This window comes from Cetorhinus maximus, unplaced genomic scaffold (assembly GCF_964194155.1).
Source record: "Cetorhinus maximus unplaced genomic scaffold, sCetMax3.hap1.1 HAP1_SCAFFOLD_964, whole genome shotgun sequence".
Lineage (NCBI taxonomy): Eukaryota > Metazoa > Chordata > Chondrichthyes > Lamniformes > Cetorhinidae > Cetorhinus > Cetorhinus maximus.
Window position 1 is genome coordinate 56703 of NW_027596906.1, and position 72089 is coordinate 128791.

Sequence of the window (72089 nt, forward strand, 5' to 3'; positions counted from 1 at the left end):
CTCACTGGGATCTCTCACTCTCTCTCTTTCTCACTGGGATCTCTCTCTCTCTCTCACTGGGATCTCTCTCTCTCTCTCTCACTGGGATCTCTCTCTCTCACTGGGATCTCTCTCTCTCTCTCTCACTGGGATCTCTCTCTCTCACTGAGATCTCTCTCTCTCACTGGGATCTCTCTCTCTCTCACTGGGATCTCTCTCTCTATCACTGGGATCTCTCACTCTCTCTCTCTCTCACTGGGTCTCTCTCTCTCTCTCTCTCACTGGCACCTCTCCCTCTCAATGGGATTGTGTCTCTCTCCCTCTCCCACTGGGGTCTCTCTCTCTTTCATTGGGATCTCCCTCTCTCACTTGGACCCCTGTCTCTCCCTCACTGGGATCTCTCTCTCTCACTGGGATCTCTCTCTCTCTCTCACTGGGATCTCTCTCTCTCACTGGGATCTCTCACTCTCTCTCTCTCTCTCACTGGGATCTCTCTCTCTCTCTCACTGGGATCTCTCTCTCTCTCTCTCTCACTGGGATCTCTCTCTCTCACTGGGATCTCTCACTCTCTCTCTCTCACTGGGATCTCTCTCTCTCACTGGGATCTCTCACTCTCTCTCTCTCTCTCACTGGGATCTCTCTCTCTCACTGGGATCTCTCTCACTCTCTCTCTCACTGGGATCTCTCTCTCTCTCTCTCACTGGGATCTCTCTCTCTCACTGGGATCTCTCTCTCTCTCTCTCACTGGGATCTCTCTCTCTCTCTCTCACTGGGATCTCTCTCTCTCACTGGGATCTCTCTCTCTCTCACTGGGATCTCTCACTCTCTCTCTTTCTCACTGGGATCTCTCTCTCTCTCTCTCACTGGGATCTCTCTCTCTCTCTCTCACTGGGATCTCTCTCTCTCACTGGGATCTCTCTCTCTCTCTCACTGGGATCTCTCACTCTCTCTCTTTCTCACTGGGATCTCTCTCTCTCTCTCACTGGGATCTCTCTCTCTCTCTCTCTCACTGGGATCTCTCTCTCTCACTGGGATCTCTCTCTCTCTCTCTCACTGGGATCTCTCTCTCTCTCTCACTGGGATCTCTCTCTCTCTCTCTCACTGGGATCTCTCTCTCTCACTGGGATCTCTCACTCTCTCTCTCTCACTGGGATCTCTCTCACTCTCTCTCTCACTGGGATCTCTCTCTCTCTCTCTCACTGGGATCTCTCTCTCTCACTGGGATCTCTCTCTCTCTCTCTCACTGGGATCTCTCTCTCTCTCACTGGGATCTCTCTCTCTCACTGGGATCTCTCTCTCTCACTGGGATCTCTCACTCTCTCTCTTTCTCACTGGGATCTCTCTCTCTCTCTCACTGGGATCTCTCTCTCTCTCTCTCACTGGGATCTCTCTCTCTCACTGGGATCTCTCTCTCTCTCTCTCACTGGGATCTCTCTCTCTCACTGAGATCTCTCTCTCTCTCACTGGGATCTCTCTCTCTCTCACTGGGATCTCTCTCTCTATCACTGGGATCTCTCACTCTCTCTCTCTCACTGGGTCTCTCTCTCTCTCTCTCTCACTGGCACCTCTCCCTCTCAATGGGATTGTGTCTCTCTCCCTCTCCCACTGGGATCTCTCTCTCTTTCATTGGATCTCCCTCTCTCACTTGGACCCCTGTCTCTCCCTCACTGGGATCTCTCTCTCTCACTGGGATCTCTCTCTCTCTCTCACTGGGATCTCTCTCTCTCACTGGGATCTCTCACTCTCTCTCTCTCCACTGGGATCTCTCTCTCTCTCTCACTGGGATCTCTCTCTCTCTCTCTCACTGGGATCTCTCTCTCTCACTGGGATCTCTCACTCTCTCTCTCTCACTGGGATCTCTCTCTCTCACTGGATCTCTCACTCTCTCTCTCTCTCTCACTGGGATCTCTCTCTCTCACTGGGATCTCTCTCACTCTCTCTCTCACTGGGATCTCTCTCTCTCTCTCTCACTGGGATCTCTCTCTCTCACTGGGATCTCTCTCTCTCTCTCTCACTGGGATCTCTCTCTCTCTCACTCACTGGGATCTCTCTCTCTCACTGGGATCTCTCTCTCTCTCTCACTGGGATCTCTCACTCTCTCTCTTTCTCACTGGGATCTCTCTCTCTCTCTCTCACTGGGATCTCTCTCTCTCTCTCTCACTGGGATCTCTCTCTCTCACTGGGATCTCTCTCTCTCTCTCACTGGGATCTCTCACTCTCTCTCTTTCTCACTGGGATCTCTCTCTCTCTCTCACTGGGATCTCTCTCTCTCTCTCTCTCACTGGGATCTCTCTCTCTCTCTCTCTCACTGGGATCTCTCTCTCTCACTGGGATCTCTCTCTCTCTCCCGCGATCTCCCCGGGCAGGATCTCAGTATCAGAAGTGACGTTTGGGAGGCGGAGCGAGGAGGTGACACGTAAAAAGGAGAAACTTTAAACTCAGAGACAGAGAGAGAGACAGAGAGAGAGAGATAGAGAGAGGGAGAGAGGGAGCGGGGGATCCAGATAGACAATCAATGTGATAGAGAGAAGGAGAGAGAGAGAGAGAGAGAGTGATAGTGATAGTGAGAGGGAGAGAAACCCCCTCCTTTCCGGCCGGTTACTTTGTAACAAAGAAACTAGCGGCTGATCAAAGGGATCTGGGGATCGGGGGATTCCCGTCCCAGCCCCGATCGCTGATTCCCAATTCTTCCCAGTGATCCTCAATTATTCCCGGTGATTCCCGATAATCCCCGGTGATCCTGGATTATTCCCGTCTATACTCGGTGATTCCCGGTGTTCCCCTGTTATTCCCGGTAATTCCCGGTGTTTCCCAGTGATTCCAGTGATTCCCGGTGCTCCCCTGTTATTCCCGGTGTTTCCCAGTGATTCCGGTGATTCCCAGTGCTCCCCTGTTATTCCCGGTGTTTCCCAGTGATTCCGGTGATTCCCAGTGCTCCCCTGTTATTCCCGGTGTTTTCCAGTGGTTCCGGTGATTCCCAGTGTTTCCCAGTGGTTCCGGTGATTCCCAGTGTTTCCCTGCTATTCCTGGTTATTCCCAGTGATTCCGGGTCGGGATGAGACTCTCCATGCTCCTGGCTCTGGTCCGGCCGGTGGGGCCAGTGGTGATTGGGGTGTCTCTGGGATTCACCCTGAGTTTATTGAGCAGTGGGTGGGGCGAGGAACCATGTTCCCAACCCCGGGAAGGTGCAGGGATCCGGGGAAGGAAACCCAGCTCCGTGGCTGCTGCTCCCGGAGGAGAGAGTGAATCCAAGTGGCAGGAATTCGAACCCAGGATTGTCCCGTATAAAGCGGCAAGTGTGAAAAACCCAGGCAAGAAAACTGTCAGGTAAGGGAATGGGATCGGGAATGAGATTGGGAAGGGGTTTGGGGAAGAAGTTGGGGGACTAGGATCAGGGAATGGGATCTTGGTCGGGAAATGGGATTAGTGAATAGGTTCAGGAGTGGAGAATGGGGAGAGGAGGGTGCAAATGAGGCACAAAGGTAAGGGGGTGGAGGGGTTACAGGGGCAGAGTGTAGGATTGGGATCAGGATCTGGGAATGAGGGAGCAGAGGATTGAGAGTTAGATGGACAGGAATGTGATTGGGATTGTGAAAGGGATCAGGAGCTAAGGTTGTAGAGATAAGCCAGGGAACTACAGACCAGTGAGTCTCACGTCAGTGTTAGGGAAACTATTGGAGAAAATTCTGAAGGAGAGAATCTATCTCCACTTGGAGAGGCAAGGTTTGATCAGGGATAGTCAGCATGGCTTTGTCAGAGGGAGGTCATGCCTGACAAATTTCATTGAACTTTTTGAGGAGGTGACCAGGTGTGTAGATGAGGGTAGTGCAGTTGATGTAGTTTATATGGATTTCAGCAAAGCCTTTGACAAGGTTCCACATGGGAGACTTATAAAGAAGGCAAATGCACATGGGATACAGGGTAATATGATAAGGTGGATTCAAAATTGGCTTAATTGTAGGAGGCAGAGGGTGATGACAGAAGGCTGCTTTAGTGACTGGAAGCCAGTGTCCAGTGGCGTACCACAGGGATCTGTGCTCGGTCCCCTATTAGATGACTATGTGAGGGGTAGGATTAGTAAGCTTGCGGATGACACAAAGATTGGCCGGGTGGTTAACAGTGAGGTTGAGTGTCTTGGGCTACAGGAAGATATAGACGGGATGGTCAAATGGGCAGATAAGTGGCAGATGGAATTTAACCCTGAAAAGTGTGAGGTGATGCACTTTGGAAGGAGTAATTTGACAAGGAAGTATTCAATGAACGGCATGACACTAGGAAGTTCTGAGGAACAAAGGGACCTTGGTGTGTATGTCCATAGATCTCTGAAGGCAGAGGGGCATGTTAGTGGGGTGGTGAAAAAGGCATATGGGACACTTGCCTCTAACAATCGAGGCATAGATTACAAAAGTAGGGAGGTCATGTTGGAGTTGTATAGAACCTTGGTGAGGCCACAGCTGGAGTACTGTGTGCAGTTCTGGTCGCCACATTATAGGAAGGATGTGATTGCACTGGAGGGGGTGCAGAGGAGATTCACCAGGATGTTGCCTGGGATGAAACATTTAAGTTATGAAGAGGTTGGATAGACTTGGGTTGTTTTCGTTGGAGCAGAGAAGACTGAGGGGCGACCTGATCGAGGTGTACAAGATTATGAGGGGCATGGACAGGGTGGATAAGGAGCAGCTGTTCCCCTTAGTTGAAGGGTCAGTCACAATGGTACACAAGTTCAAGGTGAGGGGCAGGAGGTTTAGGGGAGATGTGGGGAAAAACCTTTTTACCCAGAGGGTGGTGACGGTCTGGAATGCACTGCCTGGGAGGGTGGTGGAGGCGGGTTGCCTCACATCTTTTAAAAAGTACCTGGATGAGCACTTGGCACATCATAACATTCAAGGCTATGGGCCAAGTGCTGGTAAATGGTATTAGGTAGGTAGGTCAGGTATTTGTGCAGACTCGATGGGCCGAAGGGCCTCTTCTGCACTGTGATTCTGTGATTCTGATTCTGTGATGTGAATGGGTTCAGGGATTGATGAATGGGGACTGGGACTCAAGTCGGTGAATGGGAATAAGGACTCCTTTGGGGGAATGGATTAGGAATTAGACCGGGGTAGGAATCAGGAATCAGTTGATGGAATTTAGATCTGGAATGAGATAGGGACAAGGACATGAATTCGGAATGGGTTGGGAGAAAAGAATAGGATACAAATCTAGATTGGGATAGAGGTGTGAATGGACTGCAGTTTCTAGGTTTGTGTTAGCAGGTGTTTGTTAACCAGAGCTCACACTCCTCTCCCCTCCTATCCCATAATATCTACACTGCACCTGACAACATGATCTCTCACACACACATCATCCCCAAGACAACTGGAGTCTCCAGGAACTAATCCACTTCTCCAGTGTTCATCTTCAATTGTATATGTGGGTCTTCATCAGCAGGGCCAGCCCTCGCCTGAACTGGCACTGGACAGTGATCAGGAGCAGGAACCCTGGCTGATTCCCCCTCTCTCTCTAACCCAGGGATCACTGGACAGTGATCAGGAGCAGGAACCCTGGCTGATTCCCCCTCTCTCTCTAACCCAAGGGTCACTGGACAGTGATCAGGAGCAGGAACCCTGGCTGATTCCTCCTCTCTCTCTAACCCAGGGGTCACTGGACAGTGATCAGGAGCAGGAACCCTGGCTGATTCCCCCTCTCTCTGTAACTCAGGGGTCACTGGACAGTGATCAGGAGCAGGAACCCTGGCTGATTCCCCCTCTCTCTCTAACTCAGGGGTCACTGGACAGTGATCAGGAGCAGGAACCCTGGCTGATTCCCCCTCTCTCTCTAACCCAGGGGTCACTGGACAGTGATCAGGAGCAGGAACCCTGGCTGATTCCCCCTCTCTCTGTAACTCAGGGGTCACTGGACAGTGATCAGGAGCAGGAACCCTGGCTGATTCCCCCTCTCTCTGTAACTCAGGGGTCACTGGACAGTGATCAGCAGCAGGAACTGTGCTAATTTTTCTCTTGTTAAATTAGGAAGCTAACATAAAAGGGAGTTCCAAAGTCTTCTCTAGGTATATAAATAGTCAAAGGCAGTAAAATGAGGAGTGGGGCTGATTAGGGACCAAAAAGAGGATTTACATGTGGTCTCTCGGTCTTTACCAAGGAATAAGATATTCCCCAGCCCACGGTAAAAGAGGAGGAAATTCAGATCTAGAAGGGTTTAAAATTGCTGTGGAGGAGATATTGGGTAGAAGTTGATAAGGCACCAGGACTGGCTGAGATGTATCCAATGATAATGAGGGAAGTGAGAGTGGAATTGGGGAAGGCACTGGCCAGAAATTTTCATCCTTCCCTAGACTCAGCCGATGGTGCCAAAGGACTGGAGAAATGTAAATGTTACATCCTTGTTCAAAAAAGGACATAAAGATAAGCTTAACAATCACACTTTAACCTCGGTGAGGGGAAAACTTCTAGAAACAGTAATTTGGGACAAAATGAATAGTCACTTGGACAAAGGTAGGTTAAATACAGAAAGCCAGCTCAGATTTCTTAAGGGAAAATCATGGTTAACTAACTTATTGGAGTTTTTTGAACAGGCAACAGAGATGGTTGATGAGGGTAATGCTGTTGATGTGCCATACATTGGCTTCCAAAAGGCGTTTGATACAGTGCCACACAACAGGCTTGGGAGCACAGTTGTAGCTCATGGAATAAAAGGGGCAGTAGCAACGTGGGTATGGAATGAGCAAGGTGACAGGAAACTGAGAGTTGTGGTTGATGGGTGTTTCTTGTGCATTTTTAAAATTCATTCACGGGATGTTGGCTTCGCTGGCTGGTCCAGCATTTATTGTCCATCCCTAGTTGCCCTTGAGAAGGTGGTGGTGAGCTGCCTTCTTGAACCACTGCAGTCCATGTGGTGTAGGTACACCCACAGTGCTGTTAGGGAGGGAGTTCCAGGATTTTGACCCAGCGACAGTGAAGGAACGGCCGATATATTTCCAAGTCAGGATGGTGAGTGACTTGGAGGGGAACTTCCAGGTGGTGGTGTTCCCATCTACCTGCTGCCCTTGTCCTTCTAGATGGTAGTGGTTGTGGGTTTGGAAGGTGCTGTTGAAGGAGCCTTGATGAGTCCCTGCAGTGCATCTTGTAGATGGTACACACACTGCTGCTACTGTGCGTCGGTGATGGAGGGAGTGAATGTTTGTGGATGTGGTGCTAATCAAGTGGGCTGCTTTGTCCTGGATAGAGTCAAGCTTCTTGAGTGCTGTGGGAGCTACATTCGTCCAGGCAAGTGGGGAGTATCCCATCACGCTCCTGACCTGTTCCTTGTAGATGGTGGACAGGCTTTGGGGAGCCAGGAGGTGAGTTACTCGCTGCAGGATTCCCAGCCTCTGACCAATGGATTTTGCATTGAGACATTGCTGGGAGACCAGTACCCCTGTGGGTGTGCAGAAGCGGCGTAGGTGGGGAGCGACAGGAAACATAGAGGTTAATGGATGATATTCAGGCTGGGGGAAGGTTTGTAGTGGAGTTCCCCCAGGGGTCTGTGCTGGGACCCTTGCTTTTCCTGATGTATATTAATGACCTTGACCTTGGTGAACAGGGCACAATTTAAAAATTTGTGGATGATACAAAACTTGGTAGCAGTGTGAACTGTGAGGAGGACAGTGTAGAACTTCAAAAGGACACAGACAGGTTGGTGAAATGGGCAGACAGGTGACAGATGAAGTTCAATGTGGAGAAATGTGAAGTGATTCATTTTGGTAGGAAGAACATGGAGAGACAATATAAGATAAAGGGGGTGCAGGAGCAGAGGGGCCTGGGTGTATTTGTGCATACGTTGTTGAAGGTTGCGGGAGAGGTGGAGAGAGCGGTAAATAAAGAATACAGTATCCTGGGCTTTATTAATATGGCATAGAGTATAAGAGCAACGAGGTTATGTTGAACTTGTAGAAGTCACTAGTTTGGCCTCAGCTGGACACTGGACTTTAGGAAGGATGTGAAGGCATTGGAGAGAATGCAGAAAAGATTCACAGAGGGAATGGTTGAGAGCAACATTGATCGCGGTATTAAAAATTATCAATGGTCCAGAAAGAGTACTGCTGCGAACAGGTACATCACTGTATAACACTGGGATATAATAGTGCTGGGGATGGGTCTGTCACTGTATAAGACTGGGATATAATACTGCTGGGGATGGCTCTGTCACTGTATAACACTGGGGTACAGTACTGGTGGGGACAGGTCTGTCACTGTATAACACTGGGGTACAGCACTGGTGGGGACAGGTCTGTCACTGTATAACACTGGGGTACAGTACTGGTGGGGACAGGTCTGTCACTGTATAACACTGGGGTACAGTACTGGTGGGGACAGGTCTGTCACTGTATAACACTGGGGTACAGTACTGGTGGGGACGGGTCTGACACTGTATAACACTGGGGTACAGTACTGGTGGGGACAGGTCTGTCACTGTATAACACTGGGGTACAGTACTGGTGGGGACAGGTCTGTCACTGTATAACACTGGGGCACAGTACTGGTGGGGACGGGGGTCTGTCACTGTATAACACTGGGGCACAGTACTGGTGGGGACGGGTCTGTCACTGTATAACACTGGGGTACAGTACTGGTGAGGACGGGTCTGTCACTGTATAAAACTGGGGTACAGTACTGGTGGGGAGAGGTCTGTCACTATATCACACTTGGGTACAGTACTGGTGGGGACAGGTCTGTTACTGTATAACACTGGGGTACAGTACTGGTGGGGACGGATCTGTCAATGTACATCAATGGGGGTCAGCACTGGTGGGGACGGATCTGTCACTGTATAACACTGGGGAACAGTACTGGTGGGGACAGGTCTGTCACTATATAACACTGGGGTACATTACTGGTGGGGAAAGTGTCTGTCACTGTATAACACTGGGGTACAGTACTGGTGGGGGCAGGTCTGTCACTGTATAACACAGGGGTACAGTGCTGGTGGGGACAGGTCTGTCACTGTATAACACTGGGGTACAGTACTGGTGGGGACAGGTCTGACACTGTATAACACTGGGGTACAGTACTGGTGGGGACAGGTCTGTTACTGTATAACACTGGGGTACAGTACTGGTGGGGACGGGTCTGTCACTGTACATCAAAGGGGTTTAGTACTGGTGGGGACGGGTCTGTCAATGTACATCAATCGGGTTCAGTACTGGTGGGGATGGGTCTGTCACTGTATAACACTGGGATACAGTACTGGTGGAGACGGGTCTGTCACTGTATAACACTGGGGTACAGGTCTGTCACTGTATAACACTGGGGTACAGTACTGTTGGGACAGGTCTGTCACTGTATAACACTGGGGTACAGTACTGGTGGGGATGGGTCTGTCACTGTATCGCACTGGGGTACAGTACTGGTGGGGACAGGTCTGTCACTGTATCACACTGGGGTACAGTGCTGGTGGGGACGGATCTGTCACTGTATCACACTGGGGTACAGTACTGGGGGGGAGAGGTCTGTTACTGTATAACACTGGGTTACAATACCAGTAGGGACAGGTCAGTCACTTTAACACTTGGGTACAGCACTGTTGACGACGGGTCTGTCACTGTAAAACACTGGGGTACAGTATTGGTGGGGACGGGTCTGTCACTATATAACACTGGGGTACAGTACTGGTGGGGACAGGTCTGTCACTGTATAACACTGGGGTACAGTACTGGTGGGGACAGGTCAGTTACTGTATAACACTGGGGTACAGTACTGGTGGGGACAGGTCTGTCACTGTATATCATTGGGGTACAGTACTGGAGTGGATGGGTCTGTCACTGTATAATACTGGGGTACAGTACTGGTGGGGACAGGTCTTTCACTGTATAACACTGGGGTACAGTACTGGTGGGGACAGGTCTTTCACTGTATAACACTGGGGTACAGTACTGGTGGGGACGGGTCTATCACTGTATAACACTGGGCTACAGTACTTGTGCGGATGGGTCGGTCACTGTAAATCATTGGGGTACAGTCCTGGTGTGATCGGGTCTGTCACTGTATAACACTGGGGTACAGTACTGGTGGGGACAGGTCTGTCACTGTATAACACTGGGGTACAGTACTGGTGGGGACAGGTCTGTCACTGTATAACACTGGGGTACAGTACTGGCGGGTACAGGTCGGTCACTGTATAACACTGGGGTACAGTACTGGTGGGGACGGGTCTGTCAGTGTATAACACTGGGGTACAGTACTGGTGGGGACGGGTCTGTCAGTGTATAACACTGGGGTACAGTACTGGTGGGGACGGGTCTGTCACTGTATAACGCTGGGGTACAGTGCTGGTGGGGACGGGTCTGTAAATGTATAACACTGTGGTACAGTATTGTTGGGGACAGGTCTGTCACTGTATAACACTGGGGTACAGTAATGGTGGATGCGGGTCTGTCAATGTACAACACTGGGGTACAGTACTGTTGGGGTCAGGTCTGTTACTGTATAACACTGGGGTACAGTACTGGTGGACGCGGGACTGTCACTGCATAACAATGGGGTACAGTACTGGTGGGGACGTGTTTGTCAATGTATAACACTGGGGTACAGTACTGATGAGGACGGGTCTGTCACTGTATAAAACTGGGGTACAGTAATGGTGGGGACAGGTCTGTCACTGTATAACACTGGGGTACAGTACTGGTGGGGACAGGTCTCTCACTGTATAACACTGGGGTACAGTACTGGTGGGGACGGGTCTGTCACTGTATAACACTGGGGTACAGTACTGGTGGGGACAGGTCTGTCACTGTATAACACTGGGGTACAGTACTGGTAGGACAGGTCTGTTCCTGTAAAACACTGGGGGACAGTACTGGTGGGGACGGGTCTGTCAGTGTTTAACACTGGGGTACAGTACTGGTGGGGACAGGTCTGTCACTGTATAACACTGGGGTACAGTACTGGTAGGACAGGTCTGTTCCTGTAAAACACTGGGGGACAGTACTGGTGGGGACAGGTCTGTCACTGTATAACACTGGGGTACAGTACTGGTAGGGACTGGTCTGTCCCTGTAAAACACTGGGCGACAGTACTGTTGGGGAAGGTTCTGTTACTGTATAACACTGGGGTACAGTACTGGTGGGGACAGGTCTGTCACTGTATAACACTGGGGTACAGTACTGGTGGGGACAGGTCAGTTACTGTATAACACTGGGGTACAGTACTGGTGGGGACAGGTCTGTCACTGTATATCATTGGGGTACAGTACTGGAGTGGATGGGTCTGTCACTGTATAATACTGGGGTACAGTACTGGTGGGGACAGGTCTTTCACTGTATAACACTGGGGTACAGTACTGGTGGGGACGGGTCTATCACTGTATAACACTGGGCTACAGTACTTGTGCGGATGGGTCGGTCACTGTAAATCATTGGGGTACAGTCCTGGTGTGATCGGGTCTGTCACTGTATAACACTGGGGTACAGTACTGGTGGGGACAGGTCTGTCACTGTATAACACTGGGGTACAGTACTGGTGGGGACGGGACTGTCACTCTATAACACAGGGGTACAGTACTGGCGGGTACAGGTCGCTCACTGTATAACACTAGGGTACAGTACTGGTGGGGACGGGTCTGTCAGTGTATAACACTGGGGTACAGTACTGGTGGGGACGGGTCTGTCACTGTATAACGTTGGGGTACAGTGCTGGTGGGGACAGGTCTGTAAATGTATAACACTGTGGTACAGTATTGTTGGGGACAGGTCTGTCACTGTATAACACTGGGGTACAGTAATGGTGGACGCGGGTCTGTCAATGTACAACACTGGGGTACAGTACTGTTGGGGTCAGGTCTGTTACTGTATAACACTGGGGTACAGTACTGGTGGACGGGGGACTGTCACTGCATAACAATGGGGTACAGTACTGGTGGGGACGTGTTTGTCAATGTATAACACTGGGGTACAGTACTGATGAGGACGGGTCTGTCACTGTATAAAACTGGGGTACAGTAATGGTGGGGACAGGTCTCTCACTGTATAACACTGGGGTACAGTACTGGTGGGGACAGGTCTCTCACTGTATAACACTGGGGTACAGTACTGGTGGGGACGGGTCTGTCACTGTATAACACTGGGGTACAGTACTGGTGGGGACAGGTCTGTCACTGTATAACACTGGGGTACAGTACTGGTCGGGACGGGTCTGTCACTCTATAACACTGGGGTACAGTACTGGTGGGGACAGGTCTGTCACTGTATAACACTGGGGTACAGTACTGGTGGGGACAGGTCTGTCACTGTATAACACTGGGGTACAGTACTGGTGGGGACGGGTCTGTTCCTGTAAAACACTGGGGGACAGTACTGGTGGGGACAGGTCTGTCACTGTATAACACTGGGGTACAGTGCTGGTGGGGCCGGGTCTGTAAATGTATAACACTGTGGTACAGTATTGTTGGGGACAGGTCTGTCACTGTATAACACTGGGGTACAGTAATGGTGGATGCTGGTCTGTCACTGTATAACACTGGGGTACAGTACTGGTGGGGACAGGTCTGTCAATGTACAACACTGGGGTACAGTACTGTTGGGGTCAGGTCTGTTACTGTATAACACTGGGGTACAGTACTGGTGGACGCGGGACTGTCACTGCATAACAATGGGGTACAGTACTGGTGGGGACGTGTTTGTCAATGTATAACACTGGGGTACAGTACTGATGAGGACGGGTCTGTCACTGTATAAAACTGGGGTACAGTAATGGTGGGGACAGGTCTCTCACTGTATAACACTGGGGTACAGTACTGGTGGGGACGGGTCTGTCACTGTATAACACTGGGGTACAGTACTGGTGGGGACAGGTCTGTCACTGTATAACACTGGGGTACAGTACTGGTGGGGACAGGTCTGTCACTGTATAACACTGGGGTACAGTACTGGTAGGGACAGGTCTGTTCCTGTAAAACACTGGGGGACAGTACTGGTGGGGACAGGTCTGTCACTGTATAACACTGGGGTACAGTGCTGGTGGGGCCGGGTCTGTCACTGTGTAACACTGGGGTACAGTATTGTTGGGGACAGGTCTGTCACTGTATAACACTGGGGTACAGTAATGGTGGGGACAGGTCTGTCAATGTACAACACTGGGGTACAGTACTGTTGGGGTCAGGTCTGTTACTGTATAACACTGGGGTACAGTACTGGTGGACGCGGGACTGTCACTGCATAACAATGGGGTACAGTACTGGTGGGGACGTGTTTGTCAATGTATAACACTGGGGTACAGTACTGATGAGGACGGGTCTGTCACTGTATAAAACTGGGGTACAGTAATGGTGGGGACAGGTCTCTCACTGTATAACACTGGGGTACAGTACTGGTGGGGACGGGTCTGTCACTGTATAACACTGGGGTACAGTACTGGTGGGGACAGGTCTGTCACTGTATAACACTGGGGTACAGTACTGGTAGGGACAGGTCTGTTCCTGTAAAACACTGGGGGACAGTACTGGTGGGGACAGGTCTGTCACTGTATAACACTGGGGTACAGTACTGGTAGGGACAGGACTGTCCCTGTATAACACTGGGCGACAGTACTGTTGGGGAAGGTTCTGTTACTGTATAACACTGGGGTACAGTACTGGTGGGGACAGGTCTGTCACTGTATAACACTGGGGTACTTTACTGGTGGGGACAACTTTGTCACTGTATAACTCTGGGGTACAGTACTGGTGGGGACTGGTCTGTCACTGTATAACACTGAGGTACAGGACTGCTGGGGACAGGTCTGTCACTGTATAACACTGGGGCACAGTACTGGTGTGTACACGTCTATCACGGTATATAAATGGGGTACAGTACTGGTGGGGATTGGTCTGTCACTGTATAACACTGGGGTATAGTACTGGTGGGGACAGGCCTGTCACTGTATAACACTGGGGTACAGTGCTGGTGGAGACAGGTCTGTCTCTGTATAACACTGGGGTACAGTAGTCTCTCACTGTATAACACTGGGGTAGAGTACTGGTGGAGACGGGTCTGTCATTGTATAGCACTGGGTACAGTGCTCGTGGGGACGAGTCGGTCACTTTATAACAGTGGGTACAGTCCTGGTGGGGACAGGTCAGTCACTTTAACACTTGGGTACAGCACTGTTGACGACGGGTCTGTCACTGTAAAACACTGGGGTACAGTATTGGTGGGGACGGGTCTGTCACTATATAACACTGGGGTACAGTACTGGTGGGGACAGGTCTGTCACTGTATAACACTGGGGTACAGTACTGGTGGGGACAGGTCAGTTACTGTATAACACTGGGGTACAGTACTGGTGGGGACAGGTCTGTCACTGTATATCATTGGGGTACAGTACTGGAGTGGATGGGTCTGTCACTGTATAATACTGGGGTACAGTACTGGTGGGGACAGGTCTTTCACTGTATAACACTGGGGTACAGTACTGGTGGGGACGGGTCTATCACTGTATAACACTGGGCTACAGTACTTGTGCGGATGGGTCGGTCACTGTAAATCATTGGGGTACAGTCCTGGTGTGATCGGGTCTGTCACTGTATAACACTGGGGTACAGTACTGGTGGGGACAGGTCTGTCACTGTATAACACTGGGGTACAGTACTGGTGGGGACGGGTCTGTCACTGTATAACACTGGGGTACAGTGCTGGTGGGGACGAGTCTGTCACTGTATAACACTGGGGTACAGTACTGCTGGGGACGGGTCTGTCACTGTATAACACTGGGGTACAGTGCTGGTGGGGACGAGTCTGTCACTGTATCACACTGGGGTACAGTACTGGTGGGGACAGGTCTGTCACTGTATCACACTGGGGTACAGTACTCGTGGGAAGAGGTCTGTCACTGTATCACACTGGGGTGCAGTACCGTTGGGGACAGGTCTGTTACTATATAACACTGGGGTACAGTACTGTTGGGGACGGGTCTCTCACTGTATAACACTGGTGGCCTGTACTGGTGGGGACGGGTCTGTCACAGTATAACACTGGGGTACGGTACTGGTGGGGAAAGGTCTGTCACTGTATAACACTAGGATAGAGTACTGTTGGGGGCAGGTCTGTTACTGTATAACACTGGGGTACTGTATTGGTTGGGACAGGTCAGTCACTGTAACACTTTGGTACAGCACTGGTAGGGACGGGTCTGTCAATGTACATCAATGGGGTTCAGTGCTGTTGGGGACAGGTCTGTCACTGTATAACACTGGGGTACAGTACTGGTGGGGACATGTCTCTCACTGCGTAACACTGGGCTACAGTACTGGTGGGAAGGGGTCTGTCACTGTATAACACTGTTGGACAGTACTGGTGGGGACGGGTCTCTCACTTTATAACATTGGGGTACAGTACTGGTGGGGACAGGTCTGTCACTGCATAACACTGGGGTACAGTACTGGTGGGGACGGGTCTGTCACTGTATAACACAGGGGTACAGTACTGGTGGGGAATGGTCTGTCACTGTATAACACTGGTGGCCGGTACTGGTGGGGACGGGTCTGTCACAGTATAACACTGGGGTACGGTACTGGTGGGGACTGGTCTGTCACTGTACAACACTAGGATAGAGTACTGGTGGGGGCAGATCTGTCACTGTATAACACGGGTACAGTACTGGTGGAGACGGGTCTGTCACTGTATAACACTGGGGTACAGTACTACTGGAGACGGGTCTGTCACTGTATAACACTGGGGTACAGTACTGGTGGGGCGGGGTCTATCACTGTATAACACTGGGGTACACTACTGGTGGGGTCGGGTCTGTCAGTGTATAACACTGGGGTACAGTACTGGTGGGGACGGGTCTGTCACTGTATAACACTGGGGTACTGAACTGGTGGGGACAGGTCTGTCACTGTATAACACTGGGGGACAGTACGGGTGGAGACGAGTCTGTCACTGTATAACACTGGGGTACAGTACTTGTGGGGACAGGTCTGTCACTGTATAACACTGGGGGACAGTACTGGTGGAGACGAGTCTGTCACTGTATAACACTGGGGTACAGTACTGGTGGGGACAGGTCTGTCACTGTATAACACTGGGATACAGTACTGGTGGGGAAGGTCTGTCACTGTACAACACTGGGATACAGTACTGGTGGGGACAGGCCTGTCACTGTATAACACTGGGATACAGTACTGGTGGGGACAGGTCTGACACTGTAAACACTGGAGTACAGTACTGGTGGGGACGGGTCTGTCACTGTATAACACTGGGGTGCAGTACTGGTGGGGACCGGCTTGACACTGTAAAACACTGGATTGTAGTACTGGTGGGGACAGGTCTGTCACTTTATAACTTTGGGTAAAGTACTGGTGGGGACGGGTCTGCCACTGTATAAAACTGGGGTACAGTAGTGGTGGGGAAAGGCCTGTCACTGTATAACACTGGGGTACAGTAATGATGGGGACAGGTCTGTCACTGTATAACACTGGGGTAAAGTACTGGTGGGGACTGGTCTGTCCCTGTATAACACTGGGGTACAGTACTGGTGGGGACAGGTCTGTTACTGTATAACATGGGTACAGTACTGGTGGGGACAGGCCTGTCACTGTATAACACTGGGGAACAGTACTGGTGGGGAAGGGTCTGTTACTGTATAACAATGGGGTACAGTACTGGTGGGGATGGCCTGTCACTGTATAACAATGGGGTACTGTACTGGTGGGGACAACTTTGTCACTGTATAACTCTGGGGTACAGTACTGGTGGGGACTGGTCCGTCACTGTATAACAGTGGGGTACAGGACTAGTGGGGACAGGTCTGTCACTGTATAACACTGGGGTACAGTATTGGTGGGGACGACTTTGTCACAATATAACATTGGGGTACAGTACTGTTGAGGACAGGTCTGTCACTGTATAACACTGGGGTACAGGACTGGTGGGGACAGGTCTGTCACTGTATAACACTGGGGTACAGCACTGGTGGGTACATGTCTGTCACTGTATAACACTGCGGTACAGCACTGGTGGGTACATGTCTGGCACTGTATAACACTGGGGTACAGTACTGCTGGGGACAGGTCTGTCACTGTATAACACAGGGATACATTCCTGGTAGGGACAGGTCTGTCCCTGTATAACACTGGGGGACAGTACTGGTGAGGACAGGTCTGTCACTGTATATCACTGGGGTACAGTACTGGTAGGGACAGGTCTGTCCCTGTATAACACTGGGCGACAGTACTGTTGGGGAAGGGTCTGTTACTGTATAACACGGGTATAGTACTGGTGGGGACAGGTCTGTCACTGTATAACACTGGGGTACAGTACTACTGGAGACGGGTCTGTCACTGTATAACACTGGGGTACAGTACTGGTGGGGAGGGGTCTATCACTGTATAACACTGGGGTACACTACTGGTGGGGTCGGGTCTGTCAGTGTATAACACTGGGCTACAGTACTGGTGGGGACAGGTCTGTCACAGTATAACACTGGGGGACAGTACTGGTGGAGACGAGTCTGTCACTGTGTAACACTGGGGTACAGTACTTGTGGGGACAGGTCTGTCACTGTATAACACTGGGGGACAGTACTGGTGGAGACGAGTCTGTCACTGTATAACACTGGGGTACAGTACTGGTGGGGACAGGTCTGTCACTGTATAACACTGGGATACAGTACTGGTGGGGAAGGTCTGTCACTGTACAACACTGGGATACAGTACTGGTGGGGACAGGCCTGTCACTGTATAACACTGGGATACAGTACTGGTGGGGACAGGTCTGACACTGTAAAACACTGGGGTACAGTACTGGTGGGGACGGGTCTGTCACTGTATAACGCTGGGGTGCAGTACTGGTGGGGACCGGCTTGACACTGTAAAACACTGGATTGTAGTACTGGTGGGGACAGGTCTGTTACTGTATAACACTGGGGTACAGTACTGGTGGAGATAAGTCTGTCACTTTATAACTTTGGGTAAAGTACTGGTGGGGACGGGTCTGTCACTGTATAACACTGGGGTACAGTAGTGGTGGGGAAAGGCCAGTCACTGTATAACACTGGGGTACAGTACTGATGGGGACAGGTCTGTCACTGTATAACACTGGGGTACAGTACTGGTGGGGACAGGTCTGTTACTGTATAACACGGGTACAGTACTGGTGGGGACAGGTCTGTCACTGTATAACACTGGGGAACAGGACTGGTGGGGAAGGGTCTGTTACTGTATAACACTGGGGTACTGAACTGATGGGGACAACTTTGTCACTGTATAACACTGGGGTACAGTACTGGTGGGGACAGGTCTGTCACTGTATAACACTGGGGTACAGTACTACTGGAGACAGGTCTGTCACTGTATAACACTGGGGTACAGTACTACTGGAGGCGGGTCTGTCACTGTATAACACTGTGGTACAGTACTGGTGGGGATGGGTCTATCACTGTATAACACTGGGGTACACTACTGGTGGGGTCGGGTCTGTCAGTGTATAACACTGGGCTACAGTACTGGTGGGGACAGGTCTGTCACTGTATAACACTGGGGGACAGTACTGGTGGAGACGAGTCTGTCGCTGTATAACACTGGGGTACAGTACTGGTGGGGACGGGTCTGTCACTGTATAACACTGGGGTACAGTACTTGTGGGGACAGGTCTGTCACTGTATAACACTGGGGGACAGTACTGTTGGGGAAGGGTCTGTTACTGTATAACACGGGTACAGTACTGGTGGGGACAGGTCTGTCACTGTATAACACTGGGGTACAGTACTACTGGAGACGGGTCTGTCACTGTATAACACTGGGGTACAGTACTGGTGGGGAGGGGTCTATCACTGTATAACACTGGGGTACACTACTGGTGGGGTCGGGTCTGTCAGTGTATAACACTGGGCTACAGTACTGGTGGGGACAGGTCTGTCACAGTATAACACTGGGGGACAGTACTGGTGGAGACGAGTCTGTCACTGTGTAACACTGGGGTACAGTACTTGTGGGGACAGGTCTGTCACTGTATAACACTGGGGGACAGTACTGGTGGAGACGAGTCTGTCACTGTATAACACTGGGGTACAGTATTGGTGGGGACAGGTCTGTCACTGTATAACACTGGGATACAGTACTGGTGGGGAAGGTCTGTCACTGTACAACACTGGGATACAGTACTGGTGGGGACAGGCCTGTCACTGTATAACACTGGGATACAGTACTGGTGGGGACAGGTCTGACACTGTAAAACACTGGGGTACAGTACTGGTGGGGACGGATCTGTCACTGTATAACGCTGGGGTGCAGTACTGGTGGGGACCGGCTTGACACTGTAAAACACTGGATTGTAGTACTGGTGGGGACAGGTCTGTTACTGTATAACACTGGGGTACAGTACTGGTGGAGATAAGTCTGTCACTTTATAACTTTGGGTAAAGTACTGGTGGGGACGGGTGTGTCACTGTATAACACTGGGGTACAGTAGTGGTGGGGAAAGGCCTGTCACTGTATAACACTGGGGTACAGTACTGATGGGGACAGGTCTGTCACTGTATAACACTGGGGTACATTACTGGTGGGGACTGGTCTGTCCCTGTATAACACTGGGGTACAGTACTGGTGGGGACAGGTCTGTTACTGTATAACACGGGTACAGTACTGGTGGGGACAGGTCTGTCACTGTATAACACTGGGGAACAGGACTGGTGGGGAAGGGTCTGTCACTGTATAACACTGGGGTACAGTACTGGTGGGGACAGGTCTGTCACTGTATAACACTGGGGTACAGTACTGGTGGGGACAGGTCTGTCACTGTATAACACTGCGGTACAGTACTGGTGGGGACGGGTCTGTTACTTTTTAACACTGGAGTACAGTACTGGTGTAGACGGGTCTGTCACTGTATAACACTGGGGTACAGTACTGATGGGGACAGGTCTGTCACTGTATAACACTGGGGTACATTACTGGTGGGGACTGGTCTGTCCCTGTATAACACTGGGGTACAGTACTGGTGGGGACAGGTCTGTTACTGTATAACACGGGTACAGTACTGGTGGGGACAGGTCTGTCGCTGTATAACACTGGGGAACAGGACTGGTGGGGAAGGGTCTGTCACTGTATAACACTGGGGTACAGTACTGGTGGGGACAGGTCTGTCACTGTATAACACTGGGGTACAGTACTGGTGGGGACAGGTCTGTCACTGTATAACACTGCGGTACAGTACTGGTGGGGACGGGTCTGTTACTTTTTAACACTGGAGTACAGTACTGGTGTAGACGGGTCTGTCACTGTATAACACTGGGGTACAGTACTGGTGGGGACTGGTCTGTCACTGTATAACACTGGGGTACTTTACTGGTGGGGACAACTTTGTCACCGTATAACTCTGGGGTACAGTACTGGTGGGGACTGGTCTGTCACTGTATAACACTGGGTTACAGTACTGGTGGGGACAGGTCTGTCACTGTATAACACTGGGGTACAGGACTGTTGGGGACAGGTCTGTCACTGTATAACACTGGGGTACAGTACTGGTGGGGACGACTTTGTCACTGTATAACATTGCGGTACAGTACTGGTGGGGACACGTCTGTCACTGTATAACACTGGGGTACAGGACTGGTGGGGACGGGTCTGTCACTCTATAACACTGGGCTACAGTACTGGTGGGGATGGGTCTGTCACTGTATAACACTGGGGTACAGTACTGGTGGACGCGGGTCTGTCACTGTATAATACTTGAGTACAGTACTGGTGGGGATGGGTCTGTCACTGTATAACATTGGTATACAGTACTGGTGGGGATGGGTCTGTCACTGTATAACAATGGGGTACAGTACTGGTGGGGGCAGGTTTGTCACTGTATAACACTGGGCGACAGTACTCGTTGGGACGGGTCTGTTAATGTATAACACTGGGGTACAGTATTGGTGGGGAGAGGTCTGTCACTGTATAACACTGGGGTACAGTACCAGTGAGGACAGGTCTGTCACTGTATAACACTGGGGTACAGTACTGGTGGAGACTGGTCTGTCACTGTTTAACACTGGGATTCAGTACTGGTGGGGTTGGGTCTATCACTGTATAACACTGGGGTACAGTACTAGTGGACGCGGGTCTGTCACTGTATAACACTGGGGTAGAGTACTGGTGGCAATCGGTCAGTCACTGTATAACACTGGTGTGCTGTACTGGTGGGGACAGGTCTGTCACTGTATAACACTGGGCGACAGTACTCGTGGGGACGGGTCTATCACTGTATAACACTGGGATACAGTACTGGTGGGGATGGTTCTGTCACTGTATAACACTGGGGTACAGTACTGGTGGGGACTGGTCAGTCACTGTATAACACTGGGGTACAGTACTGGTGGGGACTGGTCAGTCACTGTATAACACTGGGGTACAGTACAGCTGGCGGCAGGTCTGTCACTGTATAACACTGAGGTACAGTACTGGTGGGGACAGGTCTGTCACTGTATAACACTGGGGTACAGTACTGGTGGGGACGGGTCTGTCACTGTATAACACTGGGGTACAGTACTGGTGTAGACGGGTCTGTCACTGTATAACACTGGGGTACAGTACTGGTGGGGACAGGTCTGTCACTGTATAACACTGGTGTACAGTGCTGGTGGGGACAGGTCTCTCACTGTATAACACTGGGGTACAGTACTGGTGGGGACGGGTCTGTCACTGTATAACCCTGGGGCACAGTACTGGTGGGGACAGGTTTCTCACTGTATAACACTGGGTTACAGTACTGGTGGACGCGGGTCTGTCACTGTATAGCACTGGTGTACAGTACTGTTGGGGACAGGTCTGTCACTGTGTAACTCTGGCGTACATTACTGGTGCGGACGGGTCTGTCACTGTATAACACTGGGGTACAGTACTGGTGGGGACGGGTCTGCCACTGTATAACACTGGGGTACAGTACTGGTGGGGACGGGTCTGTCACTGCAAAACCCTGGGGTACAGGACTGGTGGGGACAGGTCTATCACTGTATAACACTGGGGTACAGTACTGGTGGGGACTGGTCTGTCACTGTATAACACTGGGGTACAGTACTGGTTGGTTCGGGTCTGTCACTGTATAACACTGGGGTACAGTACTGGTGGGGACGGGTCTTTCACTGTATAACACTGGGGTACAGTACTGGTTGGGACAGGTCTGTCACTGTATAACACTGGGGTACAGTACTGGTGGGGACGGGTCTGTCGCTGTATAACACTGGCGTACAGTACTGGTGTGGACAGGTCTGTCACTGTATAACACTGTGGTACAGTGCTGGTGGGGACTGGTCTCTCACTGTATAACACTGCGGTACAGTACTGGTGGGGACGGGTCTGTCACTGTATAACACTGGGGCACTGTACTGGTGGGGACAGGTCTCTCACTGTATAACACTGGGGTACAGTACTGGTGGACGCGGGTCTGTCACTGTATAACGCTGGGGTACAGTACTTGTGGACGCGGGTCTGTCACTGTATAACACTGGGCTACATTACTGGTGGGGACGGGTCTGTTAATGTATAACACCTGGGTACAGTACTGGTGGGGACTGGTCTGTCACTGCAAAACACTGGGGTACAGGATTGGTGGGGACAGGTCTGTCACTGTATAACACTGGGATACAGTACTGGTGGGGACGGGTCTGTCAGTGTATAACACTGGGGTACAGTACTGGTGGGGCTAGATCTGTTACTGTATAACACTGGGGCACAGTACTGGTGGGGACGGGTCTGTCACTGTATAACACTGGGGTACAGTACTGGTGGGGACAGGTCTGTTACTGTATAACACTGGGGTACAGTACTGGTGGGGACAGGTCTGTTACTGTATAACACTGGGGTACAGTACTGGTGGGGACAGGTCTGTTACTGTATAACACTGGGGTACAGTACTGGTGGGGATGGGTCTGTTGATGTTATTTCCTGGCACCTTTGGTTTCGTTTCCATTTGTCGTGATCTTCCTCTCTGATGTCTCACGGTATTTATTTTGCCTATGAAAATTTGAACGGACATTGAGAAACGTGGATGTGATTAGTTTATTCCTGTTAATTTGTTATCAGCCTCCTGCTATTATTGACATCAGAGGCTGCAGTAAATTTGAGTGAGGTAGCAAATCTCTATTCTACCTGCTGCTGCATTGCTAATTGTTACGTGTTGTTTATGAGCCAAATTCCGGTCTGCCTGTCCCTGACAGAATCCCGGCATCACAGAACTGTTCCGGTCTCGAAGGAGGCCATTCAGCCCATCCTGTCTGCACCAGCTCTCTGAGCATTTTAACTTACTTCCATTCTCTTGCCCTTTCCCCAGAACCCTGTACATTGTTCCTATTTAAATAATCATCCAATACCCTCTTGAATGCCTTATTCAAGTCTGTGCTGCTTTACCCCATCTTCTCTGGGCAGTAGCCTTATGTTCCTGTGCTAAGCCAGTGAATAATTTACTGTAGATCGCTACAGCCTGTCACTCATGAGTCACTGTTGGTGCAGAATGTGCAGGTGTTCATACTGTCACTGAGGGTGTCATCTGATTCCCAGTCATACGACCTGTTGTAATACCCCTTTAAGCAGCACGGCATCACTAGATGGGAAGTGTGTCATGTGGTCCTGTCTCAGTTTCACCTTAGCCTGTGATCAGAGCACACATCCCTGATGCTGATGTCTTCATGTTCTCATGTGCCTAGTCTAAATGAATGAACCCACAATGTGTTCACACGTTCCTTAAGAGTGATTGTTGCCTTTATATCAGTATAAAAACACAAAATGCTGATCAGCATTGGTCAAACAGTGTGGCAGCGAGATTAAGTGCAGTTACAACATGGTGAATAGCCATGGCTCGTGATACATGACACAGCACAACTTATGACGTTCTGGGCAGACCACAAGAGTGCAGTGTTGGGAATAGTTGTAATCGCAGCCTGGTGACGTCACAGGAAAGCTTTGCAGACACGGTGACTGAGCGAGTGTTCAGTAAGGAGCTGGTGAGCAGACATGTCCCTCGTGGTGAGATTGCAGCGTATAGCCTGTCAGTTCAGTGAGTGGGACAGAACATCGAGAGGACCAGCCTGGGGTTAGCTCAGTGGGAAAGGCGAGTGACCAGGATTGGACTAGAGAAGGTTGTGTTTATAATGGGCGGAGCTTCGGGAAAGCGTGCGAAAGCGGCTGCAGTGACACTCATCCCAGGTATTATCGGAGAAGGAAGGTCAAAATGTCCACAAAATTCCCCAGGTTGAATTGGGATGAAGCTGACCTACTTTCTGAGTTTAAAATGTTTAAACAGCGTACAGAGCTACAGTTCCTCAATTTAGGTGTGTCTGAACCAGACAAACAAGACATGAAAATTTGCCTAGCAATTGGGAATTAAGATCTACACAGGCTGATCACTCAGCTCACAGAAGAAGAGCTAAAGGATCCTCAAAAGATATGGGGCAGAATTATACACCCTCCCCGCTGCCCCTCTTGTTGGGTTTGAAGGTGAGGGTATGAACGTAAAACTCCTTATTATTTGACAATGGCACAATGCATCGAACACAATTGTTGCACACACTCTAAGTGTTATTTTCAGTTTGTTTGGTGTGTCTAGAGAGATCATTACAGATAACGGTCAGCAATTTATTGGTAAACCGTTTCAGGGTATGTGTGAGAAGTGGAATATCGATCACAGTACTTCTCATTCCCCTAGATCTAACAGCCTGGCTGAATGAATGACTCACACGATGAAATCCCTAATTCTCAAATGTAAACAGACCAAGCAACACATTGCAATGTTACATCTGAGAGCAACACCTTTAAGAGCAATTTTTCCAACACTGACAGAGATCATGTTTTGTAGACCGGTGGGTACCAATTTACCTACTCGTACCCGTTCTACTCTCTCAGAAACTAGAGAGCAACTTCTAAAACTACAATGTGCGTGATAAAAATGCAGGCACAGAATTGCAGTTGGGACAATGAGCTCACATCCAGGATCACACAGAAGATACATGACAACCAGCCAAGGTGACAAGGATTTGTTGGGAACCAAGGTCCTATAAAGTCACTACACATAAAGGCACAACGGTGAGGTGTAACTGAGGACAAATCAGATCCATTCCCGCTCCTCAACCACCGGTACGACCACACTGGTATTGTATCTCAGACAAGATCCCAAATGCAAACAGGAACAACATCCCAGAATGACAATCCCACAGATCATCGTGAGTGATTAAAGAAACCTCCAGACGTGGTTACCATTGCAGGACCTGGGCGTAGCAGCACATTACCCCGACACTTTACAGATTCACAAGGTGGAATAGTCCCAGTAGCCGCAATGGGGGTTTCTCACACCGTATCGTCCCAAACCCGCTGCATTAATTATTCATTCCCGGGAAACAGGCCGTTTCCATGGTGGGCAGGCTCTCAATCACCCACCACACCCTCACCTCGCCACTTCATCACTCCGGGCACCAGATTTAAATCCCAGCCACATACACACCTCTCAGAGCTTCCAGCCCAGGACCAGCTGCACGGGAGACATGGCCCCGAAAGGCAGGACGGCTGCAGCCCCCAGGTTTAATGATGTGTCTCTCGAGCGCCTTTTGGACACAGTGGAGGCTCACGTGATGTCCTCTACTCCCCGCTCTGGCCACAGGATGGGCAGCAACATCACCAATCCAGCACGGGGGGCGGGGGCAGCGGTGGTCAGTGCCAACACCCTGCAAAAGTGGACACTACCCAGTGCCACAAGAGGATGGTCGATCTCCTCTGTTCCGCCAGGGTAAGTCACTCTTCTCATCGCTCTCAACTCACACACTCACAAACCCATCCCACACCCACAGGGCCCTCACTCACTGCCAGTGCAAGGGACATCACCATCACTCTCTCACACTCACCGTCATTGTCCTCATCCTGTCCATGGGACCACTCACCACCCACACAGGCCAGGCACACTTATCATCTGGCCTGGCTGGTATCCTGCTTACACTCTCTCCATCTCTATCCATGCAGGACAAGCTGGCTCACAGCAACAGGGAGAGGTCACAGACCGATAGAGAAGGGACATACGGACTCAAAATGTCAACTCTGTTTCTCTCTCCATTGATGCTGCTGAACCTGATGAGTTTTACTCAGGATGTAGGAGTCGTGGACACTCCCTGGAAACCGTGCGCAGACCTGCAGGATGTGTTTGTGGTGGTCACACACCAGCTGCACATTCAGCGATTGGAATCCCTTGTGGGTGACACAGTTGACTGTGGGTAGCGATGGAGACCTGAGCACCACACGGCTGCTGTCGATTGTACCCTGTACCTGTGGGAATCCCGAGATCAGGGCGAATCCAATGGTCCTGGTATCCTGGCTGTCCCAGTCCCGGGCGAAATGCACAAAGTTGTTGCCACGGAGAAGATGCATCCGTGACCTCATGGATACATTTGTGGGTGGCAGATTGTGAAATCCCACCTGTGGAGACCTGAAAGGAGCCACTGGCACAGAAATTGAGCACCGTGGTCACTTTCACAGCCTCTGGCAGTGGATGCCCTCCATGACCCCTTGGCACCAAGTCCTGCAGTAAGTGGCAGATGTGAGTGACCAGGTCTCTAGACATGTGCAGTCTTCATCGATACTGGCTCCCGGTCATCTGCAGGAATGACAGGCAGCGTCTCTAGAGCCTGGGTCTGGCTGGGTGCCGGTTAACACTGGCTCTCTGTGGCCCTTCAGCAGGGTGTGCAGGAACCCCAGCCACCCCTTCTTCCTGTGGGTGTTGCTCATCTCTCTGCCCAGCCAAGAGTCTCCAGCGCTCTCTTCACCACCGTCTTCACCCGCTGTACACTGCGAGGCAGACAGCGAGTTCACCAGGCTCCATGCTCCTGATGTACTCCTCCTGCAGGATTAAAGAGAGAGACGTGTGGGTTAGCTTGGGTGTATGAAGAACCTGTCCTGGTTAAGCCTGAAGGCCCCTTAACACATCCCGGAGAGTGCTGACCACCACTGGGATGGCCAGAGTTTAGTGCCCTACATGGCTGCCCGAAACCCCACCCAACTCCGCCCCACTCTGCCCAACCGATTGGCAGCAGCTTTGCCCATTGGACTGCAGGCTGTGCTCTCAGCTCAGGCACAGGCATTCTCCTAACCCACACTGCAAGGCTGCACTGTTAGCTTGAACCATGGGAGAGACTGGTCCAAACCGGGATGCTGACATTGCAATGGGAGTGTGAGCACCTCGAGCAGTGACTGCTCCATGGCTCAGCTTTAGCAAGGAGATTGTACAATGTGTGTAGTCGCCTAACTGTTCTGCAGTCCACTAAAACACTCATTAGATTGCAGTCTGTGCCCAAGGGGGTGAAAAGCTCTGGAGCACTTGGTGTACTTTGATGCCTCTGTGTTGTTTGACTGGGCAGAGAAGCGATAGACCCAGCTCCACACATATCAATGTGGCTGTGCCTGAACTGTCTCAGCTACAGAGAAATGGTCACCTTATACAACGTGTCCCTGATGTGTGGCTGCTTCCCCCCCCCTGACCCCGCACATGCTTATTCACTGCCTTCAGCCGCAGGACAGCCCTTGCCCCCCTGCCAAAGTCACCTCAACCTTGAAATCCAACATGGGACCCTCACAAGCGGTCTGCAGCATTACTGTGCACTCACCTCCGAGTTCCCCTGGAAGTGCAGCCCGCCAAGTGCACACATGACATGCGCTGTTGTGAAACATGTCGGTGCAATCACACCGATCTGGGTGGACCATCCAGCCGGGGTGGGTCTGTGGTGGGGGGAGTGATTCCGGCGAGCTGGCCTTATAATGATATGCAGATGCTTTACAATGAGGTTCCCACATCTGTTGGTGGGAAATGTGGCCTGTCATTGATGGGCTGAGTGGATGATCGCAAACTGGTTTCACGATGTCATGAAACCAATTTTGACCTTCTCACTATATTGTCCAGTCACGCCGCTGAACACACCCGATGCCAACAGGCATGGATGATTCTGACCATGAACTGAAATCCAGATGATTGTTTTCACTTGTGGAACTTTTCCTCATGAAAGTGTTGGCTTCCTACGGTGTGAAAAGAAACCCAACACTGCATGTTGAAAACTTTATTCTCATTGCTATTTTAAAAGGTGGACTTTCATCTGAACAAAAAGATGGCTGCTACAAGCCATATGATCACAGGGTTGACCCTTTGTCCTTGGAGCTATTACAGGACTAACAAGAACAAACGAATTCCTCCCTCAGCCAGTGTATCTCTCAGCTCATTGCGCTGACTCCTTGTAGTCACAAAGCCAGGAGGACTCGTCGACCGGAATTCACTATGCCTGCACAGCTGCTAACAAACACATACCAGACCTGGGACTGTGCAGGTCCATTTCAAAAGGATGGCATTTGCACTTGATGAGCTCGCCCTTTAGCAGAGTCAGAGCGCCTGCTTAGACAATGGCTGCCTGACACCAGACTTTCAATATGGATGGTAATTCTTTCAACAACTAATGCCTGGAACATTATCAGTCCCGAAATCAAAGCTAGTTTCAGACATTGGATAAACGTGGTTTTGAAATCATTGTGCAGAAGGAAGGCCACATGATTCGAGTGATCATCCTGAAATCTCAAAATGCCTTTGAGAATTGAGAAATCCTGAGTCTGCTGTTTAACATCCAACTGGTCAACCCCCAAGAAGCAGAACGCCAGGCAGAACAAGAGCCTGCTCCTCGAAACCTGTCTCTGCTGGAAGATTTCTGACCATCAGCTGCAGACCTGACCCCGTACCCGCCTCACGTTGCACTATTAGTGCCAACTGTAATGGGGTTTGGACAAGTCCGGCCTTCAGCCAGATCAACTGGAAACCCTACATGAAATAATTCCTCAGTGAACTCTGACTCTGGCACACACGTCAACTGATATTTCTGTTGTTCTTGGACTGTTAATATCTATAGTTGTATAACTTGTGTGTGTGTTTGCTAGTGAGAACACTAAAATAATCCAAAACAGCACAGAAAGTGGTGAGAGGAAATCAGTGCAGTTAGCAGCTCTGCCGCCTGTTCAGAACAACAGGACAAACGACCTGTGGTCTCAACACAAGCCCTATCCTCTGGTGAAGCTGTGAACACACAGCAGAAACTGAGAACCTTGGAGAACTGATTCCCAATAGAATTTCAGATCTAAATAGCATCTCTTCACCGTCAAACCACTTCACACAAAATGGAGACATTGTCAGACATGGAGGCAGTGGCTTTAGTTTGTGATTGATACAGGGCTATGGGGAGAGAGCGGGGCAGTGGGATTAGTTTGGGGATTGATACAGGGCTATGGGGAGTGAGCGGGGCAGTGGGATTAGTTTGCGGATTGATACAGGGCTATGGGGAGAGAATGGGGCAGTGGGATTAGTTTGGGGATTGATACAGGGCTATGGGAGAGAGTGGGGCAGTGGGATTAGTTTGCAGATTGATACAGGGCTATGGGGAGAGAGCGGGGCATGGGATTAGTTTGGGGATTGATACTGGGCTATGGGGAGAGAGTGGGGCAGTGGGATTAGTTTGGGATTGATACTGGGCTATGGGGAGAGAGCGGGGCAGTGGGATTAGTTTGGGATTGATACTGGGCTATGGGGAGGGAGTGGGGCAGTGGGATTAGTTTGGGATTGATACAGGGCTATGGGGAGAGTGCGGGACAGTGGGATTAGTTTGGGGATTGATACTGGGCTATGGGGAGGGAGTGGGGCAGTGGGATTAGTTTGGGATTGATACTGGGCTATGGGGAGAGAGCGGGGCAGTGGGATTAGTTTGGGATTGATACAGGGCTATGGGGAGAGAGCGGGGCAGTGGGATTAGTTTGGGGATTGATACAGGGCTATGGGGAGAGAGCGGGGCAGTGGGATTAGTTTGGGGATTGATACAGGGCTATGGGGAGAGAGCGGGGCAGTGGGATTTTGTTTGGGGATTGATACTGGGCTATGCGACAGAGTGGGGCAGTGGGATTAGTTTGGGATTGATACAGGGCTATGGGGAGAGAGTGGGCAGTGGGATTAGTTTGGGATTGATACTGGGCTATTCAAGCCCTCAATGTTTTGCCCAGTTCAGCCAATTCTAAAGCTCTCTGACCCTGAGTGAGCACCCATCCTTGGCAAAGAGTCCATTTCACCCACACAAATAACTCCACTGCTCCCCCACTCACCCACCACCCCAACCAGCACCCTACCTTGGTTAACTGCCCTGCCAGGATTGGCTCTCTGGGCATTTGTGGTACGTGTGTTTTAGTGAAAGTTCCCTGAGCTAACTATTTGATCTTGGCCCCAGAATGTTTTGCTGGATTGTGTAAATTGCTGGCCTGTTTCTGAGCATGATTGGGAATGATTTGCAGAATGTACCAGAGATTTCCATGTTGCTGCGTGGGGAATCTTGTGGGCCAATTCTACCCAACTGCTGCCCAGGCACGATGCCAGGACTCACTAACTAATTCCTGTTCACATCCTGTCTCCAGACTCCTGCAGCATTTTAATCCTGGTAACCAGGACACCACGCCAAACTACCTGATCACCTGACACCATTCCCCTCACCCCACCATCTCTGAGTGTTTGATGGGGACATTGTGGAGGGAGCTTTACTCTGTATCTAACCCCGTGCTGTACCTGTCCTGGGAGTGTTTGATGGGGACAGTGTGGAGGGAGCTTTACTCTGTATCTAACCCCGTGCTGTACCTGTCCTGGGAATGTTTGATGGGGACGGTGTAGAGGGAGCTTTACTCTGTATCTAACCCCGTGCTGTACCTGTCCTGGGAATGTTTGATGGGGACGGTGTAGAGGGAGCTTTACTCTGTATCTAACCCCGTGTTGTACCTGTCCTGGGAATGTTTGATGGGGACGGTGTAGAGGGAGCTTTACTCTGTATCTAACCCCGTGTTGTACCTGTCCTGGGAATGTTTGATGGGGACGGTGTAGAGGGAGCTTTACTCTGTATCTAACCCCGTGCTGTACCTGTCCTGGGAATGTTTGATGGGGACAGTGTAGAGGGAGCTTTACTCTGTATCTAACCCCGTGCTGTACCTGTCCTGGGAGTGTTTGATGGGGACAGTGTAGAGGGAGCTTTACTCTGTATCTAACCCCGTGCTGTACCTGTCCTGGGAGTGTTTGATGGGGACAGTGTAGAGGGAGCTTTACTCTGTATCTAACCCCGTGCTGTACCTGTCCTGGGAGTGTTTGATGGGGACAGTGTAGAGGGAGCTTTACTCTGTATCTAACCCCGTGCTGTACCTGTCCTGGGAATGTTTGATGGAGACAGTGTAGAGGGAGCTTTACTCTGTATCTAACCCTGTGCTGTACCTGTCCTGGGAATGTTTGATGGGGACGGTGTAGAGGGAGCTTTACTCTGTATCTAACCCCATGCTGTACCTGTCCTGGGAGTGTTTGATGGGGACGGTGTAGAGGGAGTTTACTCTGTATCTAACCCCGTGCTGTACCTGTCCTGGGAGTGTTTGATGGGGACAGTGTGGAGGGAGCTTTACTTTGTATCTAACCCGTGCTGTACCTGTCCTGGGAATGTTTGATGGGGACGGTGTAGAGGGAGCTTTACTCTGTATCTAACCCCGTGCTGTACCTGTCCTGGGAGTGTTTGATTGGGACAGTGTAGAGGGAGCTTTACTCTGTATCTAACCCCGTGCTGTACCTGTCCTGGGAGTGTTTGATGGGGACAGTGCAGAGAGAGCTTTACTCTGTATCTAACCCCGTGCTGTACCTGTCCTGGGAGTGTTTGATGGGGACAGTGTAGAGGGAGCTTTACTTTGTATCTAACCCGTGCTGTACCTGTCCTGGGAGTGTTTGATGGGGACAGTGTAGAGGGAGCTTTACTTTGTATCTAACCCGTGCTGTACCTGTCCTGGGAGTGTTTGATGGGGACAGTGTAGAGGGAGCTTTACTCTGTATCTAACCCCGTGCTGTACCTGTCCTGGGAGTGTTTGATGGGGACAGTGTAGAGGGAGCTTTACTCTGTATCTAACCCCGTGCTGTACCTGTCCTGGGAGTGTTTGATGGGGACAGTGTGGAGGGAGCTTTACTTTGTATCTAACCCGTGCTGTACCTGCTATTGGATTATCCTAAACTCTGTTCCCTAGATAGGCACTCCATCCCTCTCCCTGCCAATAGTCTGAGATTAAGTCAGTTTATTCAGAACTTTGGTGTCGCGTTTGTCCCTCTGATGAGCTCTCGATCTGATATCCAGGCCATCCCTAAACCCGCCTATTTCTAATTCCGTAGCATTGTCCAACCAAACTCTGTCTCAGCTGATCTGCTTCTGAAACCCTCACCATGCCGTCACTGCCTCTCAATGTGACTATTCTAATGGACTCCCAGCTGCTCTCCTACATTCCACACTCCATAAACTTGAGCTCATCCCAAACTCTGCTGCCCTTAACTCACACCGCGCCCTGTTTCCCTATCACCCCCGTGCTCACTGACCCAGCCAAGCAGCACCTCCATTTTCAAATTCTCATCCTTGTTTTCAATCCCTCCTTGGTCTCGCCCCCCCTCCCTATCCCTGTAATCTCCTCCAGCCCCACAACTCTCCGAGATATCTGCACTCCTCTAATTCTGGCCTCTTGTGCACTCACAGTTAGAATCACTCCACCATTGGTGGCCGTGCCTTCAGCTGCCTGGGCCCTGAGCTCTGGGATTCCCTCCCCTCCGCCTCTCTACCTCACTCTCCTCCCTTAAGATGCTCCTTAAAACCCACCTCATTGACCAAGCTTTTGGTCACCTGACTAATATCTCACTAAGTGGCTTGTATCGTATTTTGTTTTATAATATTCCCCTGTAGTGCCTTGGGAATGTTGCATCCCATTAGAGGTGCTAAATCAATGTAAGTTGTTGTTGTTTGATGTTCCCTTTCGTTTCGCTTTAGATCACGTTACATCAGCACTGAGCTGGGGATCCGAGAGGGTTTGTTTGTAGCTGTCCTGACATCGAAAACCACTCTCAACACCCTGGCGGTGGCTGTGAACCATACAATTGGCCATCACATTGACAAGGTCCTGTACTTCACTGGGACCAGGAGCCGGAAAATTCCACACGGAATGTACATCGTAACCCACGGTGATGAGCGGCCCATCTGGAACATGTACCAGACGGTCAAGTACATTTTTGAACATTACAGCGGTGAGTATGACTGGTTCTACTTCATTCAGGACAACTCATACACTGAGAGCGATCGCATCAAGGGGCTGGTCAACCACCTGAGCATCAACACTGACCTGTACATGGGGCGTCCCGAGGAATTCATCGGCGGCGAGACAGAGGGCCGTTACTGCCATGGGGGATTTGGATACCTGCTCTCCCGGAGCCTCATGATCAAGTTGCAGCCACACCTGGAGAGCTGTCGGAATGACATCCTGAGTGCGAGGCCTGATGAGTGGCTGGGCCGATGTATCATTGATTATGTGTCAGTGAGCTGTGTCAGTCAGTATGAGGTGGGTGTAAATCACTGGCAGCTTTAACACCCACATTTCAAACTTGCATTCACCCTCAGCCTGTGGCGCAATGAGTTTGGGAGTGAATCATTCTGGAATCTGTGAGTCCTCAGCAACGGGGTGTGGGGAGGTGAGAGGGAGGAGACAGTATTAATACCCCCCCCGCCGCCAGCCATTGCTGGTGCCCCCTCTCTGCCCTGCTCCCACTGAGTGGGTATCTGCCTGTACCATGGCCAGCGAACTGGCTCCTGAGCTGCAGCAGTGGGCATGCTATCCAGATGCTATCCAGCTGTGCTCTGGCTCACCCTGGCATTGAGCACACTGGTCACAGCCACACCAGAGAAAATAGAATAAACAGTTTAATATTCACCCCACAATATCTAAAATACAACACCAGGGATGAGGAACTTCAATTCGAGAGACTGGAATCACATAATCACATCATCCTTACAGCGCAGACAGGGGCTATTCCACCCATCGAGTCTGCACTGAATCTCTGAAAGAACATTCCACCTGGTCCCAATCCCCTGCCTTATCCCTGTGACCTTGCACATTCTCTCTGACTTGGAGGGGAACTTCCAGGTGGTGGTGTTCTCATCTACCTGCTGCCCTTGTCCTTCTAGATGGTAGTGGTTGTGGGTTTGGAAGGTGCTGTCTAAGGAGCCTTGGTGAGTTTCTGCAGCGCATCTTGTAGATGGTACACACACTGCTGCTACTGTGCGTCGGTGGTGGAGGGAGTGAATGTTTGTGGATGTGGTGCCAATCAAGCGGCTGCTTTGTCCTGAATGGTTTTAAGCTTCTTGAGTGTTGTAGGAGCTGCACTCATCCAGGCAAGTGGGGAGTATTCCATTTTGGGGAGTCAGAAGGTGAGTTACTTGCCACTGGATTCCTAGCCTCTGACCTGCTCTTGCAGCCACAGTATTTATATGGCTAGTCCAGTTCAGTTTCTGGTCAATGGTAACCCCCGGGAAGTTGATAGTGGGGTAAAAGCAAAATACTGCGGATGCTGGAAATCTGAAACAAAAACAAAAATTGCTGGAAAAGCTCAGCAGGTCTGACAGCAACTGCGGAGAGGGAGACAGAGATAACATTTAAAGTCCATGTGACTTCTTCAGAACTAAAGAGAAATAGAAATGTGATGAAATATAAGTTGTTTAAGGTGGGGTGGGATAGGTGGAGCTGGATAGAGGGCCAGTGATAGGTGGAGGCAAAGGAGGGATTGCCAAAGATTACAAGCCTACCGACTCCCACAGCTACCTCGACTACAGCTCCTCACACCCCGCTTCCTGTGAGGACTCTATCCCATTCTCTCAGTTCCTTCGCCTCCGTCGCATCTGTTCTGATGACACTACCTTCAAAAACAGTTCCTCTGACATGTCCTCCTTCTTCCTTAACCGAGGTTTTCCACCCACGGTCGTTGACAGGGCCCTCAACCGTGTCCGGCCCATCTCCCGCGCATCCACCCTCACACCTTCCTCTCCCTCCCAGAAACATGATAGGGTCCCCCTTGTCCTCACTTATCACCCCACCAGCCTCCGCATTCAAAGGATCATCCTCCGCCATTTCCCCCAACTCCAGCATGATGCCACCACCAAACACATCTTCCCTTCACACCCCCGGCGGCATTCCGTAGGGATCGTTCCCTCCGGGACATCCTAGTCCACTCCTCCATCACCCCCTACACCTCAACCCCCTCCCACGGCATCTTCCCCATGCAACCACAGAAGGTGCAACACCTGCCCCTTTACTTCCTCTCTCCTCACCGTCCAAGGGCCCAAACACTCCTTTCAAGTGAAGCAGCATTTCACTTGCATTTCCCCTAACTTAGTCTACTGCATTCACTGCTCCCAATGCGGTTTCCTCTACATTGGAGAGACCAAACGCAGACTGGGCGACCGCTTTGCGGAACACCTTCGGTCTGTCCGCAAGCATTACCCAGACCTCCCTGTCGCTTGCCATTTCAACACATCACCCTGCTCTCATGCCCACATGTCCGTCCTTGGCCTGCTGCATTGTTCCAGTGAAGCTCAACGCAAACTGGAGGGACAGCACCTCATCTTCCGACTAGGCACTTTACAGCCTTCCGGACTTAATATTGAGTTCAACAACTTCAGACCATGAACTCTCTCTTCCATCCTCACCGCCTTTTTATCCCCTTTTTACAATATTCAGTTTCATTTTTAAATTGTTATTTTTTTTTTATTTTAATTTTTTATCCACTTAATCTGAATTTTATTTAATTTCATTTTTATTTATTGTTTTATCCCTACCTTTTATCCTATTTTCAATCTTTTTTCCCACCACTGTCCCCTCCCACCACCCCACCCTCACTAGGGTCGTCTGTCACTTGTTCATGTTGTTCTTTCCAGAGTGCTTACCCTTATCCTGCTATTATCACATTCTGCTCTCCGACCTTAATGCCACCATAAGCTCTTTTAGTCAGTATCACTATTATTAACACCCCTTTGTCCTTTTGTTCATGACATCTCTGGCAATCTCTCCTTTGCCTATCACTGGCCTTCTATCCAGCTTCACCTGCCCCACCCCCTTAAACAGCATAAATTTAATCACATTTTTATTTCTCTTTAGCTCTGAAGAAGTCATATGGACTCAAAATGTTAACTCTGTCTTTCTCTCCACAGATGCTGTCAGACCTGCTGAGTGTTTCCAGCATTTTCTGCTTTTTTGGCATAGACAGAAGATTGGCTGGCTAACAGGAAACAGAGAGTGGGCATAAATGGGTCTTTTTCTGGTTGGCAAGATGTAATGAGTGGTGTGCCACAGGGATCAGCGCTGGGACCTCAACTTTTTACAATTTATATATTTTTATATTCATTCACGGGATCTGGGCTTCGCTGGCTGGGCCAGTATTTATTGCCCATCTCTAATTGCCCTTGAGAAGGTGGTGGTGAGCTGCCTTCTTGAACTGCTGCAGTCCATTCGGTGTAGGCACACTCACAGTGCTGTTAGGGAGGGAGCTCTGGGTTTTGACCCAGTAACAGTGAAGGAACAGCGATATATTTCCAAGTCAGGGTGGTGAGTGACTTGGAGGGGAACTTTCAGACACCCTGGTCCACTCCTCCATCACCCCCTACAACTCAACCCCCTCCCACGGCACCTTCCCACGCAACCGCAGAAGGTGCAACACCTGCCCCTTTACTTCCCCTCTCCTCACCATCCAAGAGCCCAAACACTCCTTTCAAGTGAAGCAGCATTTCACTTGCACTTCCCTCAATTTAGTCTACTGCATTCGCTGCTTCCAATGCGGTTTCCTCTACATTGGAGAGACCAAACGCAGACTGGGTGACCGCTTTGCAGAACACCTTCGGTCTGTCCGCAAGCATTACCCAGACCTCCCTGTCGCTTGCCATTTCAACACTCCACCCTGCTCTCATGCCCACATGTCTGTCCTTGGCCTGCTGCATTGTTCCAGTGAAGCTCAACGCAAACTGGAGGAACAGCACCTCATCTTCCGACTCGGCACTTTACAGCCTTCCGGACTGAATATTGAGTTCAACAACTTTAGATCTTGAACTCCCTCCTCCATCCTCACCCCTTTTTAATCCCCTTTTTTCTAATAATTATTATACATTTTTAGATATATTTTTTTCTTTTCCCAGCTATTTCTATTATTATTTTTAAATGTATTTCCATCCATTGTTTTATCTCCACCTTTTAGCCTATTTCGATCCCTTCTCCCCACCCCACCCCCACTAGGGCTATCTGTCACTGGCTCCTCCTGCTTTCTACCCTTAATGTCCCCATTAGCACCTCCTTTAGCTAATATCACCACCGTCAACACCCCTTTGTCCTTTTTTCTATAACATCTTTGGTAATCTCTCCTTTGCCTCCACCTATCACTGGCCTCTATCCAGCTCCACCTGTCCCACCCCACCTTAAACAACTTATATTTCACCACATTTCTATTTTTCTTTAGTTCTGATGAAGAGTCATACGGACTCGAAATGTTAACTCTGTCTTTCTCTCCACAGATGCTGTCAGACCTGCTGAGTTTTCCCAGCAACTTTTGTTTTTGATGTTGATAGTGGGGGATTCAGTGATGGTAATGCCATTGAACATCATGGGGTGATGGTTAGATTCTCCCTTGTTGGAGATGGGCATTGCCTGGCACTTGTGTGGCGTGAATGTTACTTGCCACTTGTCAGCCCAAAGCCTGAAAGGGTGGAAACAGATTCAACAATAACTTTCAAAAGGAAATTGGAGAAATACTCAATGAGGACATTTTGCAGGGGCTCTGAGGAAAAAGCAGGGGCAGTGGGACTAATTGGATAGCTCTTTTAAAGAGCTAGCACAGACACGATGGGCTGAATGGCCTCCTCTTCTGTCTGATATGATATTGTGAATTTTTTTGTGCCAATTAATAAGGAATTGAGCTTCATGGTGCAGGCCAGAGTGCAGAGGCAGCTCAAGCTCCATGTGGAGTTTGGGATATTGTCGGGAGCAGTGAATCAGGGTCCAGACTGGGATTGTACTATGTGTGGGCTCCTGATCACGTGGTTTGAAATTGGGCTAATCCTGGAGAGTCAGGAGCAGCCTGGTTTCTCTTGGACTGCAGGCCGACTGTGAACAGGAAAGGCATCGCTTCAGAAACAGTCAAACAGAGCAGCCTCTGTTACAGCTTAGCTCCCAGGTCCCCGGCACAGAGACTGGAATCATTCTCAGCCTGAAACCCATTCACCGGCCTGTCCCTGTGTGGAACAGAACCTCTGACACTTCCCACTTTCCCTCGAGTGTCTCCAGCACAAACCTCTCTCTCTCTCTCTCTCTCTCTCAGTCTCCCTGCCTGCTCCTCCTGACGGCTGCCAAGAATTCCAAGTACCAAACTGTCTGGAGAGGTCCTCGCTGTTGGCACGGAGAGCAGGGGAACCGAGTTATCCACACATCCTGGGGGCAGATCCTGCAGCTCAGTAACTGTGGAGAAAAGGCTTGGATGAAGCCATGTGTGTGTGTGCGCGATCCCAATAACCCTTACACAGCCTCACCTACTGTCACTCCCTCCCTCCCTCCCTCACCCCCCTCAAACTCTGTCACTCCCTCCCTCCCTCCCCTCAAACTCTGTCACTCCCTCCCTCCCTCCCTCACCTCCCTCAAACTCTGTCACTCCCTCCCTCGCTCACTCCCCTCAAACTCTGCAACTCTTACCCTCCCTCCCTCCCCTCAAACTCTGTCACTCCCTCCCTCCCTCACCCCCCTCAAACTCTGCAACTCTTACCCTCCCTCCCTCCCCTCAAACTCTGCAACTCTTACCCTCCCTCACTCCCCTCAAACTCTACAACGCTTACCCTCCCCCATTCCCCTCAAACTCTGTCACTCCCTCCCTTATTCCCCTCAAACTCTGTCACTCCCTCCCTCCCTCCCCTCAAACTCTGCAACTCTTACCCTCCCTCATTCCCCTCAAACTCTGTAACTCTTACCCTCCCTCATTCCCCTCAAACTCTGCAACTCTTACCCTCCCTCACCCCCCTCAAACTCTGCAACTCTTACCCTCCCTCACCCCCCTCAAACTCTGCAACTCTTACCCTCCCTCATTCCCCTCAAACTCTGCAACTCTTCCTCTCCCTCATTCCCCTCAAACTCTGCAACTCTTACCCTCCCTCACTCCCCTCAAACTCTGTCACTCCCTCCCTCATTCCCCTCAAACTCTGCAACTCTTCCCCTTCCTCATTCCCCTCAAACTCTGCAACTCTTACCCTCCCTCATTCCCCTCAAACTCTGCAACTCTTCCCCTTCCTCATTCCCCTCAAACTCTGCAACTCTTCCTCTCCCTCATTTCCCTCAAAATCTGTGACTCTTCCCCTCATTCCCCTCAAACTCTGCGACTCTCCCCCTCATTTCCCTCAAACTCTGCGTCCCTTCCCCATTTTCCTCAAACTCTTTGACTCTCCCCCCTCATTTCCCTCAAACTCTGCGTCCCTTCTCCCTCATTCCCCTCAAACTCTGCGTCCCTTCTCCCTTATTCCCCTCAAACTCTGCGACTCCCCCTCATTCCCCTCAAACTCTTTGGCTCTCCCCCCTCATTCCCCTCAAACTCTTCTCTCCCCCTCATTCCCCTCAAACTCTTTGACTCTCCCCCTCATTCCCCTCAAACTCTGCATCCCTTCCTCCTCATTCCCCTCAAACTCTGCGACTATTCCCCCTCATTTCCCTCAAACTCTGCATCCCTTCCTCCTCATTCCCCTCAAACTCTGCGACTATTCCCCCTCATTCCCCTCAAACTCTGCATCCCTACCCCCTCATTTCCCTCAAACTCTGCATCCCTTCCCCCTCATTCCCCTCAAATTCTGCAACTCTCCCCCTCATTCCCCTCAAACTCTGCAACTTTCCCCCTCATTCCCCTCAAACTCTGCAACTCTCCCCCTCATTTCCCTCAAACTCTGCGTCCCTTTCCCCTCATTTCCCTCAAACTCTGCGTCCCTTCCCCCTCATTTCCCTCAAACTCTGCGTCCCTTACCCCTCATTCTCCTCAAACTCTTTGACCCTCACTCCCCTCAAACTCTGCATTCCTCTCCCTCATTCCCCTCAAACTCTGCGTTCCTCTCCCTCATTTCCCTCAAACTCTGCGACTCTTCCCCTTATTTCCCTCAAACTCTGCGACTCTTCCCCTCATTCCCCTCAAACTCTGTGACTATTCCCCTCTCTCACTCCCCTCAAACTTTAGACTCCTCCCCCTCCCTCACACTCCTCGAACTGTGAGACTCCTCCCCCTCTGTCCGATCTCCTTTTCCTCCTGCAGTTCACCGGCTTGTTGTTGAAGTGTTTGTTGGACCCCCCTCCCTCTGACAGTCCGATGATGTTAAATGTGCACAAAGCCCACAGTCTGACTGTACAAAGTCAATTTACCCTACGCACTACCCACTGGAACCTGTCGCACACTCACACACCCTTCAAACCTCTCACCGTGTATTTATTTGTGTGTTTCTGTGTAAACAGGAAGTGAGTTGAGAACGTTGGGGAGAGTAGACCATCATCGCAGAGTAAGCAGAGTTTTGGGATTGAGTTGTTATTGTAACCAGCATCCTACACGGACGCCAAGTGCTTTTGGCAGTCAGCTGCTATTTGCTGAACTCGCTCGTGTTAAACACGTTTCTCTGTAAGGAAATGGTTTTCTCGAACAGTGAACCAATTAATGCTTTGATAGAGAGGAGCTTTGCTCCATGAGGGATTGCTTGGCTGTATTTTAATGCTGGTGCAGGGGGTGAGGTCAAAAGAACTTTATTGTGGAGATTTTCTCAAAGCTGAGAGGAGCAGAGAGGTGTAGACATTCAGGTACAAAAATCACTCAACGCCAGTGAACAGGTGCAACCTTTACCCCAGGGGCTGGAATACAAAGGGGAGGAGGTGAGATTACAGTTATATAAAGCTCTGCTCAGACCCCATCTGGAGTAACTGGGTTCAGTTCTGGGCCCCACACCTCAGGAAGGAGTGTTGGCCTTGGAGGGGGTACAGCACAGATTCACCAGCATGGTCCCAGGGTGGAAAGGGTTAAATTACGAGGACAGGTTGCACAGACTCGGTTTGTATTTCCTCGAGTAAAGGAGATTAAGGGGAGATCTAATCGAGGGGTTTAAAATCATTAAAGGATTCGATAGGGTTGATAGAGAGAGACTATTTCCTCTGGTCGGGTTGGGGTGGGCTGGGGTGGGGTACATGGGGAGCCCAGGACAAGGGGGCAGGACCTTCAGATTCGAGCCAGGCCGTTCAGGGTGATGTCAGGAAGCACTTCCTCACACAGAGGGCAGTGGGAATCTGGAACTCCCTCCCCCAGCAAAACAGCCGTTGGGGTGGGGGTCAATTAGAAATGTCTAAACTGAGCTGGATATATTTTTGTTGGTATTAAGGATTAGGTTACCAAGGTGGGTGAGGAAGTTAAGATACAAATCTCACAGCTGTGGTTGGAGCAATCTGGAAGAGCTGAATGTCCTCCTCTTGTTCCTAAAGCAGAGAAACAAAGAAGTGGGTTATCATAGAGTGGTTGCACAACAGAAGCAGGCCATTCCTCCCATCGTGTCTGAACTGACCCTCTGAAGGAACAATTCACCTTGTGCCACTCCCTTGTATTCTCCCTGTGGCCCTCCACATTTTTCCTTTTAAGGTGATGATCTAATTCCCTCTTGAAAGCCTTGATTGAACCTGCCTCCACCACACTCTCAGGCTGTGCATTCCAGGTCCTAACCACTCACTGCATGAAAAAGTTTTTCCTCATGTCTCTATTGCATCTTTTACCAATTATCTTAAATCTGTGGTGTCTGGTTCTCGATCCTTCCACCAATGGGAACAGTTTCTCCCTATCCACTCTGTCCAGGCCTCTTTTTTTGATTCCTTTTAAACTCCTCTCAACATTCTCTTCGAAGAGCACAGACCCAGTTTCTCCAATCTATCTACATAACTGAAGTTCCTCCTCCCTGGAACCATGCTTGTGAGTATATTCTGCACTCTTTCGAATGCCTCCACATCCTTCCTAAAACATGGAGCCTGGAACTGGGCACAATGCTCCAGCTGAGACTGAATCAGCCTTTTATAAAGATCCAGCATAACCTCCTTGTCTTTGAATAACAAAAACAGAAAATGCTAGAAAAAACTCAGCAGGTCTGGCAACACCTGAGGAGAGAGGAACAGAGTTCAGTTCCAAAGGAGAGTCACATTGGGTTCAAAGCGTTAACTCTTGGCGGAATTGTCCCAGATTTGCACTGAGTGCGGTGGTGAGCAGGTAAAACGATGTTTTACCCCCCGGCCGCAATGGGGGTTTCTCACACCGTATCGTCCCAAACCCGCTGCATTAATTATTCATTCCCGGGAAACAGGCCGTTTCCATGGTGGGCAGGCTCTCATTTACCCACCACCCCCTCACCTCGCCACTTCATCACTCCGGGCACCAGATTTAAATCCCAGCCACATACACACCTCTCAGAGCTTCCAGCCCAGGACCAGCTGCACGGGAGACATGGCCCCGAAAGGCAGGACGGCTGCTGCCCCCAGGTTCAATGACGCGTCTCTCGAGCGCCTTTTGGACACAGTGGAGGCTCACGTGATGTCCTCTACTCCCCGCTCTGGCCACAGGATGGGCAGCAACATCACCAATCCAGCACGGGGGGCGGGGGCAGCGGTGGTCAGTGCCAACACCCTGCAAAAGTGGACACTACCCAGTGCCACAAGAGGATGGTCGATCTCCTCCATTCCCCAGGGTAAGTCACTCTTCTCATCGCTCTCAACTCACACACTCACAAACCCATCCCACACCCACAGGGCCCTCACTCACTGCCAGTGCAAGGGACATCACCATCACTCTCTCACACTCACCGTCATTGTCCTCATCCTGTCCATGGGACCACTCACCACCCACACAGGCCAGGCACACTTATCATCTGGCCTGGCTGGTATCCTGCTTACACTCTCTCCATCTCTATCCATGCAGGACAAGCTGGCTCACAGCAACAGGGAGAGGTCACAGACCGATAGAGAAGTGCCTGAAATCAAGGTCCTCACAGACTTTGGAAACAGAGCCATCCAGCTGGCCGGCGATGACCGGGACCGGTCCTGTGCTGACGGTGAGGTCAGTGCTGCTCTACCAATGAGGGCCCAGCAGTGCAACATCCATCAGATAACCAGGCTGTGAGTGATGTGTCCTGTTTCACAGGCCACTGCCAGGCTCTCATTATCTCCCCTTGCTTTCCCAGGCACATCTGGGAAACAGCTGGCAGAGTCCATGGCCCAGGGCCTCCAATCAAGCCCCGAGGGAAGTTCAGAAGAGGAATCTAAAGGCGCCCTCCCTAAAGTCCCATCACAGCCTCACCCACACCCTCCACCAGCGCAGAGACACACACCTCAGTGGGACCCAGCTTTAGAGTAGCCTCAGGATCACAATCTGGTGAGCACATCGCACTGTCTGATCTACAGCAGGCAGAGGCAGGGACTTCCCAGGTCCCCGGCACTCGGAGGGTTGCTGGAGACCAGAGCGTTGCTGAGTCCGAGTCAGATGATGAGCCTCTGGACTCGGTCATGTCACAGTTGCTGGAGCTGCAAAGACAAGTTCAGGAACATCTGGAAGGGATGTCTGCTGCACTCCTCAGATTGCAAAGCACGATGGAGAAGTCTGTCCATCTTCAGGCTGAGGTGATAGCTTCAGCATTGCCAACGCACCGAGGTCAACACTGGCAGGATGGCGGCCGCTATGGAGACCTTGGTCCAGGACGTTGCTCCTGCACTGCTGCACAGGCTTAACTCCTTCACTGACGCCATAGTTGGTCCCCAACAGTGTGTACATGAGAGAGGTGTGGGGCAACTCAATCTCACTTCAGCTACCCCTTCTCCTCAAGGAGTCAGCCTGGGGCCCTCGGGCACCCACAGGGAGGAGGGTCAGCAGTTGCACATTCTGGGCCCATCCATCCAGGTGATTCTGGGAGTGTCCGGCCCATCCAAATCCCCTCTTCCTGAGACCTCAGCAGATCCAGCTCCACAGGCCAAGGAGGGTGTCACTGCCGCACAGCAGGACCCTGAAAGCAGGCCAAGGCCCTCCCAGTCTCAGCCCTCCAGAGGACGCCCGCCAAAGTCACAGACAGGGTGTCACAGACAGGGTGTCACAGACAGGGTGTCACAGTCAGCAGGCTGCCTTCACCTCCACTGTGGATGTCCGGGGAGCACCAAGACTAGCGGCAGGGTTAGGAAAGTTAAGGAGAATTAGTTGCACAGCCTGGCCATGGGTGTTAATCACTTGTACATAATGTTCACTATTGTCAATAAACTCTCAAGAATGTCTCTCTACCTATGGCTCCTTGTTCTGATGAGCAGTGTTCCTGTCACTCAGATGTGAAACCTTTCTGCACAAGATAAAAGGCAGGTGTCTCAGTCCAGGGCCTCTTCCCTGTGTCTGTGCAGCCTTCAGACCACAGTGACACTCCAGCCTCACACTCCCTGGACACATTACTGATGCCTGCACCTTGATGGTGCTGGTCATTGCTGCCTGAATGTAGTGGGCAGGTGTCACAGAGTTCCCTCATACTCTCTGTGTGCTCTCAGCACCTTTAAGGTGGGGCTGGCCCCATCACACCAGCATCTGTGACCAGTGATGCTGTGCACCAGCTCCTGAAGAGCTGAGGTGCTGAAGGCGGACACAGCATCAGATGCTGCTAAAGTTTCATGGTTGTGTCTCTATGATATGACCCTGCTCACAGAGCCCAAGCGTGTTGCCCTCGGCCAGACAGGAGTCAGACATTCCCAGAGGCCATGTGGAGATTTATGGAGTGTCCTCACTGCCTGTCATCATCAGCGACTATTAGGACCTCCACTGCGTCTCAACAACAGGAGCATTCTCACAGAGGGTATTGGTGCTGCCATAAGCCAGACTGGAGTCAAATGTTCACAGAGTCTGGATGGAGATTTCGTCATCATCCTCCCAGAATCCAGCGACAGTGATGCTCAGTGACATTACCACCTCACTACCGCCTCCCCCTGGTTCTCACATCATCTGCAGGATGGCCACAAACTCCACCTTCAACCGCAGAACAGCCTTTACTGCCCCCCCCTCATCCCTCACCCCCCCGCCAACTCCTCCCTCCCTCACCCCCTCACCCCCACCCCCCCTCACCCCCACCCGCACTTCCCCACCCCCCGCAACCCCCTCTCACCCCCACCCCCCGCAACCCCCCCTCACACCCACCCCCCCGCAACACCCCCTCACCCCCACCCCCCGCCACGCCCCCGTCACCCCCACCCCCCCTCACCCCCACCCCCCGCAACCCCCCCTCACCCCCCATCACCCCTCCCCCTCACCCCCACCACCCTTCCCCCTCACCCCCCGTAGCCCCCCCTCACCCCCACCCCCCGCCACGCCCCCCTCACCCCCACCCCCCCTCACCCCCACCCACCCACAACCCCCCCCTCACCCCCACCCCCCCCACAACCCCACCTTCACCCCTCATCACCCCTCCCCCTCACCCCCATCCCCCCTTAACCCCCCTCACCCCTCCGCCACCCCCCCTCACCCCCAACCCGCTGCCACCCCTCCCCCTCACCCCCACCCCCCCTTAACCCCCCCTCACCCCTCACCCCTCCGCCACCCACCCTCACCCCCTCACCCCTCAGAGTACAGAAAGTTGTCAAGGTTACATCTACACTCAGTTGGAGTCTGATGGATTCAGGTATAAATCAGATTTTAATGGGATCTGGCCCTGTCATTTGGAGAGCGCCACGTTACTGTCTGAATATCAGGCTGCCCGTCCTGTCTATTCCGACGCTGCGAGATCTACCCAATTAGTCCCACTTCCCTTGCTGCTTCTAGACTCTGGATATTTCTCCTCCTTCATCTATTTATCCAATTCCCTTTTGAAAGTTCCTATTGAATCTGCTTCCACCGCCCTTTCAGGCAGCGCCTTCCAGATCACAACAACTCACTGTGGAAAAAAACATTCCCCTTCATCTCTCCCTCAGTTTCTTTTCCCGATTCTCTTCACTCTGCGTCCCTCTGGTTACCGACTCTCCCGCCACTGGAAACAGTTTCTCCTTATTCACTCTGTCTAAACCCCTCACGATTTTGAACACCTCTATTAAATCTCACAGAATCACACAGTGCAGAAGAGGCCCTTCGGCCCATCGAGTCTGCACTGACACGTGAGAAACACCTGACCTACCTACCTAGCCTCCCCTTAACCTTCTCTGCTCTAAGGAGAACAATCCCAGCTTCTCCAGTCTCTCCACATTAACTGAAGTCCCTCATCCCTGCTCCCATCCTGGTCAATCTCCTCCGCACCCTCTCCAAGGCCTTGACGTCCTTCCTAAAGTGTGGGACCCGGAATTGGGACACAATCCTCCAGCTGGGGTCTAACCAGTGATTTATAAAAGGGTTTAGCAAATCTTCCTGACTTTTGTATTCCATACGGTTATTAATAGAGCCAAGAATCCCATATATTTAATGTCATATCTGAGAGGCCAAGACAAAGGGGCTGAATGGCCTCCTCCTGTTCCTGTGCAACAGGCAAGAGGGGAAGAATGGCCTCCTCTTATTCCTGCCTAACAGTCTCAAGGGGCTGATTGGCCTCCTCCTGTTCCTGTATAACAGGCTCGAGGGGCTGAATGGCCTCCCACTGTTCCAATGAGGCTCTCACTGGAGCAGATCCTACATTGCTATTTGGTGATGTTTGAGAGGATTGGTGGGCATACTTCACTGGGTGAAGAGGATTCTGTGTGTTTGCTGTTGTGATATGATATCCCTCAGGGCTCCAATGAAAAGCCTTTACCAGTGGGAGAGATTCACATTAACCAGCGCTCCTGGATGAGGGGGAGCTGCACTGTCAGAGGGTCAGTTAATTTGGTTGGAAACTCTGGATATGAAGCGTGGGGACACGCGGTGAAGGTTTTGATGTGTGACTGAGGGCAGTGGGATTGTGAAGGGGTGCCGAGATGTCAGGGGACTGGTCCCTCATACCTTCTGTTCCTCCCTCACTCCCCTCAGGGTCTGCACTATCGATACTTTGAGCTGCTGAAGAATGCTGAGCTGGACAAGGAAGAGCGTTCGGAGTTCAGGAACGCTTTGACTGTCCACCCCGTGATGGACCCTGTCCAGATGTATCGGCTACACAAGCATTACACTGAGCTGGAGCTGGAGAGAACCTACCTGGACATTGAAGAGCTACAGGTGCTGGTCTGGGAGGGGCTCAGTGAGGATATTCGGGCTAACTTAACATAAACAAGACCTCAGTTTGTCACCTCGGAGTCAGGATGTCATGGACTCAAGTCCCACTTCAAAGACTTGAACACATTATCCAGGCTGACACTCCAGGTGCCAATAGCGAGGTCAGATTTTTGGAGGGTCAGTACTGAGGGAGTGCTGCACTGTCAGAGGGTCAGTACTGAGGGAGCGCTGCACTGTCAGAAGGTCAGTACTGAGGGACTGCTGCACTGTCGGAGGGTCAGTACTGAGGGAGTGTTGCACTGTCAGAGGGTCAGTACTGAGGGAGTGTTGCACTGTCAGAGGGTCAGTACTGAGGGAGTGCTGCACTGTCGGAGGGTCAGTACTGAGGGAGTGCTGCACTGTCAGAGGGTCAGTACTGAGGGAGTGCTGCACTGTCAGAAGGTCAGTACTGAGGGAGTGCTGCACTGTCGGAGGGTCAGTACTGAGGGAGTGCTGCTCTGTCAGAGGGTCAGTACTGAGGGAGTGCTGCACTGTCGGAGGGTCAGTACTGAGGGAGTGCTGCACGATCGGAGGGTCAGTACTGAGGGGGTGCTGTTCTGTCAGAGGGTCAGTACTGAGGGAGTGCTGCACTGTCGGAGGGTCAGTACTGAGGGAGTGTTACACTGTCAGAGGATCAGTACTGAGGGAGTGCTGCACTGTCGGAGGGTCAGTACTGAGGGGGTGCTGCTCTGTCAGAGGGTCAGTACTGAGGGGCTCCTGCACTGTCAGAGGGTCAGTACTGAGGGAGTGCCGCACTGTCAGAGGGTCAGTACTGAGGGAGTGCCGCACTGTCAGAGGGTCAGTACTGAGGGGGTGCTGCTCTGTCAGAGGGTCAGTACTGAGGGGCTCCTGCACTGTCAGAGGGTCAGTACTGAGGGAGTGCCGCACTGTCAGAGGGTCAGTACTGAGGGAGTGCAGCACTGTCAGAGGGTCAGTACTGAGGGAGTGCCGCACTGTCAGAGGGTCAGTACTGAGGGGGTGCTGCACTGTCAGAGGGTCTGTACTGAGGGAGTGCTGCACTGTCAGAGGGTCAGTACTGAGGGAGTGCTGCACTGTCAGAGGGTCAGTACTGAGGGAGTGCTGCACTGTCAGAGGGTCAGTACCGAGGGGGTGCTCCACTGTCAGAGGGTCAGTACTGAGACATTGCTGCACTGTCAGAGGGTCAGTACTGAGGGAGTGCTGCACTGTCAGAGGGTCAGTACTGAGAGAGTGCTGCACTGTCAGAGGGTCAGTACTGAGGGAGTGCCGCACTGTCAGAGGTCAGTACTGAGGGAGTGCTGCACTGTCACAGGGTCTGTACTGAGGGAGTGCTGCACTGTCAGAGGGTCAGTACTGAGGGAGTGCTGCACTGTCAGAGGGTCAGTACTGAGGGAGTGCTGCACTGTCAGAGGGTCAGTACTGAGGGAGTGCTGCACTGTCAGAGGGCCAGTACTGAGGGAGTGCTGCACTGTCAGCGGGTCAGTACTGAGGGAATGCTGCACTGTCGGAGGGTCAGTACTGAGGGAGTGTTGCACTGTCAGAGGGTCAGTACTGAGGGAATGCTGCACTGTCGGAGGGTCAGTACTGAGGGAGTGCTGCACTGTCAGAGGGTCAGTACTGAGGGAATGCTGCACTGTCAGAGTGTCAGTACTGAGGGAGTGCTGCACTGTCAGAGGGTCAGTACTGAGGGAAAGCTGCAATGTCGGAGGGTCAGTACTCGGTTTAGGGGAGGGATTGTTCACTTGTGACTCCTGTCAGCAGGGTTCAATGTATGAATGGGGCAGAGGGCACAGCAGTTGCCTCCTGATTTTGCTCTGGTATCGACACCATGTTCCTATATATTGTGTTTGGAGTATTCGATATTTGATGACTCATTTTCCTCACTCGATGTACAATTTTGACCTCTGTGCAGCTCCTTTCCAGGAGAGACTCTCTCTCATTTTTCCCATGGATTCATGGCCAATTCTCCGCTCTCTACCAGTATTGACTTTTATAAATTTCTCCCTGGCCGCACCCAGACACTTTGATGAAGTCTGGGAGAGTGTATAAACCTCCTGGGTGAGGGATGACCTCGATAATCTCCAAGAGCTAGTGTACAGAATCAGACCAGGCTCTCTGTATCAGGAAAGATCCAGCTCACAAAGACTGTCACTTAGACACACCCAGACACAGGCACAGAGACACACGAGAGACAGGCATAGAGACACACCGAGAGACAGGCACAGAGACACACCGAGAGACAGGCACAGAAACACACCCAGACACAGGCACAGAGACACACCAAGAGACAGGCACAGAGACACACCAAGAGACAGGCACAGAGACACACCAAGAGACAGGCACAGAGACACACGAGAGACAGGCACAGAGACACACCCAGACACAGGCTCATAGACACACCGAGCGACAGGCACAGAGACACACGAGAGACAGGCACAGAGACACACCCAGACACAGGCTCAGAGACACACCGAGCGACAGGCACAGAGACACACGAGAGACAAGCACAGAGACACACGAGAGACAGGCACAGAGACACACCGAGATAGGGGCTCAGAGACACATTAAGAGACAGGCTCAGAGACACACCGAGACACAGGCTCAGAGACACACCAAGAGACGTGCACAGAGACACATTGAGAGACAGGCTCAGAGACACATTGAGAGACAGGCACAGAGACACACCGAGAGACAGGCACAGAGACACATTGAGAGACATGCACAGAGACACACCCAGACACAGGCACAGAGACACATTGAGAGACAGGCACAGAGACACACCGAGAGGCAGGGTAATGGATGGGTAGTGGGGGTAATGGATTAGGGCAGGGGGTAATGGATGGAGAGTTGGGGGTAATGGATTGGGGTGGGGGGTAATGGATTGGGGTGGGGTTAATGGATTGGGGTGGGGGGTAATAGATGGATAGTGGGGATTAATGGATTGGGGTGGGGGTAATGGATGGATAGTTGGGGGGAAATGGATTAGAGTGGGGGGAAATGGATGGATAATGGTGGGTAATGGATTGGGGTGGGGGGTAATGGATTGGGGTGTGGGGTAATGGATTGGGGTGGGGGGTAATGGATGGGTAGTGGGGGTACTGGATTGGGGTGAGGGCTAATGGATTGGGGTGGGGGTAATGGATGGATAGTTAGGGGTAATGGATTGGCGTGGGGGTTAATGGATTGGGGTGGTGTAATGGATGGGTAGTGGGGGGTAATGGATTGGGGTGGGGGTTAATGGAAGGGGGTGGGTGTAATGGATGGGTAGTGGGGGGTAATGGATTGGGGTGGGGTAATGGATTGGGGTGGGGTGTAATGGATTGGGGTGGGGGATAATGGATTGGGGTGGGTATAATGGATGGGTAGTGGGGGGTAATGGATTGGAGTGGGGGGTAATGGATTGAGGTGGGTGTAATGGATGGGTAGTGGGGGGTAATGGATTGGGTTGGGGTAATGGATTGGGGTGGGGTGTAATGGATAGGTGTGGGCGTAATGGATTGGGGTGGGGGTAATGGATGGGTAGTGGGGGTAATGGATTGGGGTGGGGGGTAATGGATTGGGGTGGGGGGTAATGGATGGGTAGTAGGGGTAATGGATTGGGGTGTGGGTAATCGATTGGGGTGGGGGGTAATGGATTGGGTGGGGGTGATGGATGGGTGGTGGGTGGTAATGGATTGGGGTGGGGGGGTAATAGACTGGGGTGTGGGGTAATGGATTAGGGTGGGAATAATGGATTGGGGTGGGGTAGTGGATGGGTAGTGGGGGGTAATGGATTGGGGTGGGGGGTGATGGATTGGGGTGGGTGGTAATGGATTGGGGTGGGGGTAATGGATGGGTAGTGGGGGGTAATGGATTGGGGTGGGGCGTAATGGATTGGGGTGGGGCATAATGGATTGGGGTGGGGGTAATAGATTTGCGTGGGGCGTAATGGATTGGGGTGTTAGGTAATGGATGGGTAGTGGGGGTAATGGATTGGGGTGGGCAGTAATGGATGGGTAGTGGGGGTAATGGATTAGGGTGGGGGGTAATGGATTGGGGGGGGTAATGGTTGGTAGTGGGGGGTAATGGATTGGGGTGGGGGTAATGGATTGGGGTGGGGGGTAATGGATTGGGGTGGGGGTAATAGATGGGTAGTGGGGGGTAATGGATTGGGGTGGGTTTGATGGATTGGGGTGGGTGGTAATTGAGGGGTAGTGGGGGTAATGGATTGGGGTGGGTGTAATGGATTGGGGTGGGGGTAATGGATTGGGGTGGAGCTATTGGATGGGTAGTGGGGGTAATGGATTGGGGTGGGGGGTAATGGATTGGGCTGTGGGGTAATGGATGGGTAGTGGGGGGTAATGGATGGGTAGTGGGGTTAATGGATTGGGGTGGGGGGTAATGGATGGGTAGTGGGGGATAATGGATTGGGGTGGGGGGTGATGGATTGGGGTGGGGGGGGTAATGGATTGGTGTGGGGGGTAATGGATTGGGGTGGGGGTAATTGATGGGTAGTGGGGGGTAATGGATTGGGGTGGGGCATAATGGATTGGGGTGGGGGGTAATTGATTGGGGTGGGGGGTAATGGATTGGGGTGGGGGGTAATGTATTGGGGTGGGGGTAATGGATGGGTAGTGGGGGGTAATGGATTGGGGTGGGGGGTAATGGATGGATAATGGGGGTTAATGGATTGGGGTGGAAGGTAATGGATTGGGGTGGGGTTAATGGATTGGGTGTGGGGGGTAATAGATGGATAGTGGGGATTAATGGATTGGGGTGGGGGTAATGGATGGATAGTGGGGGGAAATGGATTAGGGTGGGGGGTAATGGATGGATAATGGTGGGTAATGGATTGGGGTGGGGGGTAATGGATGTGTAGTGTGGGGTAATGGATTGGGGTGGGGGGTAATGGATGGGTAGTGGGGGTAATGGATTGGGGCGGTGGATAATGGATTGGGGTGGGGGGGGTAATGGATTGGGGTGGGGGGTAATGGATTGGGGTAGGGGGTAATGGATGGGTAGTGGGGGTACTGGATTGGGGTGGGGGCTAATGGATTGGGGTGGGGGTAATGGATGGATAATGAGGGGTAATGGATTGGGTGGGGGGAAATGGATTGGGGTGGGTGTAATGGATGGGTAGTGGGGGGTAATGGATTGGGGTGGGGGGTAATGGATTGGGGTGGGTGTAATGGATGGGTAGTGGGGGGTAATGGATTGGGTTGGGGTAATGGATTGGGGTGGGGTGTAATGGATAGGTGTGGGCGTAATGGATTGGGGTGGGGGTAATGGATGGGTAGTGGGGGTAATGGATTGGGGTGGGGGTAATGGATTGGGGTGGGGGGTAATGGATGGGTAGTAGGGGTAATGGATTGGGGTGTGGGTAATCGATTGGGGTGGGGGGTAATGGATTGGGTGGGGGTGATGGATGGGTGGTGGGTGGTAATGGATTGGGGTGGGGGGGTAATAGACTGGGGTGTGGGGTAATGGATTAGGGTGGGAATAATGGATTGGGGTGGGGTAGTGGATGGGTAGTGGGGGGTAATGGATTGGGGTGGGGGGTGATGGATTGGGGTGGGTGGTAATGGATTGGGGTGGGGGTAATGGATGGGTAGTGGGGGGTAATGGATTGGGGTGGGGCGTAATGGATTGGGGTGGGGCGTAATGGATTGGGGTGGGGGTAATAGATTTGCGTGGGGCGTAATGGATTGGGGTGTTAGGTAATGGATGGGTAGTGGGGGTAATGGATTGGGGTGGGCAGTAATGGATGGGTAGTGGGGGTAATGGATTGGGGTGGGGGGTAATGGATTGGGCTGTGGGGTAATGGATGGGTAGTGGGGGGTAATGGATGGGTAGTGGGGTTAATGGATTGGGGTGGGGGGTAATGGATGGGTAGTGGGGGATAATGGATTGGGGTGGGGGGTGATGGATTGGGGTGGGGGGGTAATGGATTGGTGTGGGGGGTAATGGATTGGGGTGGGGGTAATTGATGGGTAGTGGGGGGTAATGGATTGGGGTGGGGCATAATGGATTGGGGTGGGGGTAATTGATTGGGGTGGGGGGTAATGGATTGGGGTGGGGGGTAATGTATTGGGGTGGGGGTAATGGATGGGTAGTGGGGGGTAATGGATTGGGGTGGGGGGTAATGGATGGATAATGGGGGTTAATGGATTGGGGTGGATGGTAATGGATTGGGGTGGGGTTAATGGATTGGGTGTGGGGGGTAATAGATGGATAGTGGGGATTAATGGATTGGGGTGGGGGTAATGGATGGATAGTGGGGGGAAATGGATTAGGGTGGGGGGTAATGGATGGATAATGGTGGGTAATGGATTGGGGTGGGGGGTAATGGATGTGTAGTGTGGGGTAATGGATTGGGGTGGGGGGTAATGGATGGGTAGTGGGGGTAATGGATTGGGGCGGTGGATAATGGATTGGGGTGGGGGGGGTAATGGATTGGGGTGGGGGGTAATGGATTGGGGTAGGGGGTAATGGATGGGTAGTGGGGGTACTGGATTGGGGTGGTGGTTAATGGATTGGGGTGGGGGTAATGGATGGATAATGAGGGGTAATGGATTGGGTGGGGGGAAATGGATTGGGGTGGGTGTAATGGATGGGTAGTGGGGGGTAATGGATTGGGGTGGGGGGTAATGGATTGGGGTGGGTGTAATGGATGGGTAGTGGGGGGTAATGGATTGGGGTGGGGTAATGGATTGGGGTGGGGTGTAATGGATTGGGGTGGGGGGTAATGAATTGGGGTGGGGGTAATGGATGGGTAGTGGGGGTAATGGATTGGGGTGGGGGGTGATGGATTATGGTGGGGGGGTAATGGATTGGTGTGGGGGGTAATGGAGTGGGTTGGGGGTAATTGATGGGTAGTGGGGGGTAATGGATTGGGGTGGGGCGTAATGGATTGGGGTGGGGGGTAATGGATTGGGGTGGGGGTAATGGATTGGGGTGGGGGTAATGGATTGGGGTGGGGGGTAATGGATTGGGTTGTGGGGTAATGGATGGGTAGTGGGGCTAATGGATTTGGGTAGGGGTAATGGATTGGGGTGGGGGTAATGGATGGGTAGTGGGGGGTAATGGATTGGGGTGGGGGGTAATGGATGGATAGTGGGTGGTAATGGATTGGGGTGGGGGGTAATGGATGGATAGTGGGTGGTAATGGATTGGGGTGGGGGGTAATGGATGGGTAGTGGGGTTAATAGACGGGGTGGGGGATAATGGTTTTGGGTGCTGGTGGGGTGTAATGGATGGGTAGTGAGGGGTAATGGATGGGTAATGGGGGCTAATGGATTGGGGTGTGGGGTAATGGTTTAGGGTGGGGGTAATGGATGGGGTGGGGGGTAATGGATTGGGGTGTGGGATAATGGATTGGGGTGGGGGGTAATGGATGGGTAGTGGGGGTAATGGATTGGGGTGGGGGGTAATGGATTGGGGTGGGGGGTAATGGATTGGAGTGGGGGATAATGGAAGGGGGTGGGGTGTAATGGATGGGTAGTGGGGGTAATGGATGGGTAGTGGGGGAAATGGATTGGTGTGGGTGTTAATGGATGGGTAGTGGGGGGTAATGGATGGGTAGTGGGATGTAATGGATTGGGGTGGGGGGTAATGGATGGGTTATGGGGTTAATGGATTGAGGTGGGCGGTGATGGATTGGGGTGGGGGGTAATGGTTTGGGGTGGGGGTAATGGATGGGTAGTGGGGGGTAATGGATTGGGGTGAGGGGTAATGGATTGGGGTGGGGGGTAATGGATTGGGGTGGGGGTAATGGATTGGGGTGGGGGGTAATGGATTGGGGTGGGGGGTAATGGATGGGTAGTGGGGGTAATGGATTTGGGTGGGGGTAATGGATTGGGGTGGGGGTAATGGATGGGTAGTGGGGGGTAATGGATTGGGGTGGGGGGTAATGGATGGATAGTGGGTGGTAATGGATTGGGGTGGCGGGTAATGGATGGGTAGTGGAGGTAATCGATGGGTAGTGGGGGTAATGGATGGGTAGTGGGGGCTAATGGATTGGGATGGGGGGTAATGGTTTAGGGTGGGGCGTAATGGATTGGGGTGTGGGATAATGGATTGGAGTGGGGGTAATGGATGGGTAGTGGGGGTAATGGATTGGGGTGGGGCGTAATGGATTGGGGTGGTGGGTAATGGATTGGAGTGGGGGGTAATGGATTGGAGTGGGGGTAATGGATTGGGGTGGGGGGTAATGGATTGGGGTGGGGGTAATGGATGGGTAGTGGGGTTAATGGATTGGGGTGGGCAGTGATGGATTGGGGAGGGGGGTAATGGATTGGGGTGGGGGTAATGGATTGGGGTGGGGGTAATGGATTGGGGTGGGGCGTAATGGATTGGGGTGGTGGGTAATGGATTGGAGTGGGGGGTAATGGATTGGAGTGGGGGTAATGGATTGGGGTGGGGGGTAATGGATTGGGGTGGGGGTAATGGATGGGTAGTGGGGTTAATGGATTGGGGTGGGCAGTGATGGATTGGGGAGGGGGGTAATGGATTGGGGTGGGGGTAATGGATTGGGGTGGGGGTAATGGATTGGGGTGGGGATAATGGATGGGTAGTGGGGGTAATGGATTGGGGTGGGGGGTAATGGATGGGTAGTGAGGGTAATGGATTGGGGTGGGGGAAATGGATTGGGGTGGGGGGTAATGGATTGGGGTGGGGATGGGGGGTAATGGATTGGGGTGGGGATGGGGGGTAATGGATTGGGGTGGGGGTGTGGGGTAATGGATTGGGGTGGGGGGTAATAGATTGGGGTGGGGGGTAATGGATGGATAATGGGCCTCATTCTGGACAGCACAGGAAGGGGCTGCAGCACAGGTTGACCAGAAAGATGCCAGAAATTAAAGGGTTAACTTACGAGGACAGGTTGCACAGACCCGGCTTGTTCTGCCTCGAGTATTGAAGATTAATGTTTAAAATGATAAAGGGTTTTGATCGGGTCGATAGAGAGAAACTGTCTCCTCTGTTGGGGTGGGTGATGGGGAGTCCAGAACAAGGGGGCAGGACCTTCAAATTCGAGCCAGGCCGTTCAGGGTGATGTCAGAATCACTCCCTCACACACAGGGCAGTGGGAATCTGGAACTCTCTCTGCCCAAAAAGGCTGTTCAGGCTGGGGGGTTACTGGAGTTTCTAGAGTAAGATTTTTGTTTGGTAAGGGGATCGAGGGAATGGAAGTCAAGGCAATGACGTTTAGATACAGATCAGCCAGGATCTAACTGAGAGTTACGATGGGCTCATGGGGCTGAATGGCCCCTTCTTCTCCCTAACTCCTTTTTATTCCATTTTTCAGGATGAAATCAGAAATGTCAGTGGCCTAACAGCTGAGGGGGAGAAAGCCAGCAGCTGGCCCATAGGGATTAACCCCCCTTTTCAGCCCCGCACCCGGTTTGAGGTCCTTCGCTGGGATTACTTCACCGAGGAGCAGGTCTTCTCCTGTGTGGATGGGTCCCCGAAGTGTGAGCTGCGAGGGATTGACAAGAGCGACATCAGCAACATCATTGAGGCGGCTGTGGAGGAGCTGAATAAAAAATACCAACCCACACTTCACCTGCGCAAAGAGCAGCTGCTGAATGGCTATCGCAGGTTTGACCCTACCCGTGGCATGGAGTACACGCTGGACCTGCAACTGGAGGCGGTTACCCAGAAGGGACATAGCCGCTCCATTACCAAGAGGGTCCACCTGGTCCGGCCACTCAGCAACGTGGAAATCATCCCCATGCCGTATGTGACTGAGGCCACCAGGATCCACATCATCCTCCCACTCAGCGTCCACGAGAGGGAGCAGGCCATCCACTTCATTGAGCTGTACGCCCTCAATGCACTGGAGAGCAACGAGAACGCAATCCTAACTCTGCTCTTCATCTACGACGCCTTTGAAGCTCAGAGAGTCAATCAGAACGACATCTTCAGCAGCGTCAAGGCAAAGATCATGGACTGCGAGAGGAAGTATCCAGAAACGAAGATTCCCTGGATTAGTGTGAAGACTGACTCACCGTGCCAGCTAAAGATCATGGACATCATCTCCAAGAAGCACCCGGTAGACACCTTGTTCTTTGTGGCCGGGATCAACATGGAGGTCAACTTTGAATTCCTGAACCGGTGCCGCATGAACACCATCAGCCAATGGCAGGTCTTCTTCCCCATCCACTTCCAGGAATATAACCCGAAAATCGCCTATCACAACCAGCCACTGCCACTGACCATTGACTTGCTCAAGGATTCCGGCCACTTTGACCGTGACTTCTTTGATGCTGCCTGTTTTTACAACTCCGACTACATGGCTGCCCGAGGCAAGATGACCTCCGATGCGCTGGAGAATGAGGAAATCCTGGAGACTCTGGACCTGTATGAAATGTTTGTCCAGTATTCCAGCCTCCATGTTTTCCGCGCTGTCGAACCCGCCCTGCGCCAGAAGTACGGGCAGAGGATGTGCAGCCCTCGAGTGAGTGAGGAGATTTACCATCGATGTGTGCAGAGCAACCTCCAGGCCCTAGGCTCCCGTTCCCAACTGGCAATGCTGCTGTTTGAGCAGGAGCAAGGAAACAGCACCTGAGGCTCTCAAGCCCTGCGGGTGATTGACTGGCAGCCTAGGAGCATCTGTTAGTTCACGTTACTCCCCTGGCTGCTGTGTTTCTCCCCGCTGACCTTCGCTTGAGTAACAGGACGCACTCCTTACCCCAACTGAGACTGAGTTCATTCCCATTTCTTTCAACCAAATTGCAGGGTCATTGACAGGTCAAAGAGGACCAATGTTGGTCAACAAGATAACCAAAATCTCTCCGACTGCAGGAGCAAGCAGATTGTCATCCCATAATTCCCCCAAACCACTGATGGACCCCAACGTCTGCCTAGATTCTATTTTTACAATAAAGGACGTAACAATTTACACTTTCATTCCATTTGCTCTGTCCAGCAGTGAGAGACTGTCCATTAAAGAAGAGGCTGCCTGAGCTGCTGTGATCTGTTGACGCTGTGTGAGTGGGGCAGGTTGTCAGATGGTTATACACAGGGCAATGGAGCTGAGAATGGGGCAAGTGGGTGGGAGAGGGAATGTGCAGAATGTGATAGAGGGTGGGGTGCACTGGATGACTGGGATGCAGGGAGGAGAGGGAAGGGGAGAGGGAGCGGAATGAATCAGCAGACAGACACAGCAGCTCTGGGGGAGAGATGAGGGGGTTGGTGAGCCTTCACTGCATCTGTGACACACTTTGGGAGATAGTATTGAATAAAACACAGCGAGGGGAAGGGAAGTTACAGTGAGCATGACTCCAAATAAAAATCAAACACAACAGGTTTGTTTTCATGTATCTTCAAAACAGACTGATTTTAAAGAGTGTGCGGCAATAGAGAGACGTTGGAATGTACACAAATCACTGAAGGTCGCAGCATAAGCTGAGAAGCTGCCAAAAAAGGATTTGAGATCTTTGGCTTCATTACCAGAGGAATAGATGACACAAAGTAAGGAAGTTACAGCAAACGCTTTATAAATCACTGGTTAGTCCCCAGCTGGAGGATTGTGTCCAATTCTGGGTCCCACACTTTAGGAAGGACATCAAGGCCTTGGAGAGGGTGCGGAGGAGATTTACCAGGATGGGAGCAGGGATGAGGGGCTTCAGTTAATGTGGAGAACATTAGATTTTCTCTTAGCTATGTTTTTATGGGAGTTAGTAATTCATTCATGGGATGTGGGCTTCGTTGGCTGGGCCAGCATTTATTGCCCATCCCTAATTGCCCTTGAGAAGGTGGTGGTGAGCTGCCTTCTTGAACCACTGCAGTCCATGTGGTGTAGGTACACCCACAGTGCTGTTAGGGAGAGAGCTCCAGGATTTTGACCCAGTGACAGTGAAGGAACGGTGATATATTTCCAAGTTAGGATGGTGAGTGGCTTGGAGGGGAACTTCCAGGTCTTGGTGTTCCCATCTATCTGCCGCCCTTGTCCTTCTAGATGGTAGTGGTCGTGGGTTTGGAAGGTGCTGTCGAAGGATCCTTGGTGAATTCCTGCAGTGCATCTTGTAAGTAGTACACACACTGCTGCTACTGTGCATCGGTGGTGGAGGGAGTGAATGTTTGTGGATGTGGTGCCAATCAAGCGGGGCTGTTTTGTCCTGGATGGTGTCAAGTTTCTTGAGTGTTGTGGGAGCTGCACTCATCCAGGCAAGTGGGAAGTATTCCATCACACTCCTAACTTGTGCCTTGTAGATGGTGGACAGGCTTTGGGGAGTCAGGAGTTGAGTTACTTGCCGCAGGATTCCTAGCCTCTGACCTGCTCTTGTAGCCACAGTATTTATGTGGCTAGTCCAGTTCAAGTTCTGGTCAATGGTAACCCCCAGGATGTTGATAGTGGGGTATTCAGTGATGGTAATGCCATTGAATGTCTTGGGGTGATGGTTGGATTCTCCTTGTTGGAGATGGTCACTGCCTGGCACTTGTGTGGCGTGAATGTTACTTGCCACTTGTCAGCCCAAGCCTGGATATTGTCCAGGTCTTGCTGCATTTGGACATGGACTGCTTCAGTATCTGAGGAGTCGTGAATGGTGCTGAACATTGTGCAATCATCAGCGAACATCCCCACTCCTGACCTTATGATGGAAGGAACGTCATTGATGAAGCAGCTGAAGATGGTTGGGCCGAGGACACTACCCTGAGGAACTCCTGCAGTGATGTCCTGGAGCTGAGATAATTGACCTCCAACAACCACAACCATCTTCCTTTGTGTTAGGTATGACTCCAAGCAGCGTAGAGTTTTCCCCCTGATTCCCATTGACTCCAGTTTTGCTAGGGCTCCTTGATGCCACACTCGGTCAAATGCTGCCTTGATGTCAAGGGCAATCACTCTCACCTCACCTCAGGAGTTCAGATCTTCTATTCATGTTTGAACCAAGGCTGTAATGAGGTCAGGAACTGATTGGCCCTGGCGGAACCCAAACTGGGCATCAGTGAGCAGGTTATTGCTGAGCAAGTGCCGCTTGACAGCACTGTTGATGACCCCTTCCATTACTTTACTGATGATGGAGAGTAGACTGATGGGGCGGTAATTTGCCGGGTTGGATTTGTCCTGCGTTTTGTGTACAGGACATACCTGGGCAATTTTCCACATAGCCGGGTAGATGCCAGTGTTGTAGCTGTACTGGAACAGCTTGGCTAGGGGCGCGGCAGGTTCTGGAGCACAAGTCTTCAGTACTATTGCCGGAATATTGTCAGGGCCCATAGCCTTTGCAGGATCCAGTGCCTTCAACTGTTTCTTGATATCACGTGGAGTGAATCAAATTGGCTGAAGACTGGCATCTGTGATGCTGGGGACCTCCGGAGGAGGCTGAGATGGATCATCCAGTCAGTACTTCTGGCTGAAGATTGTGGCAAATGCTTCAGCCTTGTCTTTTGCACTGATGTGCTGGGCTCCCCCATCATCGAGGATGGGGATTGTTGGTAAAGTGGGGGATATGCCGGGCCATGAGGTTACAGATTGTGTTCGAGTGCAATTCTGCTGCTGCTGATGGCCCACAGCGCCTCATGGATGACCAGTCTTTAGTCGCTAGATCTGTTTGAAAACTATCCCATTTAGCACGGTGGTAGTGCCACACAACACGATGGAGGGTATCCTCAATGTGAAGACGGGGTTTCATCTCCACAACGACTGTGCGGTGGTCACTCCTACCGATACTGTCATGGACAGATGCATCTGCGGCAGGTAGATTGGTGAGGATGAGGTCAAGTATGTTTTTCCCTTTTGTTGGTTCCCTCACCACCTGCCGCAGACCCAGTCTAACAGCTATGTCCTTTAGGACTCAGGCAGCTCAGTCAGTAGTGGTGCTACCGAGCCACTCTTGGTGATGGACATTGAAGTCCCCACCCAGGGTACATTCTGTGCCCTTGCCACCCTCAGTGCTTCCTCTAAGTGGTGTTTAATCTGGAGGAGGCACTGATTCATCAGCTGAGGGAGGACGGTACGTGGTAATCAGCAGGAGGTTTCCTTGCCCATGTTTGACCTGATGCTGTGAGATTCTTTGAGGTCCAGAGTCAATGTTGAGGACTCCCAGGGTAACACCCTCCTGACTGTATACCACTGTACCGCCACCTCTGCTGGGTCTGTCCTGCCGGTGGGACAGGACATACCCAGGGATGGTGATGGTGGTGTCTGGGACATTGTCTGTAAGGTATGATCCCGTGAGAATGACTATGTCAGGCTATTGCTTGACTAGTCTGTGGGACATCTCTCCCAGTTTTGGCACTAGCCCCCAGATGTTAGTGAGGTGGTCTTTGCAGTGTTGACTGGGTTGGGTGTACCTTTATCATTTCTGGTACCTCAGTCGATGCTGGGCGGGCTGTCCAGTTTTTATTCTTACTGCTTTTTGTAGTGGTTTGATACAACTGAGTGGCTTGTTAGGCCATTTCAGAGTCAAGCACATTGCTGTGGATCTGCAGTCACATGTAGGCCAGAACAGGTAAGGACAGCAGATTTCCTTCTCTAAATTAACAAACCACTGAATGGTTACAACACAGAAGGAAACCATTTTGCCTGTTTCATCCGCACTGGATCTCTACAATAGCAATTTAGCTCCTGTCACTTCCTCACTATTTCCCCATAATCCTGCGAATGTTCTCTCTCCAGGTCATTATCTAATTCCCTTTTGAAAGCTTCAATTGAATCTGGCTCCATTGCACTTTCATCAGGCCGTGTGTTCCAGACCCTAACCACTCACTGCATGGAAATACTTTTCCTCATAGCACCTTTGTTTTGTTTGCTGATTACCTTAAATCAATGTCTTTTGGTTCTTGATCTTTTCACCAATAGGAACAGCTTCTCCCTAACCACTCTGTCCAGCCCCCTCATGATTTTGAACATCTCTATCAAATCTCCTCCCAATCTGCTCCAAGGAGAACAGTCCCAAATTCTCCAACCTACCCGCAGACCTGAAATCCCTCATCCCTGGAACCATTCTTGTGAATCTTTCCTGCACCCTCTCCAATGCCTTCACATCCTTCCTAAAGTGCGGTATCTAGAATTTGACACCTATCCCACTAGAGGCTGAAGCAGCGTTTTATAAAGGACATCAGTGAATCAGACGGGATTTCCCATCAGTCAAGCAGTTTCATGGTCGCCATTTCTGCTGGTAGATTTTTTATTCCAGATTGATTAATTCACCTCAGCTCTCCTCTCTTCAGTCCTGTAGTTTGTCCCCTGCGCCACAGTGAAGGTCGATAATCTGACATGTTCAGAGTCCTTTCATGCAGTGAGAGCATCACAGTGCCAGGGCTGTTGCTACAGAGTTTCCACAAAGCACCAAGCAGCAGACAAAGGCTCATTGTCTCAGTCCAACCTGACGCCCATGTGCCTTGGCTGGATTCCACCTTCACACATTCTACAGCCTGTGTTTGAACATCTGCCCAGAATACAGCAGCTTAATACACGTCACAGAGAGAGACAGCTTAGAGCCCAAAACAGAGCAGTTACACACACAGACTCCAGAGAAATTCTTTCAATGGAGCACAGCTTCTACTACACTATCCCCAACAAATACTCCCAGGGCAGGTACAGAACGGAGTTAGATACAGAGTGAAGCTCCCTCTACACTGTCCCCATCAAATACTCCCAGGACAGGTACAGCACGGGGTTAGATACAGAGTAAAGCTCCCTCTACACTGTCTCCATCAAACATTCCCAGGACAGGTACAGCACGGGGTTAGATACAGAGTAAAGCTCCCTCTACACTGTCTCCATCAAACATTCCCAGGACAGGTACAGCACGGGGTTAGATACAGAGTAAAGCTCCCTCTACACTGTCCCCATCAAACACTCCCAGGACAGGTACAGCAGGGGGTTAGATACAGAGTAAGATAAGAGTAAAAATGTGGAGCTGAGTTTACCCAGTCACAATGGATTGAATTTCCGCTCTCTGTTCTGTATCAATCTATGATACGATTTTTCTAAAGGCTGCAGGAAGACCCTCAGTTGGAACAAGGCAGGATGAAGGTTAGTTTTGTAACCTTCCCTTCACGTTGTTAATTTTAGTAGAATTGCCAATTAAAAATATATTAAATGCCACTGGATGTCTGTAGTTGAATTTTGATTAACTTGGATTCTTGTCACAGGCCTGGTCCTGATTTTTACCAAAAGTGTCCGGGAAACGTCCTGTGATGAGCCTGTTTATATTTTGTATTGTGACAGAGGGAAAGAAGTAATCGAGCACGTGACACATTACAACCAGCAACACTTCAGCAGCCTCTCTGACAGCCAACATTTACCCTCCTGCTGCATCCTGTACGTCCTGTACTTTGGCAAAGGTAAAATGTCAAAGAGGCGAAATGAGGACATAGGGTCACTCTCGGCTTCTCCAAACTGCCACCTCGAACATCTCCTGCAGCTTGTGACACCAGAGCCTTGGACCTGTTTCCCTTGGAGAACAGGCGGCTGAGAGGAGACTTGGTAGAGGTATTCAAGATCCTGAGGGGTATGGACAGGGTAAATAGTGAGAAACTGTTCCCACCCAAGAGAGCATCAAGGACTAGAGGGCACAGATTCAAACTAATTGGCAAAAGGAGTAAATGTGATGTAAGGGAAATTTTTTCACCCAGAAGGTGGTTGGCGTCTGGAATGAACTTCCTGAGAGGGTGGTGGAGTCAGGTTTGACCGAGATATTCAAAAGGGAATTGGATTGCTATCTGAAAAGAGAGAATTTGTCATTTATATAAACGACATAGATGACTATATGGGGGGTAGGATTAGTAAGTTTGCGGATGACACAAAGATTGGCCGGGTGGTTAACAGTGAGGTTGAGTGTCTTGGGCTACAGGAAGATATAGACGGGATGGTCAAATGGACAGATAAGTGGCAGATGGAATTTAACCCTGAAAAGTGTGAGGTGATACACTTTGGAAGGAATAATTTGACAAGGAAGTATTCAATGAACGGCATGACACTAGGAAGTTCTGAGGAACAAAGGGACCTTGGCGTGTGTGTCCATAGATCTCTGAAGGCGGAGGGGCATGTTAGTGGGGTGGTGAAAAAGGCATATGGGACACTTGCCTTTATCAATCGAGGCATAGATTACAAAAGTAAGGAGATCATGTTGGAGTTGTATAGAACCTTGGTGAGGCCACAGCTGGAGTACTGTGTGCAGTTCTGGTCGCCACATTATAGGAAGGATGTGATTGCACTGGAGGGGATGCAGAGGAGATTCACCAGGATGTTGCCTGGGATGAAACATTTAAGTTATGAAGAGAGGTTGGATAGACTTGGGTTGTTTTCGTTGGAGCAGAGAAGACTGAGGGGCGACCTGATCGAGGTGTACAAGATTATGAGGGGCATGGACAGGGTGGATAGGGAGCAGCTGTTCCCCTTAGTTGAAGGGTCAGTCACAAGGGGGCACAAGTTCAAGGTGAGGGGCAGGAGGTTTAGGGGGAATGTGAGGAAAAACCTTTTTACCCAGAGGGTGGTGACGGTCTGGAATGCGCTGCCTGGGAGGGTGGTGGAGGCGGGTTGCCTCACATCCTTTAAAAAGTACCTGGATGAGCACTTGGCACGTCATAACATTCAAGGCTATGGGCCAAGTGCTGGTAAATGGGATTAGGTAGGTAGGTCAGGTGTTTCTCACGTGTCGGTGCAGACTCGATCAGCCGAAGGGCTTCTTCACTGTGATTCTGATGTGCAAGGTACGGGGGTAAGGCAGGGGAGTGGGACTAGATAGGATGCTCTTTCAGAGAGTCAGAGCAGGCTCAATGGGCCAAATGGCCTCCTGCAGTGTAAAGATTCTGTGTTTCTGTGAACCTGTTGAGGAAACAGTGAAATAATATGAGAGCCCAGTCCACAGGGCAGGGCACCAGGGGAAGGGGCTGGTCCAGTTTTGTGATAGCGTTGACTATGTCGGGGTTTGGTTACTGGGTATTAATAGCCAAAAATAAAGAAGGAGCTTTGCAGAGCAAATCCCAGCACCCCACTGAACTCATGAAATCTGCAGCAGCTTAAAACAGAAGTTGGTGCTGGGGAGTCTCTGGATTTGAGTGGTCCTGTAATGCACTGGGAGATCCAGATGTGCATGATCTCAGACTGCACTGAAGATCTGGTCATGAACCACAGGGGTTTCTCAGGAGTACGTTTTACTCAAGTAAAAAACGGCACAAATTCATTGGTAAACTGATAAATTGAACAGGCTTTCAGTTTTTCAATTTATTCTGAGAATATGTGAGTTTTGCTACAATTATATAATCCACATTTTCTGATCTACATTATAACATACAGCATTAAAAACAGACAAATACCGACTGACCTGGTGAATTATAAACATTTGACAGGAGTTCTGGATTTTTAAAATAAGCTCCTTCCCACCTCTGTCTTATGATCTTTGATTGATCCTGTACACTTCTACAAACTGATTTCCTGTCTCTCTGTGATTTAGAGTTTGAACATGGTTTCTGTGCTTCTTAATCTAACATTACTCTGAAAACTAAACAGGTTAATGAGATTTACAATGGTTAATGTTTCCACTGAAAGATCTCAATCATCAATCTGGAATTCTACAGAATTCTAAACACTCAGACACCAGTATTAAACATCACTCAGTGGGTCTCACTCTGTTGCCTCAGTCAGTATATATTGTTGGAGGGTCAGTACAGAGGGAGTGCTGCACTGTCAGAGGGTCAGTCCTGTTTTATGTTGTGCATAAGGGTGTGCTCACTCCCATGGAACATGAAGGTTCACCCCTCTGCAAACAGGCAGGGACTGAGCTCACAAATAGATCAAATCTTGATCAGCGTGAGCGCCTGTCCTTGGTCATGTCTGGGTTTTTATAAAAGCTCTGAGTGAGAGAGTAGTGGCAGTGATTCCAAGGCTGCCTGATCGTACAAACATACAAATTGGGAGCAGGGGCTCCATCGAGCCTGCTCCGTCATTCAATAAGATCATGGCTGATCCGTGGGTGTGGCCTCACCTCCACATTCCACCTACCCCCGATAACCTTTCACTCCCTTGATAGTCAAGAATCTATCTACCTCTGCCTTAAAAATATTTAATGACCCCGCCTCCACCACTCTCTGGGGAAATGAGTTCTAAATATTCACGACCCTCAGAGAGAAAAACATTTCTCTTGATCTCTGTCTTAAATGGGAGGCCCCTTATTTTTAAACAATGCCCCCTAGTTCTAGTCTCTCTCATATGGGGAAACATCCTCAGTATCCACCCTGTCAAACCCCCTCAGAATCTTATGTTTCAATAAGATCATCTCTCATTCTTCTAAACTCCAATGGATGAAGACCCAATCTGTCCAATCTTTCCTAATAGGATAACCACTTCAGCCTAGGAATTAGTCAAATGAACCTTCTCTGAACAGCTTCTAATGCAATTATATCCTTTCTTAAATAAGGAGACCAAAACTGTACACAGTATTCCAGATGTGGTCTCACCAAGGCCCTGTACAGCTGCAGTAAAAGATCCCTACTTTTATATTCCATTCCCCCTGCAATAAACACCACCATTCCATTTCCCTTCCTAATCACTTGCTGTACCTGCACACTAACTTTTCCTGATTCATATACCAGGACACCCAGATCCCTCTGTACCCCTGAATTCTCCAATCTCTCTCCATTTAAATAATTTGCTGCTTTTCTATTCTTCCTGCCAAAGTGGGATAATTTTATATTTTCCCACATTAAACTCCACCTGCCAAACTCACTTAACCTGTCTACATCCCTTTGCAGACTCCTCATGCCCTCTTCACAACTTATTTTCCTACCTATCTTTGTGTCATCAGAAAATGTAACATCTATACCTTCGGTCCCTTCAGCCAGCTCATTGATATAGATTGTAAATAGTTAAGGTCCCAGCACTGACCTCTATGATACTCCACTTGTCACCCATTACCCATTTATGTCTACTCTTTATTTCCTGTTAGCAAATCAATCCTCTATCCATGCTAATATGTTATTCCCAAAGCCATGAACTCTTATTTTGCATAATAAAATGCCATTGTCAAATGCCTTCTGGAATTATAAGTACAGCACATCTACAGGTTCCCCTTTATGTTGTTTGTTACTTCCTCAAACAACTCCAGTAAATTAGTCAAACATTATTCAGATGTGATTTGGCCAGAGTGGACTGGGAGCAGCTACCTTTAGGTAAATCTGCATCAAAGCAGTGGGATTCATTCAAGAAGGAAATAGGGAGAGTTCAGGGCCAACATATTCCAGTAAAGACAAAGGGTGGGACCAACAAATCCAGGGGACCCTGGGTGTTGAGGGATATACAGGATTGGATAAAGAGAAAAGGGGAGGCTTATGGCAGATACCGAGGGCTCAAAACAGTGGAAGCCCTAGAGGAACATAGAATGTGAAGGGGAGAAACTTAAAAAGGAAATTAGAGAAGCAAAAAAGGGGCATAAAAAATCATTGGCAGGTAAAATAAAGGAAAATCCAAAGTTATTTTACAAGTACATTAAGAGTAAGAGGATAACTAGGGGAAAAGTAGGACCCATTAAGGACCATAGTGGTAATTTGTGTGTGGAGCCGGAAGACGTAGGTAGGGTTCTAAATGAATACTTTGTGTTGGTGTTCACAAGTGAGAGGGACGACGTGGGTATGGAAATCAGGCAGAAGGACTGTGATATAATTAATGAAATTAGCATAGAAAGGGAGGAGGTTCTAAGTGGTCTGGCAGGCTTAAAATTAGATAAATCTCCAGGCCTGGATGAAATGTATCCCAGACTGTTGAGTGAGGCAAAGGAGGCTATGGGCCTAGTGCAGGAATTTGGGATTAGAAAAGTTAGGTACTTGTTTGGCTGGCGCAGACTCGATGGGCTGAAGGGCCTTTTTCTGTGCTGTAGACCTCTATGACTCTATTTCTCTTTCACAAAACAATGTTAACTCTGTTTGATTACACTGAGATTTTCTAAGTGTCCCGCTATAACCTCCATAACAATAGTTCCCAGCAATTTTCCTATGACAGATTCTAGGCTAACTGGCCTGGAGTTTCCTCCTTTCTGTCTCCCTCCTTTCTTGGGTAGAGGAGTCACATCCGCTATTTTCCAATTTGATGAGACCTGCTTTCCGGGGGTGCCTTCACTATGAGGTTATTAATTAATCTTGTCTCATTGCACAATATCAGATCTAGTATAGGCTGCTCTCTGGTCTGTCAGTGGAAAACAGAAATCCAATGTGTAGAAGTTGCTGAGCTCAGTGTAAACAGAACATGGATCATGCAGGCTGTGTTGAGTATGGAAAATATTTAGTGCAACATGCAATGTCCTAGGAATGGATGTCTGAAAAGCAATGTATATGGATATATGAGCCCTGAGTATTGAGATAAAAGCAAAAAACTGCGGATGCTGGAAATCCAAAACAAAAATAAAAATACCTGGAAAAACTCAGCAGGTCTGGCAGCATCTGCGGAGAGGAGCACAGTTAACGTTTCAAGTCTGAATGACTCTTCATCAGAACTAAGGAAAAATAGAAAAGGGGTGAAATATAAGCTGGTTTAAGGGGGAGGGGTGTTGGGACAAGAGAGCTGGATAGAGGACCAGTGATAGGTGGAGATAACCAAAAGATGTCACAGACAAAAGGACAAAGGGGTGTTGAAGGTGGTGATATTATCTAAAGGAATGTGCTAATAAAGGGTAGAAAGCAGGATGAGCAAGGTACAGATAGCTCTAGTGGGGGTGGGGGGAAGGGATCGAAAAAGGCTAAAAGGTAGAGATAAAACAATGGATGGAAATACATTTAAAAATAATGGAAATAGGTGGGAAAAGAAAAATCTATATAAATTATTGGAAAAAAATTATTGGGGGATCGGATAGGGGGTGGGGATGGAGGAGAGAGTTCATGATCTAAAATTGTTGAACTCAATATTCAGTCCGGAAGGCTGTAAAAGTGCCCAGTCGGAAGATGAGGTGCTGTTCCTCCAGTTTGCGTTGAGCTTCACTGGAACAATGCAGCAGGCCAAGGATGGACATGTGGGCATGAGAGCAGGGTGGAGTGTTGAAATGGCAAGCGACAGGGAGGTCTGGGTCATGCTTGCGGACAGACCGCAGGTGTTCTGCAAAGCAGTCACCCAGTCTGCGTTTGGTCTCTCCAATGTAGAGGAAACCGCACTGGTAGCAGTGAATGCAGTAGACTAAATTGAGGGAAGTGCGAGTGAAATGCTGCTTCACTTGAAAGGAATGTTTGGGCCCTTGGACGGTGAGGAGAGGGGAAGTAAAGGGGCAGGTGTTGCATCTTCTGCGGTTGCGTGGGAGGGGGTTGAGGAGTAGGGGGTGATGATGGAGGAGTGGACCAGGGTGTCACGGAGGGAATGGCCCCTGTGAAATGCCGCCGGGGGGGTGAAGGGAAGATGTCTTTGGTGGTGGCATCATGCTGGAGTTGGCGGAAATGGCGGAGGATGATCCTTTGAATGCGAAGGCTGGTGGGGTGATAAGTGAGGACAAGGGGGACCCTATCATGTTTCTGGGAAGGAGGAGAAGGCGTGAGGGTGGATGTGCGGGAGATGGGCCGGACACGGTTGAGGGCCCTGTCAACGACCGTGGGTGGAAAACCTCGGTTAAGGTTGAAGGAGGACATGTCAGAGGAACTGTTTTTGAAGGTAGCGTCATCAGAACAGATGCGACGGAGGCGAAGGAACTGAGAGAATGGGATGGAGTCCTTACAGGAAGCGGGGTGTGAGGAGCTGTAGTCGAGGTAGCTGTGGGAGTTGGTAGGCTTGTAATGGATATTGGTGGACAGTCTATCACCAGAAATTGAGAGAGAGAGGTCAAGGAAGGGAAGGGAAATGTCAGAGATGGACCATGTGAAAATGATGGAGGGGTGGAGATTGGAAGCAAAATTAATAAATTTTTCCAGGTCCCGACGAGAGCATGAAGCCGCACTGAAGTAATCATCGATGTACCGGAGAAAGAGTTGTGGGAGGGGGCCGGAGTAGGACTGGAACAAGGAATGTTCCACATACCCCATAAAGAGACAGGCATAGCTGGGGCCCATGTGGGTACCCATAGCCACACCTTTTATTTGGAGAAGGGAGAAAGTGAGAGAACAAGTTCAGCCAGACGGAGTAGAGTAGCGTTGGATGGGGATTGTTCGGGCCTCTGTTCGAGGAAGAAGCGGAGAGCCCTCAGACCATCCTGGTGGGGGATGGAGGTGTAGAGGGATTGGACGTCCATGGTGAAGAGGAAGCGGTTGGGGCCAGGGAACTGGAAATTGTTGATATGATGTAGGGTGTCAGAGGAATCACGGATGTAGGTGGGAAAGGACTGGACAAGGGGAGAGAGAAGGGAGTCAAGATAACGAGAAATGAGTTCCGTGGGGCAGGAACAGGCTGACACGATCGGTCTGCCGGGACAGTTCTGTTTGTGGATTTTGGGTAGGAGGTAGAAGCAGGCCGTCTGAGGTTGGGCGACTATCAGGTTGGAAGCTGTGGGAGGAAGATCTCCAGAGGAGATGAGGTCAGTGACAGTCCTGGAAACAATGGCTTGATGTTCAGTGGTGGGGTCATGGTCCAGGGAGAGGTAGGAGGAAGTGTCTGCGAGTTGACGCTCAGCCTCTGCGAGGTAGAGGTCAGCTATGCCTGTCTCTTTATGGGGTATGTGGAACATTCCTTGTTCCAGTCCTACTCCGGCCCCCTCCCACAACTCTTTCTCCGGTACATCAATGATTACTTCGGTGCTGCTTCATGCTCTCGTCGGGACCTGGAAAATTTCCATTATTTTAAAATGTATTTCCATCCATTGTTTTATCTCTACCTTTTAGCCTTTTTTGATTCCTTCCCCCCACCCCATCCCCACTAGGCCTATCTGTACCTTGCTCGTCCTGCTTTCTACCCTTAATTAGCACATTCCTTAGATAATATCACCACCTTCAACACCTCTTTGTCCTTTTATCTATGACATCTTTTGGCTACCTCCACCTATCACTGACCCTCTATACAGCTCTACCTGTCCCACTACCCCCTTAAACCAGCTTATATATTTCACCCCTTTTCTATTTTTCCTTAGTTCTGTTGAAGAGTCATACGGACTCGAAACGTTAACTGTGTTCCTCTCCGCAGATGCTGCCCTGAGTGTTGAGGTTGGATTGTGCCCTTGGGTAAGTATGGTCCTGCCTGCCTATTCGAAATGCCCATGCTCCAGGTTGATATGGACTGGTGCAGGGGTTATGTTGGAGAGAGCAGGAACAGTGACAATAGGAATATTGGACTCGAGTGACTGAACGTAGCAGTTCTGGATTTGGATTGCTGGGTGTATAGGTGTCAGGGTCAGTTCCTCTGCAGCCTCACACCCTCACATCCTTCCTAAAGTGTGGTGACCAGAACTGGATGGAATACTGGAGTTGGGCCCTAACCAGAGTTTTAAAAAGGTTCAGCATAACTCCCCTGTTTTTGGGGAGTTGTTTTTGTTCTCAATGTCTCTATCGATGTAGACCAAGATCCCATATCCTTTGCTAAACACTCTCTCAATATGTCCTGCTACCTTCAAAGATCGATGTACATGTACCCCCAGGTCCCTCTGTCCCTGCACACTCTTTAGAACTGTGTCATTCAGCCTATATTGTCTCTGCCTGTCCCTTCTGCTAAAATGCATCACCTCACACTTCCCTGTATTCAACTCCACCTGCCACTTGTCTGCCCATTCTATGCTCAGCATCCTCTCTGTCTGCCATGTTTCTGTCAGTGGATTGAAGGGTCAGCTGTCTAGACGCCTGTTCATGGTCAGTCAATACATGACAAACAAGAAAATCCAGCAGACCAAGACTCTTCCCAAGAAATGGGAGATCTGAGTGCTGACAGGGTAGGCTCTTTTGAGGTACAAAAGATGTTTCTACTTGTTGGGAGTGGGGTAGGGGGGTTTGGGTAAGGGGGACAGCGGGGATCAGAACTAAAGCCAGAAATATGAGATAGTCACTAATAAATCCAATAGGGAAATCAGGAGAAACTCCCTTACCCAGAGAGTGGTGAGAATGTGGAATTGGCTGAGCACAGGAAGAGGGCTGAACGAGGACTGGATGGGGACGGACTCACACTGACCCCTGTGTATTTGCTAATCCAATATTCACACAGCGGAGACTGTGACCCATAAGAATTCACTCCTAACAGCTGCCACATGTCTATAGA

At 50.7% G+C, this 72089-nt stretch overlaps 1 protein-coding gene across 1 annotated transcript; it reads left to right on the forward strand.

The window, feature by feature from the left end:
* Positions 1-2560: 2560 nt before the first annotated feature.
* On the forward strand, positions 2561-57893 carry LOC144675346 (chondroitin sulfate synthase 2-like). Its single transcript, XM_078536179.1, has 5 exons — positions 2561-2930; positions 3020-3306; positions 32787-33351; positions 46817-46999; positions 56298-57893. Exons 2-5 carry the CDS (start codon positions 3035-3037, stop codon positions 57558-57560), a joined length of 2283 nt encoding a protein of 760 aa, XP_078392305.1. The 5' UTR covers positions 2561-2930; positions 3020-3034; the 3' UTR covers positions 57561-57893.
* Positions 57894-72089: the final 14196 nt, after the last annotated feature.

Excerpts from the sequence above, each read along its gene's own strand:
- LOC144675346 (XM_078536179.1), top strand. The coding sequence starts at position 3,035 with ATGAGACTCTCCATGCTCCTGGCTCTGGTCCGGCCGGTGGGGCCAGTG. Across the intron at positions 33,352-46,816 it reads GCTGTGTCAGTCAGTATGAG|GGTCTGCACTATCGATACTT; the intron begins GTGGGTGTAAAT and ends CACTCCCCTCAG. Across the intron at positions 47,000-56,297 it reads TGGACATTGAAGAGCTACAG|GATGAAATCAGAAATGTCAG; the intron begins GTGCTGGTCTGG and ends TCCATTTTTCAG.